Source organism: Pteronotus mesoamericanus, unplaced genomic scaffold (genome assembly GCF_021234165.1).
Source record: "Pteronotus mesoamericanus isolate MK-2021 breed Mesoamerican mustached bat unplaced genomic scaffold, CSHL_Meso_final scaffold_174, whole genome shotgun sequence".
Lineage (NCBI taxonomy): Eukaryota > Metazoa > Chordata > Mammalia > Chiroptera > Mormoopidae > Pteronotus > Pteronotus mesoamericanus.
The window spans coordinates 19495102-19567190 of NW_026555309.1; the positions used below are offsets into that span (position 1 = coordinate 19495102).

Genomic DNA, 72089 nt, shown 5'->3' on the forward strand with positions numbered 1-72089 from the left:
TGATTTCTCAAAAGAAACTTTGTAGGCTAGAAGGAACTGGCAAGAAGTACTCAAAGTGATGAAAAGCAAGGACCTACAACCGCGATTACTCTATCCATCAAAGCTATCATTTAGAATGGGAGGGCAGATAAAGTGCTTCCCACACAAGGTAAAGCTATAGGAGCACATCATCACCATCTCATTGTAAATAAAATGAAATGTTAAAGGGACTTATTTAAGAAAAAGAAGGTCAAAACTATGAACATTTAAGTGGCAATAAATTCACAACTATCAACAATTGAATCTAAAGAACAAACTAAGCAAACAAAAGCAGAACAAAAACAGAATCATAGCTACGGAGATCATTTAGAGGGTTTTCAGCTGGGAGGGGGACGGGAGGGAATGGGGGAAAAGATGTAGGGATTACAAAGTACAAATTGGTAGGTACAGAATAGACAGGGGGATGTTAAGAACAGTATAGCATATGGAGTAGCCAAAGAACTTATATTCAAGACCCATGGACATGAACTAAGGGTGGGGGGATGGACTGCTGGAGGGAACTGGGGGTACCAGGTGGAAGGGGACAAAGGGGGAAAATGGGCCCACTGTAATAGCATAATCAATAAAACATATTAAAAAATCTTATGTTGCCAGAGTAGAATCTCTTAAAATAGTCTTTTAAGATCTTTTTACTTTTCCTTTAAGATGAGGATTATAGTACTTATCTCGTCACAATTTAATAATAGATCTATTTACTTTCCAATCAATTAAAAAAAAGAAATTATTTTGATGAATTAAGAAACTCCTTTCTGAAGGAAAGGCAGGTATTAGACATGAAGAAAGTTTCTTACACTTGTTTGTTGAGAAGTTCAGCAAAACCTTCCCTTTGGGCAGAGACCAGACGCAGAATTATCTCAATGGTTTGCAATATTTATGAATAATGACCACATGATAAATGAATATTCCCATTCTTATAAACCATAAGGCAGCAATACATTAGTATTTACATTTATTTCATGTATGCAGTTTACACACTCATGAACAAAATTAAAATGCGAACAAATATACAAATATCACAGTAAGCATTATCAAATAAAATAACTGGCACTAGTGTTATAAGCATAGTCATGGACCTGTGAGAAAAAGTGATGTAAGAAGACTGCAGCCCATGGCATTTTTCTTTTTATCAAAAGAAAATGCTCAGTAGCACCATAATGGTAATACTTAAAAGAAACACATAAAATTGAACATTTTACCTGCTATCATTGAGGTTAGTCTCTTTTATTTAAGTGAATTATACATGAATTTAACAGTACAGGCAGTATTTTGGCCAACTTCTGTTTATGTCAGCTGAACATCTTCCATAAACAAAAGCAAAAGAAAAGAAAGCCAGCCTTATGTGGACCCCTCCTTAGTACTTGGAACAAACTGCGCTGCACTTTGATTTCATGAATAGAGGAGATACACATGTGTTAAAAACTGAGGTTATGTGAAGTTATTCACTAAAGCCTGAGTATGTCTTTGGTAGGCTAATACTTTTTCAGCATTGTTATCAATCATATTTATGTTTATCTATCCTGCAGTTTTCTATACAATCCAAGGTGGCTAGAGAGGACATTATGGAAAATAATACAGCAAAATCCTCAAATAACTAGACCCTTAAAATCCAGTCTACGCCAAAGGCACCAAGAATCAATGGGGTGCAAACCTTCACTTAGTGAAAGGTGACTTTTTTGTAATACTTATAAACTAATGGAATTTTGTTTTGCAGTTTTATATATCTTATTTGGTGCTGTCAGTATACTTAATTACCTACCTTTATACTTTTCTTCTATGATGGCATCAACAATATACAAGATATATAGAGTACCAGGTATTTCTATTTCAAAGTTGTGCAAAAACTGCCACAATCTTCCTCAAAGTGTCTAAGTATCCAAATGGTAGCAAATGGGCTGCATTAAGCTTTACATATCCACATCGCATATGAAAAACATTGATGCCCAGTTATGAATAGAAATATTACAAAGAGTATCATATACTGAGAGTAACCTGCAAGGCTCCTTAAACAGTATCCCTTAGTGGTTTCAATAAAATGTCACTAACCACTTAACCCCAAACCTCAAGTTTTCTTCATAAGAATGCTGTAGAACTGCATTAGTATTTTATATTGATTATAAATTAAGCCAAATTTCTATCTAAGTACACGAGTATGTGGTTCAAGCAATATTTTGTGTCAAGTGCACAAAACATACTTCTCTGCACAATTATTGTCCTTTCAATAATGCACTTTTAAAGCCTTCATTTCATAGTTTGGTAATTTAGATCCATATGAAACACAATGCTTTGCTGAACACAGAAAATGTGCCTGCATTTATTATGTAACTTGGCCTTTGCTGGCTACTTGAAACCTAGAGTAGTCACATGTAGTTCAGCCAGCTCCAAACAAGGTTGTTCAGTGGTAATTATTTTGCAGCATATACAGGCCTAAATTTCAGTCTGAATAGCAACTTTTAATTCCATTGTCTGATGTGAGGGGTTGTTATTTGTTTCTTTTAATGCATCACCAAAATACAAATCAACATTGGGTTTTGTTCCATTGTTACCATGTTCTTCAGCAGTGTGATTCAACTGTGGCACTTCTGAACATGAAGCAGTTTTGGTAAGCACAGAAATACTACACTGATGCGGGGAATTTTCCAGACGGTCATTTTCTACCTCAGGAAGAATGTTAACAGTAGCAAAACGAGCGTGGTAATCATTGGAACCATGGCTGCAAGAAGTTTTCATGCTTTCTAGGTCAGAACAACTAAATTCAGAAAAATGACTAGAGTGGGAATCTGCTACAGACGGCATACTGTCACTGAGGGATGGCGCCTCAAATTCGCTTGAGTTTGTGCTTTGTTGTTCTAACAACTGCGCATCCATGTCTTCTCTGGTTTCATTTATCTTCATGTTACTCTTTTTCCTCAGTTTACCACTTTTTGATTTCTTCCCCGTTGTTGCTTCCTTGGACCACTTGGTGGCACTGGATCTCCCCTCAGGCAAGCCACTGGAGGAAGAACCGCCAGGATGACTTCGGGCGGCACTGCCATCCTCCACACTACTGCTTCCACTGTTGTGCCTGAATTTGGACGGCTTCGATTCAATATCTACTTGCACCTCCATACTGCTGCCTTCTCTGGAACGTAAGTAACACATATAAGTAAATTTCAAACTTCCTCTTTATTTTTATTCAGATGACAACAAAGGGGGAAGGGTTTCTTGTGAAAAATTAAAAGACCATATAAAAGATGAAAGAACATATAAAGGCAGGGTGCATTCCACTAAAAAGCTGCTTTAATAAAAAGACTACAATACTGCTTTAATTAAAAGAGAAACAGAAGCAGCTACAAAAATTTACCTATTTAAAATGTACAATTCAGTGGTGGTTAGTATATTCAGAATTGTGTAACAATCACCACTGCCTAACCTCAAAACATTTTCATCATCCCCAAAAGAAACCCTATACCCATTAGTAGTTCCAATTCTTCTCTCCCCCTATCCCTGGCAACCACTAATCTACTTTCTGTCCCCATGGATTGGCCTGTTCTGGACACCTCATCTTTTTATTTTCCCAGAGAACTTAATAGCTGATAACCATTATTTATGATAATTTTGCCTAATGATAGAGATAAACCTTTTTAAATTAATTTTTAAAGTACTTCTGACTTTATAATAATTCTCTCCTTACTTGTCCAGTGGGATGTAGGAATTCAGAATGGATCCGGCCATTGCTTTGGTGCTGGCATTATCACTAACTGTGCCCAGGCTGACGGTGCCAGATTCTCCACTTAGGCTGTATCGTTCTTTCTGTACATCTGCTTGTACTTCCAACCTTAGGAGGGAAATATCAGATGAAAAGCCGAAAATATAGCTGATATCAGCACTACTATAATATGTATCTTTAAATAGCTCAGTTAGGAGCCTTAGTAACTCTAAGCTATTCTAGAAACAACTATAAACATTGCTTTTTAAAGTTTTTAAAAACTTGATTATTCAAATTCTATTGCAGCGCACTGAACAGTACCAGCCATCCAAATGAAATGGAAAATTAGCTCTCTGGTAGTAACAAGTAAGGTAGTAACAGAATAACACACAAGGACATAAAGGGCTTAAATATGCTCTATTATTTTCACTCACGATGTGGCACTTTGCTTGGAATGTTCAGTGCAAAGCACAAAAATCCAAAGACATAAAAAACTATTCTTTGTGACAAATCAGTGAATCAAAAAATCCTGGGCACCTATATATTAAGAATAGTTCTATAAATTTAACACCCGAGTCTTGAAAAAAGGCATAATATGCATCCCTATAACTTGAAAGTTTGTGTTTAAAAGCAAACTACCTAAAAAATAAGTATGACAAATTTATTTTTTTAATCCATATACTCTCCCCTATGTTAAAAAAAGCTACTGAACAAAGGTAAAGAATAGTGAATGAAGAGGAAACAAGGGAAAATAAAAATGCTTTAACTCCCACTTATCTGTATGGCTGTTGGTAAAAGACTTGGTAAGAATGAAATAACCATTCATACATAAAAAGAACCAAGCAGACTGCCCTGGCCTCAGCTCAAGTGCTCCTGGATATTCTGACGCCACCTGCTCCCCCAGCGCTCAAGCAATGTCCCATTTCCTAACATTGAGCTGTTGCCACCTCCATAGGTAAGGCCCAGGCTTGAGCACTGCTTTTACTTTTGCCCACTGAAGCAGCTCCAGCATCGATTCAAATGTTACATCTGACAAACGCAGTGGGAATAAAAAAGAAAATGCAGCTCTGACTGGCATGGCTCAGTGGATTGAGTGCCAGCCTGTGAACCATAGGATCGGCAGTTCGATTCCCAGTCATGGTACATGCCTCGGTTGTGGGTGTGTGAGAGGTAACCACACATGAATGTTTCTCTCCTTCTCTTTCTCCCTCCTTTCCCCTCTCTCTAAAAATACATAAATAAAATCTTTAAAAACAAATGGCAGAATTTATGCCTTAGACTTGGTTTTTACCACATCATGGGTATATTGACACAGAAAATCCAAATAAGTAGAAATCTCCTTATTCACTGTTTACCAAAAATTTCATTTTTTAAACATTACTGACATAATACATAATCATGTTGAAAATTCTCATCAAATTAATCATTTATAGTTAAAAGAAGGCCAAAACATAACAAAACAAAGCCCATTTTCCTTACCTGTTATAGCAGTTCACCATAGCACTTCCTGACAGACTCCCTGTTATGCTGGCTCCAGCTAGTGCCATGGTGCTGGCTGTTTCACTCAGATTGTCTCGAATGGCTCCTATTCGATCCATGTGGCTTCCACTTGCACTCAGACTGCCAGTCAGACCACCAACACTTCCTTCCCCTATGCTCGGGTTGTGTCTTGCTTCTGCTACTGAAGTTGTGTCTAAGGAACATATTTCAAAGAAATTAAATAAGTATAATTATTAATGTCTCTCTTCTTAAATTCCTCCATGATTTCAGACTGGGCATTTTATCAAGTAAATTATAAAGCATGCACAGGAGTAGGGACACATAGCTCTGGGGTAAGAGGACAGGGGCATGGCTCAGAGAGGAAAATGGGATGAAGAACTGGCTCTCTGTTTTAGATGGTCACTATTTTTTTTTTGAATCCAGAAGATTTAGGAATTCTATAAAGAACCCAATTGTTGAAAAATTTAGCTAACTTTGGAGGAAAAAAATATGTGACAGTTTTCAATAAAGATGTCACATAAAGAGTTTATTATTCTCTAAGTCATAAGGATGGGCCAAAGTTGATTTTTAGATATGTTCCAAGGTCCCAATTGTCTACAAAGTAGTACTAGAGCTGATACTACTATATTCCAATCTTCCAGAACTTTTTACATGTTCTGTATTGAAGGCTTCATTTATTTGCTCTAATTTGGTTCCTATTACACATACCCAACACTGTTTTGAGCACTGGGGACACAGTGGATCAAAGAGACAAACACTCTGCCCTCAAGAATCTTATGTTCTAGTTGAGAAAAGCAAATAAAGTTATAAATGCTATGAGAAAAAAATAAAGCAGAGGAAAGGGGAGTAAAGGGCAGTGAGAGTGATGAGGAGTGTGTGCGTGAGCATGCCTGTGTGCTATTTTATGTAGTGTGATCAGAGAAGGCCTCTCTGGTGGGTAATAGCTGTAGAGGTTCAAAGAAAGTGAAAGGGTGAGCCATGAACTATCTTTGGGAAGAATGCTCCAGAGAGATGGAACTGCAAGTTTAAAAGCCTAGATGTGGAAGTGTCCTGGGCACACCTGAAAACCTCAAGGAAGCATGGTATAAAATAGGAGTGATAAGAGATGAGTTCAGAGATGTAGTCCAGTACAGATCATGTGGGGCCTTCAGGGTCATATCAAGGACTTTGGATTTTTTTCCTTCCAGTATAGTTAGAGCAACTGTACTGAGCATAAGGCATGATTTGAGTTATGTTTTAGAAGTTATCACTGTGGCTGCATAGTGGAATAGCGAGTAGAAACTGAGAAGCTGATGGATCAGTTAAGAGGCTATTACTATAGTCCAGGAAATAAGATAGTAGCTTAGACTAATAGAAGTGGAGAGGTGAGAATGGTTGGATTATAGCTAAATATTGAAGAAAGTAACAGAATTTGCTAATGGATCAGATGTAGCATAAGGAGGGAAAAGGGGGGAGTCATCAAGAGTGAAAGTTTTTAACCTAAGCAACAGCAAGAGGGGAGAAGCTACTTACTGAGGTGAGGATAATGGGGGAAAAAACAGGTTTTAGAGTAAAGAGTTTGGTTATAGACAAGCTTAAAATTCTCAGTTACACATTCAAGTGCAGATTAATGAAAAGAGTTGGATGTACAAGTATGAAGTTCAGAGGAGAGTTCTAGCATAGATATAAATTTAAGAGCAGCTGGTTTATATATTATTTAATAGATAAGATTATCTACAGAGTGAGTGTAGTTAAAGAAGAGAAGTCTAAGAATTAAGTCCCAAGAAACTCCAAAATTTAGAGGTTTGGGAGAGAAAAATGAACTAGCAAAGAAGACTGAAAAGATGTGGTCAGGAGATATGATGAGATAAGAAATGGTTTTCCAGGACCTGGCTGGGTGGCTCAGCTGGGTGGAGCATCATCCCCTGCACCAAAAGGTTGAGGGTTCAATTCCCGTTTGGGGCACACGCCAAAGTGTAGGCAAGGCAACCAATCGATGTTTCTCTTGCATTAATATCTGCCTGCCTGCCTGCCTGCCTGCCTGTCTCTCTCTCAATCTCTCTATAAAATTGGTGAAAATCTCCTCGGGTAAGAATTGGGGAAAAAAAAGAAATGGGTTTCCAGAAGTAAAGAAAATGTTTCAAGGAGGGCACAGTCTACCATGTCAAGTGTCCTCTTTTGTGAATATGAAAACCAAGAACTGACCACTACATTTGGTGGCACAGAGGTGAGTGGTGACTCTGCTCTGGTGGAGTGGTAGAGTAAAAAACCTGATGGGAGTGAGTTCAAGAGAGAATGGGAGGTAAGAAAGTAGACATTATCTTTGCACATTTGCCTGATTATTTCCCTAAAACAAATTTCTTTAACAAGAATTGCTAGAGCATAAAACATGCACACGCTTTAAGGTTTATTAACTTATACTCCTACTGGCATTCTGTCCATGAGGGCCTTTTAATTCTCCAGTTATTGTTCTAATTCATATTTCTTTGAAAAACAAAAACTAGGCTGATACTCATTTGCCATCTGTACTTCTTCTTTTATGAACTGTATTCTCTTAATATCCCTTTCTTACTAATTTGCAATGTTTTAGGCAAAATTTAAGATCAAAATCCTACAATTTCTGAGCCATTATATTTCCACTGCAGATTAGGGACCCAGAATCCCGCCACCCTCTGTTCATCCATTCACCTTTCCTTGCCAGTTCATTTCACGGATGTATTTCTAGATGAACACTATTAAGCCTAGTTCAAGGAGGATAATGAAAATTCTGGCTTGCATGTTGTCTACAGCCTCCCCCTACTTAAACTCTTAGTAAGTACCTTTTTTCCTTTCCTACAGTAAAGGACTTACCTACAGCTGTGTTATTTCCACTAACATTTATATCGTTTTCATCATCGAATTCAATTCTGACTCCTTTTCCATTGCCTGCTGAGACTCCGCAACCTCCACTTCGACAGAGAGAAATTGGAACAACGCCGTAGACATAAGCTAACATAATAGGAACACCAATACCTAAAGAGGAATTATATTAGTTATTATGAACCAAAAATTAAATCCCATAAACATGAGTTTTAGAATGTCTTTTCAAAAGATGGTGTATAGGAAAAAAGTGCTAGGTTCTGCAACCCTTGCCCAAAGTGGATTTACCCAGGTCTTTAGGGACACAAACAAACTGAAAGGTTCTAGCCTTTGAGGTGACACACATGAAGGAAAAAAAAAAAGTGTAAACCTTTCCAAGTGCCAGAGTTCTAAACTGTATTTGGGGAAAGGGAGGAAGGGCTATCTGCCAGTAGTAATTTACCAACTATCCTAACGCTTGGCTCTTGAGGCCATAATACTTTTAACCAACATAATTACTAAATGAGAGGCTTTCTGTAGGTTCAGATTACATTGTTTTAAAATAAATAAAAAATTAACTTCTTTTAAATTCAACAATATAATGTTTTGGTTTTTAACATCCTTTCACAAAACTTTAACTTTACAAAATCTTAAGGTCATTAATATTTTTAAGCATCTTCTTACCTACAGTTACTGCAGCTACAACTGGAGATACGATTACAGACAATGTTACACCACCTGCTATTGCCAAATTCCGTTTGTGCTTTGAAACATCTTTGCCTTCGTATCGATTGTGAATCTTGAATTAAAAATAAAAATGGAGGTGATAGATTAAAGAGAAAATACATTACATACCTATTTAAATGAAATAGACTTACATTTGCTAGAAGTTTCATAGTTAGGTGTCCTAAGTCATGGTAAACATATTATTGTTCTTAAAACATATTCTTACACATAATTTGCTCCTTATTAATTTGCTTATAGAATAGAGTGATTTAATAAATTTTATACTTTGTGTTTACTATTAAACAGTCTTGAGTAAATGCAGTCTTTATAATTTTATTCAAGAATAGTATAATTGTATTTTGAGCAAAGAAGGAATTGAAAATATTATTTCTAACATAGTTATGAGTTGGATGTATGACTAATAGGATAACTTCTAAGAAATTTAGCATTCCATAGGATTCCTTCTAAATAAGCATCCCTAAATGATACAAATTGTCTCCTAGGGGTTGTTTCCACAATCATTTAAAACACTGACCTTTTTTAAAAAGCAGTCCTAATAAGCAAACATCACTAAATGTAATCAATTTTTATGAAGAAAAATATTACCAAATAAGTCAGGATTCTATGTGTTGATTTATAGCCCAAAGTAGGGGGTAGAAAGAGAAAAGAAGGGAATAAACAATGGTGTGAGAAGACAGGTGTTAGACCTACTTAGCATCTTTGAACTGTACAGGTGTTAATAAACAAAATTAATAACAGTGGCTTGTGAGATATTACATGTACTTTGGTAAATAGCTCACTATCTTTAATCTCATAGTTTGCAAGAGCTAAAGCTAATAAAGTACACTTTCCCAAGTTTCAAGACAGATTCAGAACAGCCTCAGAAATGTACAGGTAGTCTCTAAAATAAAACATTTGACTTATAAACAATATTACAGATGACGCTTAATAAAAAATCTATTATTATTATTATGTGGTTATTTTGAAGGATCAAAAATATCAGTCTTAGAGGATATATTAAACAGTGATAAAGCTGTGGTGGGAAGGTGAGCAAAGCATGCATTGGACAAAGAGTATTTATATTTCCTAGTCAGAATCCTGTTTTCCAGCATTGACTGTATGTTCCCAGGGAATGGGCCTCTACATGCTCCTAAATAATCAATGTAGATAGACTGCAGACCTTCCCAAGGTGCCTTTCATGATCCTTCAGTACTTCAACTAATCACTAATTCCTGCTCCTCCTCACTTCCATTCCTAGAAAACTTAGCTTTGAAGTAGAAAAAAGCCAAAGCTAAAAATTGATGGAGCTGACTCAAAAAGACAGATGGCAGGAGAAAGGGGTCTTCCAGAAAATTTTGCCTTCTCAAGCACCAAGGTTCAATTACCGTGATCTTATCATCTCACTAGTTCTGGTTCAACTTAATTTTTTCTGCTTTACTATTTTGTGCCACATTTTTTTATTTGTTATTACAAATAAAGGCCCAGCCTTTAGGTACTTTATCATCTTAAAAGGGTTTCCTGGGCTGGTTTGTGTCCCTGAACACCAGAGAACATTGTTTCAATGGAAAAGTAATTCATCACCTTGCAACCTTTTGAGTACATGTTTGAAAAAAGGAGGCTTGTAATTGCATCTAAGACTTAAACAATGAGGTAAATAATCTCTTCTCTATAAATTATTTGTAGGATGTGTGCTGTGCAGAACAACAGGCTCTCTTTCTCTTCTACTTTGAAGTATCAAATTAACAGTTTTGTTTTCAGCAAAACCCTGTTTTGGATAACTCTTAAATATTATTACAGTCAGCTGCTATGTTTGGGACAATTTAAGTTTAACTATATCTACTTTTTAAAACAAATATCTGGCTCATAAGTATGTTTCTCCTCTGACCCAAAACTAATTTAAAAAAACAGTATGTATTGATATGTTGAATATTAAAAAATTTAGCTGTTATATGGAAGAGTATCAGCCTTGTCTTGAGTTTGGTCCCAAAAGTCAGCACTAGAATGAAGTGAAATGATTTAAAGAAAACCAGGTTCTGACTCAACATAAGAATTTTCTAACAATTACCGCTACCTGGCAACAGAATGAGCTGTCTGATGATTTGGTGGTTTCCCCATCACTAAAATACCCAAATGGCTAGACTGAAATTTACCAGAAATCACATACAGAATTAATGCATCTGGGTTTAAATCCCAGGTCTGCTTCTTTCTGTGTAACTAAAGATAAACTACATAAACTTTCTTAAACCTCAATATTCTAACACATAAATTGCTGTGAACTTAAAATAGTTGAAGTATATAAAACACTTAACACACAGTAAGAACTCAACAAATGTTGGTTTCTCCCATTCCATTTTTAAAATCTTATACTATGTTCTGCTTAGGTACAGAGCTGAGGTTAGATAATTTCTAAAGTTATTTCTTAATTCTGAAATTCTATTAATTTAGATAGCAGCAGACTTCTCAGCCAATTCAAAAATCATCACTTTAACCTTTCAAAAAAGAATTATTTGCTTAGCTAATGAAGTATAATTCATCACTAATAGGCCAGTGATTAAGTACTGGTGTTTAGACTTCCATAAAATTGTTAACAATCTACAAAACAGTGTATTTACTAATAGCAGCAATTTGAGGGGAGAAAAACTTTGAAGTTGAAAATAATTCAGAAACTGGCTTTCGTTGCCCAAGGTCATGAGTTGTTTAGCTATTTCTCTTTATAGACCTGACTATACAAGGATACCCATGAGAAATATGTCAGGTGTGTATCCATCAATACTTTATACTTAAAGTTGGTTTATAATGCAAATGCACTAAAATTTTCAGATTCAGATAATTTTAAAGCAATTCTTTTTTTTAATGCACCCCCAAGAGCTTGCCAAACACTGAAAATTTATTACTTTATGAAAAAAATAGTTGTTTTATACTAAAGTTACTAAAAATGACCTTAGTATTTCAAAACAAAAACAAATCAATAATCATCAACGTAAAGATTTAGAATAAGATAATGAACGGGGAATTATCCATTTCACCTTGCGGCCCACGTATACAGGAATGCCAATAATCATTGCAGGGATAGCAATACCAGCTATTAAGGCAATTCCTACAGGAGCACCAACCAGTGTTCCCAGCTGCCACAATATTTTCTTCTTTCGGCTCCAGGGTTTCTTCCCCCAAAAAGTACATCCTGATGGACTAATGAAAAAAATTATGTTAGGTAAGTAATGGGTATAAAACATCACAACAAATTACTGTCATATAGTAATGCAATAACTATAAAAGACTACTCATACTTAGAAATGAGTTCTTCCTTTCTTTAAGTTGAATTCATGAAAAGCCAAAATATCACAGTAAGAACCACTATAAATTATATTAAAAAGATACTGATAAATGGGATTCAGCTTAAATATCTATCCCTAGACCTCCATTAGCCTTAAAACCTTACAGGTTAGTTTTTGAAAAGTATATTAATGCCAAACATGCCTATTTTATCCTTGTTTTAGGTACATAGTTATTTGATAATATCATAAACTCACACTGTGACTTAAAGGAGGAAATTTATATATGAGAAAATTAAGTGGAAATATTTATGACCTGGCATAATTACATAGGGTATTAAATGCTAGTTTTCTAGTTTAACAAAAAAACAAAAACAGAAATCTGTTTCCTATTTTTGACTAGTTATTAATACTAAATGACTAGCATGATGATTTGGTTTTAAATTTATGTAACTGAAATAAAAAAGGCCCCCTTTAGGTGTGTCATAAGTCCCAAGTTTTTCCAAAGAAGTCCTTCTGTCTTGTAATATAAGATTACATTTAGATGGAAACAGCTCCTTCTATATACTTACCTTAGATAATGTAAATCTGAGATTTCTTTCATACACAACCAACAAAACTCACAGCCACAGACAGCACATGTCATATGATTACAGCTCCCATCGTTCATCTTTATTATATAAGCAGCGCATCGTGGACATGGCTTTATATCATCAGCTGTTAGGAAAATAAATAGACCTGCTTAGTATCTGAAATGGGTCTAAAAACAACAATTTCTATTGGATAATCAATTGTAGCACTGCCAAAAAAAAGTATTATGTATAGTTTAATTGATAGCTTTAGCCCACAATTTTTAGTATATAGTTTTTTTATTCCCTTCTGAGAAAAGGAACATATTCCACATTAAATTTTCAAATTGTAAGCATTTTCAAACATAATAGCAGTACAGTAAGAAGAATAACAAAATGATAAAAAGAGGGAGGAGAACCAAGGACAGCCCCAGCAACCGTGAATTATATAGTTTATCTTTTTGTCCCTACCCTTTGGCATAGTTTTCTCTGAGTGCACTTCATGCCTAGAACTTCCCTAACCATCTCCACATAATTAGAATGTTAGATAGTTTATGTACTATTCCTTTAATGAGTGAACACTAATAAGAAGTGACAATTTGATAGTAATCTAAAGTACTATATATCTAGCACTATGAGTTTACTTCTCTCTTCATAAGCACTGTGAAAATAATAAAGACATCTTTAGGAAAGCAGCCTTTTCCTCATATTTTAGTTCAAACAGACAGGATTTACAAAGAATCAGTACTCAGAATAAAAGGGAGGAAGTAAGAGGTTAAGGAAGAGTTATATAGTTTTAAACTCTTAATGGAAATGGTTTCAGAATTAAAGGAACCATTTTTTGGTTATGCTCATGACTTTTTCATTTGTTTTCTTTGTCCTTTATTCATTTATTCAAATGCTGCTATTGTATGCTTCTTGTATGGTAATATGGTCATAAAGCACAAAGGTGCCAGGTTAAAATCAAGTGGGTATGTAACTTTAGGAATCACTGTCAGAGAGTAAGAGTTAGGTCAAATTATACAACTATTTTAAACTTTAGCATACATTTAAATAACAACCAGTAATTATATTACTGTTACTGGTACCAGCTATATATTCTAACTACCTATAGTTAAAAAAAAAAAAATCTAGTGCTAGCCACTGAATTCAAGTATTTGTTCCAACTTCTTACATATAAGCGTTAAGCTATATTCTATTTTCCTTCCTACAAGTTTTATGGTCAAATTTTACCATTTTATCAATGAATTCAGGTTTCCTCAGTGCTCCTTTTAGAGCCAAAACTTGTTTTTTAACTTAAAAACTGGTCAATGCTCACAATTAGTGTTTTAGTGATTTCAGAAATTTTGAGCAAACTATGCAGCCAGACCAAGACAAATGATAATTGCTAGAAAAAGAAAATTAAAAATACCCATTAGCCATGATTGAAATGATCCAAAGAACATAAAGACTGTGTTAAAAATTTCACTGTGCACATTGTATCTATTTCTCTCAAAATATTCTCAAAATGCAAAAATCCTAAACAAAACTGTTTCACTGACTAGATTGAAATTAATGCCACACTTCCCAAATATCAATTAATCCACAGGCCCTTTATATTAAAAAAAGATTTCTCATTCCTACCTAAAGTGTTTGGCAGAGCCTTTGTCTTTTTTGATTACTGTATTTCTATTTACTATTAAAATATGGGCCACCGTTAAGAAAAGAAAAACAGGTTATGAAACACTATGTTCTCAAAATTTGTTTTAAACCTTCCCCACCCCTACCACATTACCTGTAGGACTTACAATAAAATGTTAACAGGGGTGATAGTAGGAGATAGAGATGGGGTAGGAAGCCAATTAAATCTATTTTTATGAAGGGGAAAAATATGATAAATGAAAAATATGCAGTTCCTTTCAAATGTAACTCCTAAGTTGTATGAACTCCCTAGCAGCTATAAGAGTCTCATGTACATGGAATACTGTCACAGTTTAAAGACAAATATAATCATAATATAAATTATTTAATGTGCCACAGGATTAAGCACACTTACTTATCTTCAGGTGACTGATTAGAAAGAGCTACCTAACTATTATATCATTCAATTATTATTAAAAGTGCAGCCAATTTTCCAATGTATCATGAAAATGGGAGACCAAAGAATACCAAGATACATGGAATAACAAGAGTAAAACCATTTTAGATGATACATGCCTTTCCTTTCACAAGTCAGTGAGAAGCCAAGTTCAAGTTTTTAATGTTTTTATAGATTACATCAAAAGAAACTATCACATAAACATTTGTTCTAAGAGTTTGGATTTTTTAGAGCATTATAGGTAAAAATGCATGTACTTAAAATTTTCAGAACTGTAAGATTTTTAAAGAAACATTGAAAAATTCCAAATGAAGTTTTTTTTTTTAAATGAACACCCTAAGAGGCTATATTTCTTTCAACAATGCTACTATTTGGTTCAAATTATTTGGGAAGTTTTTCTTTCATAATTATTTTCAGAGCTACTCTCATGAAATACATATAATAAAATATATATAATATATATTTTAATTATATATAATAAATATATATTTTATTATATATATTTCAGAGCTACTCTCATGAAATATATATATACACAAAAATCACTCTCATGATCATATAGTTACATGTTATTTGAATCCACCCCAAACCAGTGATTCAACTTGATGATATTCTAGTTGTCAGTCTTAGTTCCAAAGGAACTTTTGGTCATATCCAGAAATCAAATTGACAGTAAGGGGATAATTTAAGTATTTATCAGGATTAAAGGTTATGATCAGGAGGGTAACACTGCTGATATAAACATAAAATCTCTCATGGCAACTACTGTGAGAAAGATCAACATTGATCTGGATGACTGAATCATTAAGTTTATTTTAAAATTAGTAACACAAGCCATCTCTTAGTCTTGTTTTTTTCTCTTGTGGTCCAGACATATGCAAATCTCTAGTAGGTGACTGTGGCTTCTCTAAGTTTCCCTACCTCACATAGCCAGAGCACTTACTACAAGCCAGGAAATGTTTCAAACTTACGGACATAAGTGTTATTAGTATCTTCATTTTACAGATGAACCAAGTAACTTATTTAGTGTCACACAGAAACTACATGGAGAAGCTGGGATTCGAATCCAGTCTGATTCCAGAGTCTATTCTCTCACTTTATGCCTATATGTCCTGTAATCAAAATCCATCCCCACTCAAAGAAGAGGGATAGCATTTCTAAGCAGACTACTCAATGGCTACAGTTGACTCTACTGGGGAGAGCTTAGGTATATTAACATCCCGTCTGAATTACTTTTGGACCCATACCTACAAATTATTATTAATATATTAAGTTCCACCCCAAATCTTGAGGAATGGAAATAGAAACAAGTCAATCAGCAAACAGGCATGAAAATCCATGTACATTATATAAAGTATTAAATTTTGAATTTGAAGTTTAATTTTAAATGTTCAAAGTTCAACTTTAAATGTTGAATAAAATTTTTTTTCCAGTAACACAAAGTACATAATTATCTCAATACATTGCTGGTAGGAATATAAATTATTTTCTTGGTAAATTTATATATTTTCCAAGTTTTTCCCTTTTACAGTCAGTGATAATTTTCCTAAAAAGGATTGAAGTTCCAATAAACAATGAAAATTCTATGAATGTATAATAATTTTTTGAATTTTTATTCAAAAAACATTAAGATGTTCATAAAATTGTTTTTAATTTTGAGATTAATGAGATGCAGACATTGCTGATATATAGATAGATCCCCGGGTAATTTCTAAACTGCTGGCCAAAGATATAAGACCCTAGTGTCCTCACCACTTAAGGTATGGCTTTGACTCCTTAATCCTGAAACTGAATGAGACATCTGTAAATAAAAAATGTATTTTACAAAATATACAGTACTGTCTTAAATCCGTAACTGTGATATTCAATTAGAAATAACATAAAGGTAATATATTCAAAATTATTTTATTACAGCTATTTACTAAGCTTTACATAAAACACCTTTATAAACATCAGTTTTGGACCATCTTTGGCTATCAGTTAATACTGATATAAAACACCATGACAAGTTCCCCGCCGGCCTTTTTTGTTAATAAAATCTTTCCAATCTCAATACCACTTTCTTCCACAGGAAAGAATGAGTGCTTCTAGAACAGAAATACTAACACATAAAACACTTTTGAAAAATGAAAGAACAGGTGATAACAGGAACTTAATATTGTACTTTCTACTTAAAATAACTAGTATTCTGTATGTGTCAAATATTTTATTGAAAAAGTTAGACGAAAGTACCTGCTGCTCCAGACTCCTGACTATAACTAATGGATGAAGAACGTATGGTTCTCAGACGTAAACTCTGGGCTCTCTCTTGCCGAGCAGCATCACAGGTCTGATTGGGGTGCCAAATCTGTTTACAGTGGTAGCAAAACTCTGTTCCACAGCCTTCTCGACCACACGTTAATTTTGGACAGCTAGCACATCCAAACGCTATCACAGCATATCTTGAAAGAACAAGAAAACCAATTAAAAATGTGACATAAAACAAGAGATATTCAGTAGGTAAAAATATTATCCAACTTAAATGCTATTCCTGAAAAAGTTTTCTATTAATGCATGAATAAACAGTCATAAGCCCTAATGTTATCTCAATATAAAGACAGGGAAAAAATAAACACTTTGCAAATGGCTAAAAAGCATATTGAAAGTTCAATTTTAACTTTTAACTTTCAACATTAACTAGGATAACAAACTGAATACTTGTATAGTACAAATTTTATAAAAATTCTATTAAATTAGTATTGTGTGCACATAGACAAACCAAAAGGAAATACAAAAAAATCTTAACAGTAGTTTTCTGGTATTAGGATCTTAGTTTTCTTCTTTATATATTTATACATTTCTGATTTTTAAAATTACTTGTTACTTTTCAAATCAGAAAGATAAAAAACCTAGCTATTTAAAAATATAGTGACTATGGAGAAGCTACACCTCTCAGGTAAGGCAAACTTTGCCAATTCATGCAGTTTGTAATTATCTTGTGTTTATGCATAAATTCTCATATTTTGCTTCTAAGACGCATGGTATAAGTGGTCTTTGGTGCCAGTCTCCTACCAGAAAGTACATACACTTGAATTGCTCAATCAGAAAGTTTCTGTTTTATTTTTGCTTCAGATCAAAGACTGAGAGCAGTAGATTTGTGACCAGCTCTAATATCTATTATCTGAGTTAATATATTTGGCAGTTAAACATTTCTGACTTAAAATACATTCTGGGCACTACTAGGCATTTATCTCAGAGAAAAGAAAACTTACATTCATGCCAAAACCTGTACACAAATATTTATAGCAGCTTTATTTGTAATAGCTCCAAACTGAAAACAGCCCAGGTGTCCTTCAACAAGTAAATGGTTAAACAAATTATGGTACATATATACCATGGAATATTATTCAAGAACAAAAAGAAACTAACTAGTGGTATACTTAACACCCTGGATGACTCTCTGGGAAATTATGCTGAGCGAAAAAAGTCCATCTGAGAAATTTACATAGTGTATAATTCTATTTACATAATATTTTAAAGAAATTTTAGAAATGGAAAACAGATTAGTGATTGCCAGAGGATAGGGATAAAGTCGGGGGATGGGAGGCAGTGAGTAAGGGAGAAGTAAATATATTTATAAAAGAGCAACATGAAGAGTCTTTGTTGTGATGAACTGTTCAGTACCTTGACTATGGTGGTGAATACACAAATCTAGAGATGTTAAAATAATTATAACTAAATATGCACACAAATAAGTAAAAATATTGTAAAACTGGGGAAACTGGGACAAGATTGGTGGATTGTATCAATGCCAATATCCTAGCTGTGATATTGTTTTACAGCTTTCTGAAATGGTGCCATTAGGTAAACTGTGTGAAGGATGCACAGGATTTCCAGGAAATATTCCTTAGAACTGCATATGAATGTACACTTATCTTAAAGTTTTTAATTTAATATGTCTAGGGGTTTCTGCTTGTTTTTGAAAGAAAAATGTACAGACCTTATCTATACCTAAGAAGCTTTTGTAAGGATCAATCATTTCTTTTTGGCTGGAAATTTAGGGGAGTTTTCAGGGTTCCTCTTGTTATTAGCAATAAAATTTAAAGAACTATGCCCTGGCTGGGTAGCTCAGCTGCTTAGAGTTGTCCTGATATGCCACAGTTCGATCCCTGATCAGGGTACATACAAGAATCAGCTAATGAATGAATAAAGTAGAACAACCAATTGATGTTTTTCTCTCTCTCTGAATTCATTTAATAAAAAAATTTAAATAATTGAGATTTTTATTATATTTATTAAAATTATATAACCTATAAAATTATGCAGAGTCAGAGAGTTCCTTCATTTTTAGACCTGTTGCCTTCTTTTTACCTTTTACATTTAAATTTTACATCTTAAATTTCACTTTATTTCTGATAGACTGTATCTACAGTTACCACTGTCTATGATAAATATGTTCAAACACAGTTGAATTAAGGGTAATTTAAATCAACATTGAGCCATTTAGCAATGTTTCATTTTCCTGGGCTTTAAGATTTCCCCAAAGGCGTATTCACTGTGGTCTCAATAAAAAGAAAAAAAAATTTCAAGGACTCTACACTTTATTTTCTATCAAGTTATAATCTAAAGCAGTCTTTGAAATAGTAATTTCAGTGAAAAGGAAACGGCATTCTCTTTAAACCTCTTCTCTACCCTACCTTTTCTTGAAGGAAGGAGGGAAAAAGAGGACAGAACAGGGAAATCTGTGTGTGTGTAGGAGACAATGCTAAAACCCAACCATGTTTTTGGTTTTTTTCCTTAAATTAGTTACAATTTAGTAAGTAGACAAAAAGTTTAGGCTATTTGATCCAAATTCAAGTTCCACCACTTATTACCTGCCTCATTTTATGTAACTTATATAATCTTCCTACAACTAAGTTTTCTCAAACATAAAACAGGGATTCACTAAAGTTTACTAAGCCTCACTATTCAGCCAAAATTAGCTTCAGCTTTGGCCTTGACCATGAGAAGGCCAAATAAACAAATGACTGCTTCCAGGACATTTCTAGTACCTCTGAACTTGTGTTTGATTTATGAACACATGATCATATGAGTTACTATCATTTATACATCAGTATAAATAATGTATGTCATTTAAATTGAATATTAATATCATATGTGCTCAAATGTTAGAGATAAAATACATAAATTTCATTTTATGCTACTTGTACTTTTTTTTTTAAGGAAAAGCTAAGATGCCCTACCCTAAGAACTACGCATTCACATCCCATTAAATCTAGGATTATCTTAAATGATACCAAATATTTTCATAAATGTATATTTTGATGACTGTAAAAGGAGAGTCTAATAGTTTTTCTTTTGCTAAAAATTACTGAGTACTTACTATTTAAGTGTACTATGTTCATTTCATTCAATCCCAATAATAACTGGTTAGGCACATTCTAAAACACATCAAGGAATTAAATGTACTTAGCATTCATGTATTTTGAAAACAGAATGTTAGTTAGGCCTTTTGAATATGAGTTTCACTGGTTCATGAGCCGAACTCATTTTCCATTGGTTAACAGCTCTCAAATTATAACATAAAATAAATTAAATATAAAACACTTGCTTTAAAAAAAAATTTTCAGAAGTCTCTTTGCTATGGTGCATAAAGTATTATTTGTAGAAAGAATATGCTCAGCAGAAAGTCACAGAGGTAACAGAATAGTACCAACTAACTAACTAAGCATTTCTGGCTTACATAGTGCCCAAATCTTGGTTTAGAAGATAGCTCCATTTCCTTCTATGATTCATTATTTAACTCGTCTTACTTTCTATGTCTATTCTACAGCTGAAGATCTCTAGCTACTTGAAATGCTTAAATCTTCCTATTTAGCTAGAGTAGAGGAATAGGAAGAAAGTGAGGAAGATAGAAATGCGCTGAAATAGGGTAGTCTTTCCAGAAATATTTTCTGTTCACTGGCTTATCAGGTGATCCATACTAGACAAAACTAAAGTGCCTTGTTTTTTTTTTACTATAGCATTTGCTAATTTTCAACACACCAGTGTTCAGTATAGTATGCATTATTTTCTGAATTTACTTGACCATGATATTTATTTCCAGGGAGTTTCACAGTATTGGAGTTCCACAACCTATACTATGGACAACACTGAGGAAGTAGGTAGGGATACCAGTGAGAGTGGTATATCCTGCCTACAGAAAATTCCTTATGAAGCAATAAACTATTCCTAACATGAAATGTAATCCCAAGAAAGATATAACAATCCCAATAAAATTTTTAATTAAAAAAATGAGAAATAAGAATAAAGATTTTCCAGGAGTCCAAGGTAACCTTTTTTCAAAAGCACAAAGCTTTCACACCACTTTTAAACAACAAAGAAAATATAATCAGAAATACCAAAAAACTTTTTTCTAAGATTTTATTTACTTATTTTTAGAAGGGAAGGAAGGGAGAGAGGGAGAGAAACATCCATGTGCAAGAGATATATTGATGGGTTGCCTCTCGTGCACCCAACCAGGGACCTGGCCCACAACCCAGGCATGTGCCCTGACTGGGAATCAAAACAGCGACCTTCGGGGTTGCAGACCAGCACTCAATCCACTGAGCTACACCAGCCAGGGCAGAAATACCAATGTTTTGATGCAGTTAAGGGAAAAGTCAGATTTTATATAAAAATTAATAGGCTCATGTTTCTGCTTATAAGAAGCTACTATTATTTCAGTAGAAAAGGAGTGATTTGATTAATATATTTGGGAGAAGGTCTAGACAAGGTAAGGCTCACCTCCTGGTTCCCTTTCAGGACCTGCTCTCCTACAAAAGATGCATTCTATTCTGCTTTCCACTACAAGCTGCAGGGAAGGCCTATCATTGTCAAGAAAACTGCCCAGACTATTTGGAGAAGTCTGTCTAATTTAGGGGTAGAGTGTTAGCTGGCATTTTTGACTGCAGTACCTGAAGCCACATTCTTTAGTCCACTAATAAGAGAAAGCTGACATGTCACCTATGCTGTGTTGTATACAGCAACTTGATTCTTAACAAAGGTGTGAGGGGAAGAATGTGATCTTTATAGACTCCTTAAAAATCTACCAAAATATCTTAATATCAGGTAATAATGTTTGGTGTAGCAGTAGTAGATACTGAATTACTTGGTGTTAAAATACACCTAGATTAATTTTGTTTTGAAAGAGGAATAAATTAAAAAGAGCAAACTCTCGGCTCAAGCTATTAACTCTTAGAACACTTTTGTGACTATCTATCCCAACACATGAAATGTATCACTAGTACTAAATTACAATTTCTCCTGAAACACAGTTTAATCATTATGGCTCCCAAAACACAAAACCTGCTGTTTTTTACTCACATACTTGTTTCCTCAAGAGAAAATCAAAAGTTGGATCTGTTCACTATATAAAATTTCTTAAAAGGTCAGCCTAAAAAAACATTTCCAACCTGTCAAATGATGATCAGGTTATGGCTAAAACCATTCTTTGTAGAATTAGAATTGAAGTCATATGGATACTAACTAGATTTCTAAAAATACATATTTTTTAGTCCCTATACTTATGGTCCCATTTTTAAAAATCCATTATGAAGAGTATACTGCAACAAAGTTATTATTTAGAGCCATTAAATAATAAGTTTGTGTAGTAAATCAGCTTGAAACTACACAAACCTGATTACAGTTGATCACATTGCTTTAAAATGGTTTATTAACTGTTCCTAGAATACAATGATTTATGTTAGTGGCATATAGTCAGCTTGGTTTATTCAACAATTCTTTATTTAGCCTCGGGTTTGCCCATGGTTACAAAGAAAAACATTTTTTTTTTTTTTTTTTTGCCTTTGAGGGGTTCACAGACATTAAATCATTAATTGTATTCTAGTATAATATGTGTTTTAAAAGTTCCCCAGCAAAGTCAGAAGCACTCACATGAGATAACAGAGAAATTGTGTGCAGGTACACAGGTGGCCTTAGTCAATTAAAACATGTGAGGACAGAAACTAAAATGCCAACTATTTGCTATCTGCCTAAACACTGTAGAAACTAGGACTCCTAGGCAGAAGATAATCAGATATTTTTATCCAAGACAGGCTCTATGCCTTCCCTCTACATATCTCTCATCCCAGTTCTTCTCAACCATGACCAGATTTCTTCCTAAACCTCTGGAGAGTAGCATGCTCTAGAAGCAATCTAGCTAACTTTACCCTGGTTAGGTCACAGTGCACAGGTTTGGCTTCTTAGTCCCCCATCAAGGTTTTTTTTTGTTGTTTTTGTGGGTTTCCCCCCCAATACTGTCCTTCAAACACACTTAATGTGCCCCAGCCCTCAGACACGTGGAAAGGATGTATGACCAGAAACTCTGCGAGATCTCAAATAGAAACAAGGTCAGGTTCAACTCTGAGCTAAGAGCAGTATTTCTTGAAGTATATAAAACAAGATGTGTAAGTAAAACTGATATGAGATAAAGAAAATGCTCATACTGATAAATATAAAATACAAAAGGAAAAATTCATAATTGCATATTTAGCATTTCTGGGAAAAAGTCTTTCAGTGTGTTATACAATGAAAGAGATTAAATAAATACTACATACATGCTAAGCATTTCTATGAACTGCCAAACAGATATACATCAGTATTCTTTACGCCATATTCAAATAATAAATGGAATTTAAATAAAAAATGTCCTAAGTAACCAAAGATTTTAAGTTATAAGAGAGTAGGGATTTTCATCTTTTGTTCGTTATCAAGTCTCCAGTACCTGGCCCATAGGTAGATGAAATATCTGAATCACTGTCTGGTTTAAATGCACTGAGAAATGTCATACATGCAAAGGGAATCATAAAGAAATAATAAAACCAATATCCCTGCATCTGCCCCACAAGTTAAGAAGGTATCAATAGGGTGATCATAATTCACAACCTAAACTGGAACACTTGGGAAAGAAAAGTAATCTATTAAACATTATACCAGTACAGTAAGCATGAACTCAAAACTATATTGAACAAATCAGAACCTATGGTCACCTTGTTTATCAGTGGCTTCAGAAATTCCCTGATTTGCCCTTATAAGGTCACATTCTTCTCCTCTCAAAAGGTAACCATGAAACTATATCTATCCATTTTACTGTCAATGAACATGTTTTTTCCTTGTTTGTTTCCTAGTCTTAAACATGGCTCCAAGCTAGATGTCTCCTGGCATACAAGTAGAGTTTTTCAAAAGTATTTAACTGGAAGTTATAGGGTAAATGTGTGTTCAATTTTAATAAATGTGGCAGTAGTTGAGCTATATTCATCTATATTTTCTTTCAGTCACTTTTTTCCCTTTTACTTAAGTAACTTACCTCTGCAATCTATTTTAATTTTGATCCAATGTGTTATGTGTGGTGACAATCTAATTTTTTTCTTTTCAAATAGCTAATTTTCACAATTCTCTATGTTGAATAATCCATCCTTTCTCAGCTGATTTAGCATGCTTCCCCTAAAGTTAAGTTTTTATATAAACTAGAATCTGTGTCAGCCCTATCTACTGTGTTCTGCTGGGTTGACAGTGTTAATACTATGGTGATGACATGGTCAATCACCCCGGTACAAGAGAATACACCTATTTACTGACCAGAGAGCTTGTGCCCTTGGATTTACTGTCTCCATCTCTTCTGGACACAGGTACTGAGGCTTAAGTCTCCTTTTCATTTGTCTCATCATTTTCAGACTTTTTTTTTTTTAAGCTATTAAATGCTTAAACTTGTGAAGGATCTCTTACCCTGGGGTTCCATAAAAGATCATTAGAAAACTAGATAATAAACAACATGTAGGCATGTTCCTCACTATTTGAATTCTCACTGGAAGAGTATTTCCTATAATGATTTACAAATAGCTTTTTTTTAAACCTAAAATTGGCTTCCAGCTTGAAATCTACTCTAATGAATGGGCGCACTTGAGCCAGTGAAAATGTAGAGTTCCATGGGATCAAGAGTGATACCATTGTATCCAAGCTGCTCCTCTGCCAGGATGCTGTCTGATGCTCAAGTTATTTAAAGGTATTGTTCACTATCCCTACCTTTTCCCTATCTTTTTCTTGAGAGTTTACTATTTCATGGGTCCCACAATTTGCTTCTGCTATACACCTGAAAGCACAGTCCAGTGTTAAATCTTGGCCCAGTTTAGATAGTATCATTAACATATTATTTTGTTATTTATGTTATAGTAAAAACCCCCTGCAGTTGTAAGAACATAATTCAAATATGATGCTGAATAGTATCTCTGAGTCCTTTACACAACTAATGAATTTATAAAATGTTACCTAATTAGGTAATATTTTTAATGCTTCATATTACACAGAAATCCCTTGCGGATAGTTACGTTCTAGTGATATCTGGGAAAACTGGTTGGGATTGGCACAGACTAAAAACATATTATTACTTTTCTCATTTAAAATTAAAGATGCAATCTGAAAATCTGCTACCCAATAAGTTTTTAATAATGAGTCTGATTCAGACAATGAGTCCTGAAATTGTCATTTGATAAATTCACATTCCTGCCTTGTCTCTGAGATTATACAGAGATGATCTTGGAAATTCTGGGTTTTCCCAAACTCTTGCTTAAAGATAACTTCTGGTCTACTAATGGTATGCTCAATCACATGCAGTGTTTATGGTTTTCATTATTCTTGAGGAGTATATGACGATTTCTTCATAGTTCTAACAACTATACATAGTAAATGCTCTATAAGTAGGGGCTGCTGTTGATATAATAATAAAATAGATAAGCAAAATTATTTTATTTTAAATGTTGGTAAAATGGTATTTGTAATTTCAAAACTTGAGGCAAATGAAGTATGCAATGTCTAGCTCTTGAGACCAGCAAGTACTTATGCATACGAACATGAACACATCATACTGTGATACATATTAAGATACCTTTCAAAAGGGTTATTTCAATTTATATATGACCCCCCCCAAAACAAACAAAACCCCTGATAATTTCACCTGTTATACCGAAATAAAAATTCTCCAAATGGATGGGGAAAATCGATTTTGCCCAGAACTACACCTGCACTCTACCATCTTAACCTTTTCCTCTGGAAAAAAATGTGCTTAACTGAGTATGTGATGCAGAGACAACATAAAAATGAGTAAGATAAGTTTCTCCCCTTTAACACCAAACTCTGCCTGACACATGGTATGCATTCAATATATATTTGTCTATTGAATGGGTTACCTGACATGTTGTTTGTTTTTTTTTAATTAAAAGTCAGCATAATTCTTATTTTATCCACAGAGAAAAAAATTAACTCAAGAAAAATCTAACAAAATCTTACCCACAGTCTGGAGCTGGACACCACCTACAGTCAGGATCTGCAACAAGCCACCGTCTAAGCATAAATTCTTCATATTTTTCCATCAACACATCGTCACTTAGTATCAAGCGAATATCATGGGGATTAAATCGTTCAGTACATTCTGGGCAACTGATATTAACTCTACTTTCAGAAATTTCTATCCTTAGATACTGCCGTAAGCAATCCACACAAGATCTATGATGACAAGTCATTATCTCAGGAAACCTGTCTTTAGAATGCCGCAAAAGGCACAAAGGGCACTCTATAAAGTCTCCAATTTGTTTGCTGATAGAAGATAATCCATTGTCAGAGGAGGTATTTGTAGAGAAAATGGAGTTCTTATCAGTACACATTTCAGAATGTATACTTTCAATACTCGCAATTCCATCCACCCCGCCATTTAGTTCCCTTGATTTACGTTTGTTATCCTTTTTCCTCCGAAACAGAGAGCCTATTGAAATTCTTCTTTTTTTAGGTGCCTTTTTGACTGAAGGCAAGCTCACAGATGAAGCAGAAGACTGAAGATCTCGATCTGAACCCATTTGCTGATGTAAACTCATGTCTAAAATGCTCATTAGAAGTGAGTCAGGGTCTGTGTTTACACACAGCCCTTCATTATATTTAAAGATAAAACTTATTTCTTGTTCTTGCATTCAGATTAAGTCATGATGTAAGAAAATCTACTTGGTTCCTTCAGAGAATTCTTGAGGGTTCAATTTACAGAAGACTGTTATCATAGATGTTCTGGAAAAAAAAAAAACAAACACCAACATCATTAAATTGTATATTCTTAGTCTGCATGTTTTTAAAGTAAACTCACAAATTCACTGGAAAATTTCAAATAAGTATGTTCTTAATTACTAGGTTTTCCTTTTTTTTTAAAAGTAAGACCAATTTATTGAGTAGTTTACAAGAGACTATAAAACCAATGCTAAAATAACAAGCACATTCTTTAATCTTAAAAGACTCTAGATTTGAGCTGAACTTACCATTATTAAAATCTTCTACAAAACTTTTTAGCATATCACCCAGATTTTGATGATTCCCCACTGCCTGTAGGAGTTTTTTTTATTAATTGATAATGAAAGGTACATGCACATATGAAGGACTAAGTACAATTTACAGAATCCTGAAGAATAATAAAGTATGTGTAGGGGAATGCTCTTACACTGACAGATATAATGACTTATTATAAAATTACAGTAATTAAGAAGACAGTGTAGTGTATCACAAGGACAGACACAGAAACCAATGGAACAGAACACAGTCCTGATAAAAAAAAAATCCCACATATATATATGGATACCCGATTTATGTCAAAGGAGACATTGCTGAGCACTAAGAATAGCTTTTTCAAAAGTAAAACAAATAAAATAGTACTGCTTTACTGATTACCATCTGAGAAAAGGAACTTGACCTATAACTCACCCATACATAAAATTCCAGATGATTCATAGTTCTAAATGTGATAAGTGAACTCATAAAACTTCTAGTAGTGAATACAAGAGAATATTCCAATAAAAAGCTTTCCTAAAGAGAACATGCAAAAGTAAATAAAAAAAAACATTGCTAAATTGGACTACAATAAAATCAACAGACAAGTTTATAGGAGCGAGGGAAGTCATTTGCCATAATGACTAATAAGAACCAGTATCCAGAATATGGAAAGAACACTTACAAATCAATAAGACAAAGGAGACAATCCTATAGAAAAATGGGCATGGGACTTAACAGACATCTCACAAAAGGATATGGAGAAGTATTCAACATCATTTGTCATCAGGGAAATACACATTAAAGCCATATTGAGAGACCACTACACACCAGTAGGCTAGCTAAAATTCAGACTGACATTTCCAAATATTAGCAAAGATGTGAAGTGCTGGTGAGAGTATAAAATGGCACAACTACTTTGAAAAACTGTTTAACAGTATCTACCAAATTAGAACATATGCATACTCTATTACCCATTTATACTTCTATAAATGAGAACACAGGAGAAATAAATGCACATATGCATCCAAGATAGGCATGATGTTCATAGCAGCATTAGTTTTAATAAGCCAAAATACTGAACACAACTCAAATTCCCATCAATAGAATATATTCACACTCTGATATACTAGAAGCAATGAAAGTGAGCAAAGTATTGCTACACACAAAACAAGAATGAATCTCACACAAAAGAATGTGTTTATGTAATTCCATTTAAATAAAGTTCAAAAATGAGCAGAACTAACCTATGATGCTAGAAGTCAGGACTGTAATTACCTTTTGCAGGCAGGCACAAAGGGAACTTTGACATGTGTAGTGGTTGCAAAGGTGTGATCATTTTGTGACAAATCACTGACCTACAAACTCAAGATTAATGCACTTTTCTGGATGATTGTTATATCACAGTTAAAGGAGGAAAAAAAGCAGCTCCTGATATCCACACATATTCTTGAGAAAGTCATACTGATTTCCCAATATAAAATCTAGAACAAGTTTCACTCAGGCAAACTTTATTCATAACACTCAGTTCATGTTCTCCCATTATTTGTAGTATTCTTCCTTGATTGTGAGGAAAATTCTGTGTATTTTCTTCTTTATATATGTTTTTATTTCTCTTATATCTCAAAATGCTTTCTGGACTCCAGGGTTTTATATCTATCTATCTATCTATCTATCTATCTATCTATCTATCTATCTATCTATCTCTGTGTATATCTATATAGGACAAGATCCTGAGATAGATTCCCCCACAATTCTGTTCTATATTGAACAAGATAGAACAGAATCTATCTCGGAGATCTCATCGTAAGAATTTATCACTTAAAATATAAAACCAGTGGCACTTAATATCACCTGAAGTACTTTTTGAAATACATATTTTTAGAAATGTGACAGCCATATAATTTATTATCCAAATGAAAACCCTGAGCTATTAATATTTAAACTAGGATAACAGGAGCAAATCGGAACATACAGTTATTGTACTTAGGAAGTCTTTCTAAAATGTGCACATACACAAATATGCTTCAAAAGAAAACAAATTTGATTACTAAAAAATTACTATTTTTGTACTGTAAAAAGTACTATAAAATACAAAGACATGATATATTAGGAAAATATGAATAACAACGAACAAATTTCCTCACTCTACAAATAACTTTTACACATTAATAAGTAAAAGATGTCCAACCTAATAGCAGAATGAGCAAAGATACAAAGAGAAAGTTTGGGGAAAAAGAATTACAAAAATTTTGAAGGTAGGAAACAGTGTTCAACAACAATCACTACTAGAGAAATGAAAATTCAAACATTAGATACCATCTTTGAGTACATTAATTTGACAAAGGTTGTAAAGGGCTGGTCAGTGTGTACTGAAAGAAGCATTTCACATACTACTGGGAAGGGTGCAAATCAGCATAATTTGGATGGAACCAATTTGACATTATCTATTAAACTTCAAAATGGAAATATTCTTTGACCAGCAATCCTATATGTAAAATTTATCCTTTAGAAAATATAAGGACCCAAGTGTGCAAAAACATATCGTGCAAGAAAATTCACCACAGCCTAGTTGATAGAAGCAAACAAACAAGACAAAAACAAAACAATACCCTCACAAAACTTGGAAATAATTTGTGAACTGGTAAAAATAAATGAACCTACCATAATTTATGTGCAATGATAATGGGACGATCTCGCTATACAATGCTGAGTGAACAATAATAATTGCAAAATAGTATGAGCCATTTGTGGAAAAAACACCCACACAGGCTTACATATGTACACGATTTCTAGGAAAATGTTAAGACCATTAACAATGGCTATCTTAAGGAGAACAATTTTTAGTATTCACTTTCTGCCTTCTGCATAGTTTAAAAAGGAATCATGAGCATCTATTACTGATAGTTTTTCAAAAACACCCTAACTGAACCTCACAAACAACAACAAAAATATTCTGCTCTAGAACTACCTCATCAAAATGAAGATGGGGTCCATAGCTTGTGTATTTTGGAAATGTTATTCAGTAAGGTAGTTGCAAACTCAGGTTAAGAACCACTTATACTAAAGAGTTTGCTATATATTCTCATTCAAAACAAAATTCTATAGGCTTGGCCTCCAAACCAAGGCTTCTTGCTTTTCATTACTTTAGGCACTAAAATAAAAGTTTCATTAAAAGAAACTCAGTTTATAGTTGCTGTCAGCCTACAGGGTTATGTGAGGTACCACTTAACAACCTACGGTTGAAAGACAATAAGAGAGGCTTGTAAAAAGAAATCCATGTAACTTAATAATATCCTTCTGTAAAAATAATACATGAACGTGTCTATAAGCATGTGACTGAAGAGTACTGGGAATGCCTCAATCAAGGAGACTTCAGACTAATTTCAGAGTTGAAATCTAGCCCAGCATTTGCAAAACCCTGAGGTTATCATCATAAACAAGACTGACCTGGCCTTTACCCTCAATGTGGTATTTCTGGAGAAAAGACATGTATTATAAAACCAATAATTATAAATACATATTAACTATCTGTCTCTGTTACTACATCTTTTAGAAAGAGCTGAGTCAACTTTCACCAAATTCAGAGGGAGTCTTTGAGACATTAAGGCAAATGATAGGCTAATACAAAATTCACCTTTAAAAGAAAGCAAGCCATCTTGAGAGCTACCTGAAGAAATAACAAGGTTACGTACAGCAGACAGAAGATATATCAATATTTCATCCCACCACCCATCCATATTTCCCGTCAACTTAATGATTTATAATTTCCAAGTTTTAGCAATATACATGTTTTTATTATTCTAACTTTGTAGATGGAAAATCCCAGGCTGAGTATTAAGAACTAAACCTAGTCATTCGACTATTATATAAAATTAAGATTATATGAGTCACTCAGCCCTGGCTGGGTGGCTCAGTTAGTTGGAGCATCATCCTGTACCCAAAAGGCTGTGGCTTCAATACCCAGGGTGCATATGGAAGGCCACTGATTGATGTTTCTCTCTCCCCCACCCTTCCTCTCTCTCTATAATCAATAAAAAATATATCCCTGGGTGAGGTAAAAAAAGAAATTATATGGATCACCTATATCAAAGGGTTTTTTTCCAAGTTCACCAACTTTTTCCTCTGCCATCTCCAATCTGCTGTTAAATCCATTCAGGGAAATTTTCATTTCAGATACTGTACTTTTAGTTTTAGAATGTTTAATTACCATTTCGGCGGGGGGGAGGGATATTGTCTTGACACTAAGTCACATTTTCCTGATTCTTCACACGTGCAGTAATTGCCTATTATAAACTGGACACTGTGAATATGTTAAGAGCCTCTTATCTTCTCCCTAAGAGTGAGGATGTTTATTACACCTGGCAGTCAAATCACTAGCTAATGCGTTGAACTTGTGGAGGCTCTGTTTTATGCTTTTTTAAAATGGGTCTGTTATGAGCACAAATGTCAAACACCATTCTCCCCTGTGGAGGGTCAGAGGGTGGTGGCTGAAATCTCTAGTGAGCTTTTTTAGCCCCACAGCTATTGTTTTCCATTGAGCTTCTTGGAATCTCCCAGGCATAGTTCAGGAGCTGTCTCGTTACCTGAGGGGAGTTTATCCATCAGTTTTAGAGATATAACTCCCTCTCCTGGAATTTATCCACTTAATTTCCAACCATCCTGGCAGTCCCAAATTCCAACTCTTGACACCTCAAGCCAATAAGATTCTGGCTTTTTGCTTGACTTCCAGCTGCCCTGTGCTGAATGGACTTTTTCCTCAAGAGGAAAGCTGTATAACTTTTTTTTTTTTTTTGAAAATACATGGCAGTTTTTCTAAGGATATCTTCACCTAGGCTCTGACATACAGTATTCTTGAATGTGTATATAATAGGAAATTTTTGCCTCAGCTTAAGTATGTATTTGTTACCTCTACAATAGAAATAATTAGTTTAAAAAAATACCTTTAAAAGGTTTTCTTGCATTATCCAATACTTGCGACTGTAATGGCATCTAGGAATAACTAAATTTGTTAATTTTTTTCCTTTTACTACAAGTAACCTGTGTAAGTATTTATTTAGTCTTTCAAAAAATATGTTCAATGCCTATCATGTTCCAGATACTCTTCTAGGTGGTAGATATACAATAGTTAACAAAATAGACAAGGCCCCTGGAACTTTCATTACAGTGCATCAAAACCAGGCACTGAACATGGACATTACAGACTATGTCTTCCCCAAACAATAACATGACTTTGCAAGGACCAAAATTGTAATAATGTGATTCCTTTTTTCTTTTTTCCATAATTTTGAAATTACCACCCCCCCCCCGATTTTATATTTGGCATATATGGTGGTCCCATAATCTAAACAAATATCAAAATCCATTTTAAAGCTTTCTATTGTAAAAGACTAGGTAGACTTTGAAAGCACTCTATTTCTCATAATGACAATGGTTTTCTAACACAATAAATAGCAAACAATTTAAGTTGTACCAAAAGGAATGACTATTTATCTCACCAAATAATCTACTATAGAGAACATTCATTTAGCTCACTGTGCATAACTTCAGGTACCAATACCGGTAACTAAAGTGAGGGAAATCCCAAAGCTTGACTCACTTTTTTGGTCCTACTCTTCCTTAGTGATATGTGTCCTAGTGTAGTGAGAAAAGGAAGTTATCTATCTTTCCATAACATCTCCTATATTCAGAGGTGCAAAGAACCACCTATCAAGTTTAAAGATGGCTAGGTACAACTTAATGTAGTAGTTGACTACCAAAAAGCAGAATTAATTACCATAAGCCATCTTTTAATCAGACCATAACTAGAAGTGATGTACTAGAAATGCTGTATCAGCACATGAGTTAATTTTGGCAATAAGTAAATAAAGCTTTTGTAAACCTGAACCAGCTCTATACAAGAAGTTTGAGGCATTAAATTGTTTGTATTTTCATATATGACTTTCTCTAAACAGAGATAAACCACTAAATTTGTTATAATGAAGTTTGCTATTGTTCAAAAAAAGGTTATTTAAATGTTTAAAATTATTTTTAAATTATGTCATTCATCTTGTGGAAATGCCATATTTTCCTCTAATAAATCTATTCCCCAGTATAGCTGCCAAGTTCAGCTATAGCAGCAATGCAGGCTCTTGGCATAATTCTTGCAGTCCAAATAATATTAAGGAGACAGATTCTTACAAAAACTGAGTTATTAAACATCTCTTTATACAGCCCGTTAAAGTAAAAATGTAATAGGCACAATAAGTTTTTGGAGAATAACAATGCTTAAAAATAACAGCTCATGCCCTGGCCCAGTGGCTCAGTTGGTTGGAGCAACATCTGTACACCAAAAGGTTGCATGTCTGATTCCCCGTCAGGGCACATACGGGAGGCAACCAAACGATGCTTCTCTTACATCAATGTTCCTTTCTCTTTCTTTCTTTCCCTCTCCCTACCCAGCCCTTCCTTTTTCTCTAAAATAAAAAATAAAAAAATTAAAATGTAAAAATAAAAATCAATAAACATATTCTCAGGTGAAGATTAAAAAAACATTAATGCATGGGTAAGCTTCAGAGAAATCCATGAAATCTCTAAAACAGTAACGAAATTGTGAATATATGTATATTCTAGGGATAGAATCTGTAGCTTTCAACACTCTCCAAGGAGTCTAAAGTATAACAAAAGGTTAACTGCTACTGCTGAGATGTTGGGTTTTAATCTGCCAGTAAAAGTTAACATCAGTTTCCTTCTTTCTTTTTTTTTTTTTTTAAAGATTTTATTTATTTATATTCAGAGAAGGGGAGGGAGAGAGGAAAACATCAATGTGTGGTTGCCTCCTGCATGCCCCCTACTGGGGGACCTGGCTCATAACCCAGGTATATGCCCCAGACTGGGAATTGAACTGGCAACCCTTTGGTTTGCAGGTCGGCACTCAGTCCACTGAGTCACTCCAACCAGGGCAACATCGGTTTTTATAAATCTTTTCTGCTCTCACTAATTTAACTTAGTACAATATTCATACCCAGATCAGTGATTAGCTCAGTTTAGAACATACTTCTATTACATTAAGATTTGAAGCTGCAGCTCTTTCCAGAAAAGTTAAGCTTTTGGGAAGGTTAAAAAACAACTTTCTTTAAACAAGTGTCTCAGATTCGTAATGCAAAAATAAACATGAGGTATGTAGATGCCCTACAGAAATGCATCACGTTAAAAAAAGCAAAATCATACAAAAGGACAGTTGATTATAAATACGTATATAAAGATATTATAGTGTTCTATCATCTTTACTTAATATGACAATCATCACTGAAAACTGTTTTTAAGTTTCTTTTACTTCCTAAGTCAATGATATCTTTACTTAAAATACAATGTCACAAAGAGATAAAATATTTGATACCCAATTAGAGTCAGCAATGGTGACAGAAATCTAAATGTCAATTATTTGAATATATCCACAGAAACATGAGTATATTATGTGCAGATATAAGAAAATCTGGGTTCTTATATATGCATATAAGGGACTGCTATACCAAGTGGTTTTGTGGCTTTAGTTCAGTAACAACCTCTCTTGTATCATCTATAAAACAGAGAAAACACAATTGTAGCAGAGATATTGTTACATACTCACCTGTTTCATTTTCTTCCTGAGGACACAGAAGAACTACATTTCCCATTCCACTTGCAGCTAGATACAGCCATGTGTCCCCAGTCCTGGCCAATGCAACGTGAGCAAAATGATGTGTGGCCTTTCCAAAACTGGGCCCTAAATCATTGTAAATATCCTTCAAGTTCTCTCTCTTCTCCCATTGTCTGGCTGAATGTAGTATTTCTAGTGTTAACTCCAAGCAGGCCTTAGGGGACAGCTGAGGCACAAGATGTAAGGAATGTGGACCCCTAAGTCATCCACACAATTCTTTCTGTGAAGTGAGAAATGGACTTTCATTGTGTTCCACCATGAGCACTGGGGGTTGTCTATTTCAGACACAATTATCTTACCCACCTAGTAGGGGGAAATAAAATTAGATAATAATTTAGAGTAGTTTGGAGGGAAAATATTTTAAATACTATATAAATATGGGTAAGATAGTATATATTTTATTCAGAGACTAAAGTATGGAATTTGGAGTCACAAAGTGTTGGGTTCAAGTTCAGCTTCTTACACTTACTAGCTAGCTGTGTGACAGAGGGTTAAATTACTAAGAGAGTGTCTTCAGCTGTAAACTAGGAATAATAATAATAATGCCTACAGTTCATATGGAGTAAATAAAATAGCATCTTTAACAATCCAGCATAATATAGGATTACATAAAATAGTATTAACTACAATAGCAGCTATAAAGAATTCAGCATAAGGTATGGCACAAATGTAACTAAACTATTTACTGGATAAAAGTGTTGGAAGGATTGTCACACTTAAGATTAGAAATAAAATAAAACAGAGTTGACTCAGAAATGGCTTTTCTAATGTAATCAGAATAGTCAGCTACTTGAGGTTTGAAATACATCATTACAGAACATGAATTTCTCTAAGGTACAATAAATGTAACTGTTTTCAGCCTTATGCTTATATAGCTCTAAATCTACCTTGAGTGGTATTTTTAATATTAAAAATGGGATAAATAACTTCAACTCAACTACTTTTAAATGGAGGAAGAGAAGGTAAATTCAACAGATCATTAGTATAGGCAAGTACCAGTTTCCAACAAATTTTCTCAGAAGGGAATGCCTACCAAGACTCAAATATACTACCCCGAGCTCTAAGATAGTTTCTATGATCTCCCAGAAGCAGAAATTAATTGTTCAGAATAAACTATTTCTATATGTTACACAACCTCCCCAAAGAGAAAGTTCTTGAACCGCTTCACAAATATGCATCTGACACATTTACCTGTTTAAGCCTTTTCTTGATTGGGAGGTAGAACAAAATGGTATTTTGTGGTTTTAATAAAACTATTACTCAATCCATTACAAAAAAGTAAGCTGCTGCAGAAAAAAAAGGCATTATTCATTCCATTTTTTTTTTCAATAAGAAAGAGATTAAAAACATTTTGGCCAGTTCATTCTAGGCCCTCTTTATTCAGCAGGGCAAACGATACGCCAAAAGGGAAACAGTGGAAAAAGCAGAATGAGAAATGCCAGGTATGATGGAGTGTCCAGAGACATGAGAAAATTAATTTTAAAATAGGTTTTAAAAAAACCTATCTAGCTGTCAAAATTTTTTTTGAACTGGTTAGAATACTCATTACTACAGATCAACAGAAAAGATATGCTATCCTAGCCTGACATCTTAGCCACGTCTGTCTACTTTTTTTAATTCAATTTCCTTATTTGATAGCTGAAGTGACTGGATCAGATAATGTCTAAGCAACTTAGTTCTAAAAGACTACAATTCTAAAATACAAATATATAGTTTTAACACATAGCATACTCTAGGGTTAAAAGTGGACGATTAAGATTTTCTGAGATAAATAATTTTTCTTTTAAAAAATCTATAAATTTTCTCAAGTGTTAGTATATATTTTTTTGCCTTAGTATATCCAGTGGAATGGATATAATCTTTGCACACTAAATTTTACAAGTTGCATTATTAATCTGAATAATCCTATTTGGGTAATTACTGGTATGTATGAAATGTTTGGGCTAATTTTGTCCTAACCACTTTTTCTGGAAGTTTTTTTAAATAAAAATTATTGATAATAGCTGCATCCTGCTTCTCCTATTTTGGAAGTTCATCTGCCTCTTTCTCCTAAAGAACATGAAGGGTAAGGGAAGAGGAGACCTCTGGTAGGTAAATCATTGTGTGCATTTAATTTTATGATGTACGTACATAAGGACGTAGAGCACAGGATGGAAGAGCTCTTTTGTAGAAGTCCTAGAAACTATTTTTAAAATTTTCTTCAAATTATAAAGTAATTTTCAGAAGGAATAACATCTTGGGAAATAAGAGGCAGCATAAGCAAAACAAATGTGTCTATTTTCCTTTGGTTACACAGCATTCACGTACTCTCTCTAAATATGCCCCCCAAAATAAGATAAAAACTGAAACATGAATGAAGTATTTATTAATTTAATAGGGGAATAAAAGGGAATATTTTCTAAAGAAAATAGAAGAATCTAAGTTAAGAATTACACAAGGAAACAATCATAAAAGTTATTGTTATGGTTTTCTGATTAAGAGTTCAAAAGAAATAATGGGTTTAACTATAATTCTACAACATACTATAAAATTAGATGCATTAGATATTTAACCATAGACTCCCGTGAAGCATCAACCCAAAGACCAATTTGAAAAATCAGCAATCAAGACCCCGTGGGTGTCTTAAATAAATAATGGAGATACAAAGAATGAAAGGGCTACAAACCTGGAAGTATTTCACACATACCAGTCATGCACTGGTGCGTCTGCACCTGTGAATACCCATTTGCTCTTCTCAGAACACTGCACCAACTTTATTTGGCTGTGGAACCTATCCTTCTGGTGACACTGGTATTCTAATCTAACCTGTACATTTTTAAAAGTGAGGAAATTATAGCTTATGGCTACTGATCCCTATATATCACCACTAGCCATAGGAGTCTACTTCAGTTTATAAAATTCAAAATTTTTTAAATTTCAGTTCCTAACTTGACTAGTCACATTTCAAAAGCTTGATAGCCATATGTGGCTACTGGCTACCATACTGGAGAGTACAAGTTGGGAACCTTTCCATCATTGTAGAAAGTTCTATACTGAACAGCAGTGGTCTAGAGATTATTTGATTTATCCACATAACTAATGTGGCAAAGCTAAAGCCTCAGTCCTCTTTCTACTATCTTATTTCCCCAGACTAGACCATCACCTGGTTTCTTTTTTAAAAAAATTAAATTTATTGGGATAACACTGGTTAATAGCATTATATAAGTTTCAGGTATACAATTCTATAATACAGCATCTGTATATTATGTTGTGAATCATCTGGTTTTTGAATGATCATATCTGTCCTTTTGTTAAGATCTGCTTACATTTGGTAATATTCCATTTGCTTCTGAATGATAAATAAATTTCAAACTTTGCATGGCATTCAAAGCCTCCCACAATCTAACCCTAGTCCCTCACCATTCTACAGGAAAACCACATTCTAAACAACTGATCTATTAAATGTATCAACAAAATACAGTTTCACCTCCACGATTTTTCCTAAGCCCTTGTCTTTGCCTGGAGTGTTCTTTTTCATCTTCTCTGCTTATCTAAAGTCCTGCTCTTTTCTCAAGGTCCAACTCCTATCTTATCTCCACAAATCATTCTAGGTATTTTATAAATAAACTACTAAAAATTGTTTCATAATTTTACAAAGAAATTTACAATTTTCTGAATACTTCATCTAAGTATTTTATTGCAATTCTTTGCTAGAATTTGGAAAAAAATTAAGCAGAGTAAAGGAAATGAGGAGTGTGTGTATGTCTCGTACTGATTACAATTTTTAAAAGGGTGATCAGAGCTTACTAAAAAGATGGCATTTAAGCAAAGACTTGAAGGAGGGAAGGGAAGGGAGTTAGCTATGTGGAAATCTGGGTAAGGAACACCCAAAGCATAGGGAACAACCACTTCAAAGGTTCTATGGCAGGAGTGTGCCTGAAATGCTCAAGGAATAACCCAGAGATGAGATGTGGCCAAAGAGGAATGAGCAAGGCAAAGAATATAGGTCAGGGTGTAAACGGGCCAGGTTGTGTGGGGCTTTATAGGCCACTGTAAGGACTTTGGCTTTTATTCTAAGTGAGATGAGAAAACTTTGGGGGCTTCTAAACAGACATTTGAATAATTTAAAAAGGATAATTCTGGTGTTAAGAATTGAACGGACAGAAAGAGGCGAGGGCAGTAGCATGGAAAACAGTTTCAAGGCTACTGAAATAATCGAGGAGAGAAATGATGATAATAAAAAATGTTTTGATGCATGTTTTGAAGGTAGAACAGATAGGATTTCCTGATGGGTTCCAAGAAGATTTTGTCCTGATTAACTAGAAGGCTAAAACTGCCAGTCACTGAAATAAAGAAAGCTGTAAAATGAACAAGTTTTAGGGAGAAGCTAAGAGCAGTTCATATTCAGATTTTCAATTCAGTTTGAGATGCCTCTTTTATCTTAGGTGGGAATGTGTATCTAAATACCTGTTTGACAAGCCTGGAGTGCAGGAAAAATGTCTGGCCTAGAGATAGAAGTTTGGGAGGTGTTATACAGATGGTGTGTAAAATCATGACTGAAATCACCAGAGTAAATATAGAAGGGTTAAGGACTGAGCCCCTTGGCATTCCAACATTAATACATTGGGGAGAAGAGGAGGATCCAGTAAGGGAGATAGAAAAAGTGGAAGGGGTACCTTATAGGAATTATACCTTCAGTAGACAAAACTGGTTGGTCTTTCCCCGTAAGTATTTTACTTGACCACCCCCCATCCAAACATAAACCATGTCTTAAGAAGTCAAGAACAAAGAAGGGTCAAATTGGAAGTAGTAAAGAAATGATACAAAAAAAATAGTATCTTATAGGATATAACCTTTTTCCTTAGGCCTATTGAAACCTGAAGGTATTACGATACTTCCGATATTTCTAAGAAAGGATTAGAATTCTAAAGGAAGGACTGTCTAGTCTCTGATAGTCACAATGCAGGATATGAAACACACATAAGCATAAATCTTTGGCTTACTAAAAACTTTTGAGTGTATATTAGTTTCCTGTGGCTGCTGTTCAAAAAAATTACCACAAAGTGGGCAGCTTAAGACAACAAAAATTTATTTTCTCATAGTTCTGAAAACTAAAAGTCCAAAATCCAGAACAGCCATGCTTTCTTTTGGGCCTGCAAGGGAGAATCTGTTCTTTGCCTCTTCCAGCTTCTGTGACTGCAAGCATTCCTTGGCTCATGGCCACACCACTCCAGTCTCTGGCTCCATGGTAACATTGCCTTTTCCACTTCTTTGTATTCTTCTGTATGTAATTTCCCCCTGCTCTTCCCTAGTAAGAGCAACTTACCATTGGATTTTGGACCCCAGATGATCTCCTCATCTCAAAATCCTTAACTTAATTGCACTTGCAAAGACTCTTTTTCCAAATAAGGTATCGTTCACAGGTTCCAGAAATTGGGATGTGAACATATCTTTCTGAGGGCCATCATTCAACTATGATTCCAGATGTTTTTGCTAAGGACATCAGTAGAGTGTGTTTTGTCTATGCAAAAAGCCAAAGGACATTCATCCATTTAAAAAGTTCTTCTTTTATTTTTAAATAAAGGGTGGGGCTATAGGAAACTATCTATTTGATTTTACTATGTATATGATTTGGTTATATTTGGCTTTACACAACTGTTTACTGCGCAACCACTGCCACATTGGTTTGGACAAAATTAGTCACTGTGCTACATACATCACATATTCTGTGATGACAGGCTTTTCTAAATGATTGTTTTACTTATATACACTTTCAGTGCCAATGTCCTCTTTCCTCTTTATTTCATGATTTTGATTTAAGGATCACACAAATAAAAACTGAAGAAGCATTCAGACAATAAATTCAATAGATCAGAAATTTAAAATCAGAAGATCAGAAGAAATTAATACAGAATGTGCTTGAACAGACCTAATTACCTCTCCTGATCCTACTGGGTTGGCCAAAAAGTCCGTTTAATTTTTTTCTGTAATATAAAAGATACATTTTTCATTTTCACCAATAACTTTACTGATTTGGATATTATGAGTATGTTGGCTATCTTCTGCTATTGGCTTCTAGTGAGTACAGGCCAGGGGTGCTGCTAAACATCTTCCAACGAATAAGATGGCCCCACAGCAAAGAATTATTTGGACAAAATGTCAATTGTACAAGAAACTTTGCAAACTAGTTTTGACATGTTGGATCAGTCACAGTACCTCCTCCATACACTGCACAAATCTTTTTCTGTATTTCAGTTGCAGTTTTACCTTCCTTGAAACAATAAAGCATAATATGTCAAAATGTTGCATATCTTCTTCCATCTTCTATATTAAAATGGCTGCACAAAAATTCACTAATTTTGATTATTTTTAAATACACAGATAGAACAGCTATTCCCAGTACAATCTAATAAAATTGTTTCAGATGAAGTTAAAGACAACTAAGCACTATTAGAACCTTCATACAGAAAAAAATGTAATGGACTTTTGGGCCAACCCAATGTACACAGTCTGTCCAGAAGATATCCAGCCATATAATATGAAAAATAGACACATTAATTGAAGATGACACAAGACTTAAGAAACATCGTACATAGGACAATGACGCCTCAGTCCCCTTCAAAGTAGGCATCTTGGGACCTCACACAGTTCTTCTAATAGCCATCAGCCGCCCTGTCGTATTTTCCTGAATCTCATGGAGTATGAAATCCCTTTCTTTTCAAAGGTGATTTTAGTTTTGGGAAAAGCCAAAGTCGCAGGGTGCCAAATCTGTACTGTATGGGGCTGAGTCACCTGAGTGATCTGAAGTTTCACCAAAAAAAACAACAACAAACCCCCCCCCCCCCAAAAAAAAAACACCAAAAAAGCAAAAAACCATTGCATGAGATGTGATGCATGAACAGGCGTGTTGTGATGAAGCTGCCAATCATCAGCTGCCCATAGCTGTGGCCTTCTGAATCATCTGAATAATTTCTGCAGAGGAATGTTCAAACTTAAGGCAAAATCTGATGCAGATTCGTTGCTCTACTCACTCAGTCATTTTGAATACAACGGCCACACAGTTCCCATGCTCACTCAACAGTGAAGTTGTCATTGTTCACAAAAGTGCATTCCAGTCCACTCTCCTTGGCTGCTAGGTTATACTGATTTCTCGCAAACCATTCTTGTTATATTAACAAGAGCTGGACTTTTCCGGACAGACGTAAGTTACAAGAACATCTTGTATTAATTATGCATTATAATTGATTCCAATGGGAGAGTTAACAGGACCCTCATATGCAATAGTCCCATGGGGACTTATTCCTCTGTTTTTATACTGAGACTTGTTACTAATAATGAAAAAAATATCCTTGTAACAGTCTTGAGTAGTTGAGTGTTTCAGAGGTATAATTTATACTAATCCAGTGAAATAGATGATAGAACAAAATTCTCCCTCATTTTATGTACAGGGAAAGAGAATGAAGCACAGTCATTTTGGGGAAGTTGTTAAACCGACAGATGTCAGCTATCCTGGCTTTCAATTCAACTAGATAATTTCAGTTAAATGACATAGGTGCTTCTGTATTTGGTCTCAAAAGATAAAGAAAAAGAATTCTGTAGAATGGAAAAAACATTTTACACAAAATGTCCCTAGAGCCATGCTGTCCAGAGTAAGCATGTACTGGCTTGAAGTATGAATAAAAGAATGTAAAGTCATCATCCACAAGTACACACTAAAATAGTATTTTGAATGTGCTGTTAAATATATTCTGAAAATTAACTTCACTTGTTCCTTTCTATTATTCTAGTGTGGCTAATAGAAAACTTCAGATTACATTTATGACTCCCATTATATTTCTATTAGATAGCCCTGCTGTACAGAAAACTAGGAAATATTTTACATTATACATATTTTATTCAGTTAGCTAATACTCATTCAACACCTATTATTGTTAGGATTTAGGGTAAGTGCTAAGACCTTAAGAGTGAACCAAGAGAATGGCCCCTGCCGTTATAAAGTTTACATTATTTCCTACATGTCTACTGCACGTCATTTGTGATAATGCGTAAGAATAATTTAATTTAGGATATATTATTATGCTATGTAATATTGATCTAGAAGCCTAATACTACCACATTCCCAGTAGCTTCTCCTTGTTCCTTGCTACTTTCCTCTAGTTTGCTCCCTGCTTATGGCTCACCTCTACCAGACTGTCTCATCAACTGGCAACCTGCCTGCTATTCACATTACAGCAGAGCTATTTACACTTTCAGGGGTCTCCAGAGAAGAGCAGAGGTTGCAAATGCTAAGTGTACATAATTTTAAGGGGCCAAATCGTTTTGTAAACCTAAAACTGATTTTTGAAGTTTTTTTTGGGGGGGGGGCTTAAACAAATTAGGGTGATTTTGAGCAGGCTTTTGCTTAATAATTAAATGTACAAACTTATTTGAGTGTTAAAAAAACTCATCAGTTTTGTCCTACTGAGGTTTTCACAACAGAAAATTCTTCCAAATAGGACTTCTAAAACAAATTAACAAGTAGTATATCTCCAGTAAATGATTTTTAAAACAAAAAACTAGGTAACATCAATAGGACAAGAATATATAATGCTTTTAAGGCTAATGGCCTAGCTTTCAAGAAAATATAACCAATAAACAAAATAGTATTTCAGATTTCATTGACAGCTACAAAGAAAGCAATACAAGCAAAAACTACTTTATCAAAAGATGCCAATTTTTCCCACTTTAATATAGAAAGTATTACTGACACATGATAGGTATTGAGAAACAAATGAAGTACCCAAGTTATAAACACCCAAAATGATTTCACTGCAATTTTTTTGAAGTCCACCACCATCTGACATACAGATGTGGTTAGCAAAGAAATATTAACCCTCAATTTTCAGTTGTGCAGGTGTAGTTACATGTATAGTTGTTTCAATGTTATACATCTTCTGTCAGCTAGCAAAGAACTGATATTTTATGACTTAAAAAAACTAAAGAAAAATAATAATTACTCCTGATTGTAGAAACAAAATCAAATAAGGAAAACTTAGCTATTAACTATAAATAACACGATTAGCAATTTGCTAAAAAGGAGAGTCAATCCAAAATCTTTAAGTTAAAGTATTTCATATGTGATCACAGGTCCTTTCAGATCAGCACTAAACTCTACTACTGCTAGTTTGTCAAAAACAATGGAATATGCAGTCAAATATAAATTTAGAAATTCAACTTTTCTTGGCTTTCAGCCCCAAATGGCCTAATTTTTATACTGGCCTCAATCAAGAGTATAAATAAAGCTTAGTCAGTATGAAATCAGCTAATGACAATCAATTGTCACTTCGTAGTAATATCAGTTAAAAAAAAAAAAACAATTTTCTAAGGTTTCCATTATAACCTGAGTGGAGAAGAATAGGAGGAGATAATTCAGATGTATATGCAACAAAATTTACCCCCACCTTACTCTATGCCCTACAAATGACTTGGGACTTTTACATTATCACAAATATTTGTCTTCCCTCTTGCCCCTGAAAAACTCAGAAAACCACATTTTTTAATACTCAGTGCCCTCCAGATTTAATAAAAAGGGGGGGTGGTTATGATTAGAAACAAAAGAATTTCTGTAACAACGCTATATAAATATTTAACATAAAATAAGACCCTGCCATAATATACAAGATTGTTTCAAATCTTAAAAAAAAAAAGTGTGCTTCAAATTACCTATATCTAATTCCACCTAACAACCCCAAAAGAACAAACAGCATCTTTCAATCCGTTCCCATTAAAGAGAGGTGACACCAAGCGCCTTACATTCACAACTACAAATACTACTTTGTAACTCCCCTATTTCAAACTTGTGAAGTGTATTTATTTTCCATTAAGATGCTGAGGTATCTTTAAAAACAGCTACTAATCTTACTACCTTTCATATGTTAGGTAGAAAAAAATATGATTTCACTTAGTAAAGTAAAAAGGCACCCAAAATTCTACAAATCAACACCAAAAAAAATTTTTTTATAAATCCAACACTGTTTAGATGACAGTAAACTGGACTGTCATACACATACACTCTAACTCCCAACTGAGGCACCCCCCAAATGAAGCAACAATGTTTCAAGTGGCTACTACTTGGAGACTAGAAATTGGGTTGTATTTCAACTCCTAAAATAATGTTGCAGTTTTAGAAGTTAATCTTACTGGAATCCTGGGAAAAGTTAATAGATACTTAAAACAAACAAACACACACTATTGTTAGTTGCCAGATAAAACTTATCCTCAGAAAGCCACCTTACAGTGACATTAAAATAGTTTCCTTACAAATACATTAAATTTAAATTTCAGTTGTATTGTATACTGCAACAAAAAGGAGACTATTTAACAAATAGGATGTTTTTATTGTTGTATTGCATAATTTGGTTTAAATCCCAAGACTTAATCTTAAACCTTTACCATGGAATTGCATGTAGTAAGGGAAGAACATTTGAAAATAAGAGTTAATAGATCACTGCCATTTTCTAAAGAGAGAAATATTTACATTTTAATTCAGTTCAGACAGCTGGGTGTTAAGGAAGCAGAAACAAATACGGTAGTAGCTTGCACTATAAAAAGAAGTAGTAAGAGTCGCATTAGAATGCAAAACTGAAAATGAAATTTAGGGATATCATCTGACTTCAAGTAACCAAAAGGGTCAAGGAATCATGTTAATACATAAATATAGCCATATTCTTAGCCGCAAAAAGAAGTGGAATGAAAAGATCACAAACATTTTAAGGCAACCTGTCACAAGAAAAGGTTACTTTATGCCTCCACTGTTTACTAACATTTAAAACCAGCATTTCCAGCCAACTTGGGTTTGAAAATTAGAGGCACTTAAACGCTGTCCTTTCCAACGTCAACCCAACAAAATGTTCTGCAACATTTTCAGTAGTAAATAGCAACCAGAATAAAGCATCCTTCGTATATCTCTAACTTAAAAGGCCAACAGGAAAATAAATAAATAAATAACACCTTTCTTTCTCCCACGTATAGCCTGAACCACTCTCTCCTCTCCTTTATTTACTGCCCTTGTCGTGGGGTTAATGAACCCTAAACTTTTCTTCCCATTAATGGAAACGGGGAAAGAGCAATGGCAGAAGGGAACTCAGATACCAGGAAAACTGTAAAAATAGTGGCATTACTTGCTGGCTGTAGGCTGGGAACTCCCTGAAGGTTTGGCAGAAGGGAGACAATCCTGGAAGACCCCTATTAACACATACTTGACCCCAAGGCTAACACCACTTTCATAGGTAGAACGTCTGCTTTTGAAGGAGATGACAGTCTTGGATGGCAGTTTTCTCGGGTGAACCTTCGCTAGAGCATGCCTCTCTTTCCATAAGGCCCCCGGCAGCAGGGGTTGCGGGGCGCTGGCCCCGGACCCGATTTGCAGCCAGGCCCGGAAATCGGTCCCGTTAGAGCCGATTTCACCCATCAGGAATGCGCTCCGCCCGCGCCGCCTCCCCGCGGCGGCCGCCCTCGGTGTGGCCCGTTTCGGGGGCCGGGGAAGTGCTGGAGGGGAGCGCTGCCTCAGCCCGTCACAACACTGCCGGGTCAGCCTCCGTCTCCACCGGCTGCCAGGTCAGGGCTCAAGGCGGATCCCACGCTCCGCCCCAGCCCGCGCGGCCACCCGGGGCCGAAGCCGGAGCGGGAGACGTGGAACCAGACCGAGGCCGGAACCCCCGGGGCCAGAGCCGGCTCCAGCCCCGTACTGAACACGAGAGGGGGCGCCTTTCCCGTGGGATTTCCGAATCCATTTCCGTCCCGGGGAGGGGCGCGAAGGCAGTGGCGGGCCAGAGCGCCTCGGATCGGAAACGGGAGCCGCCCCTGCCCTCCAGCTCCCAGGCGTAACCTCCTTTCGTGCCCTCCCGTACCTTCAACTCCTAGGAGAGGCGGCAGGCACTAGGCTGCGCGCGAGCAGGCCCATCTCGTAGCGGCAGCGGCAGAAGCCCGACCAAGTACGGAGGAGGGTCCCTCAGACCCGCCGAGGCGCCTCTCAGCTGGGGCGGGGGAAATGGAGAGGAGGGGTCCCGACGGCCGCTTCCCCGAACTCCTCCTCCGCAGTTCTGTCTTGACGGCTGTTCCCGGGAACCAACGCCGCAACTGCCATTCTCCCCCTCCCTCAGCCCCCGCTGTCTCCGCCTCCTCCCCCTCCCACTCCTTCCTCCCGCCCCCGCCCCGCACCGCCCCGCGCCGCCCCGCCCCGCCCCGCCCCGGCGCGCCGCCCACGTGCCGTACGTCATGGCGTCACGCCCACCAGGCCCGTCGCGAGCTCCTAGGGACGCGTCCTATAGCACACGCACGTTCACCCCCCACCTGTCCAGGGTTACCTGGCCTGCGACCTGGCTGTCCTGGAGCGTGGCCGCCGTAGGGCTGACTGCAGCCCTTCCTGCCACTGAGGCTCGTGGGGCTTCGTCTCAAGCTAGCCGGGCTGTGGGGGGCAGGTGTTTCCTCCAAGGACGGATGAGGCGGCCCCTGACGTGAGGGGAGGTGTTAGACTTGGGGACTCTCTGGCTTTTCGCATTTAACACGCCATTACGTATTCATTCCTCTGTTCTGTGGTTTACCTGCTAGAGTGGCACCTCCGGGGAGAGCCAGGCAGGGATGTTGCGGCGAGTGGCTGCGTCTCTCGGCTAGGAAATGTTCTTCCCCGCGAGTGGCGGCGCACCCTACCCCCACCCTCCGCTCTTTTTAGTTTTCAGAGACCTCAGTCTTCCGCGGGGGCTGCTAGGAGCAGCGCTTAGCCACAATTTAACGCCCTCTTTGAGGTTTCGGAGAGTATTTTCCGCTTACTTCTTTCCCCTAATTTCACGCAGTCGTTTAAGTATTGAGAATTCCTATTTCAGTCCTTATTGATACATTCGGAATTGGTTTAACTTTGTGTTCCATTCGCTCACGTTCTGAAGCCAGTTCATACACCTTTGAATTCTTTAGCCTACACGTAACTTGGTATCAATTCTTAGTTGAATAAACATTCGGTCCAGACCTGGTCTATTCCCTCCTAGTTTGTTTCTCTTCAAGATTTAAAGTTACTCTTCCTTAGAATACTGGGACATGGAATGTGATAGATACTGGACAGAATGTCCATTTGCCATCTGTTACCTAACTAAATATATCACCCTTTCTATCCTTGTTTTAGTGTGTCTAATTTAAATAGAAACAAACCAAGGAGCCATGCACGGTCTTTCAGATGATACTTGATATCTTTGGTAACCCAGGAAATGTTTACCAATTAGAAAACTAAACAAGCAGGCAGTTTAGGTCTATGTATCTTTAGTCACGAATCTTAAAGGAAATAATGAAGGGCATGTTGTTGTTTTTTTTTCATATATTGGAAAATTTTAAGCTGTTATGCATTCCTTTAAATGCTACTTGCAGGCCGCCAGCAACTTAATCAAAGGAATACTTAAGTCTACAGGTAGTACAGCAATAGTAAGATAAGTGGATTTATGGAAGAGTATCCATACATAACATAACCCTTCTTGAAAATATATCAATATGTTGGACAGCGTTTCAGAACAGATGGGGCATTGGCTTGGAAAGGGGTTTTGAGTCAAGAGGCTGTGCTGGGTGGGAGTGGTATGGCGCACTGTACAACTGTCATTTTCCAGAGATGCCCTTTCTTGCTTGTCTTGAAAACTAGAGGGATTTCCTACTCTTCACTAAGGCGACATAAATCTATTAAGAAACAAATCTGTTGAACATCGCCACTCGAATCCCAAAAGGCATCCCAAAGTTAGTATGTCCAAAACAATTTATCTTTTTCTCAGAACTTACCACCTTGCCTCTCTCATTCACCCAGGCAAGCCAGAAACCTAGGATTCTTCCCAGGAACCCTCCTTTTGGTCACTTAAAATTAATAATTAACCACTAAGACCTACTTATACACCCTAAATATCCCTGTACTCACTGTCGTATGTCTGTCTTCTGCCTTTTGGTTTAAACTTTGGCTGCAGGTTAGAATCCCTTATGGAGCTTGTAAAAATCCTGATGCCCAAGTTAAATCCGCCAATTAAATCAGACTCTCTGAGGATGGTGCTCAGGTATCGATGTTTTTATGATTCAGTCCCCAGGTGATTCCAATGCATAGCCAAGGTTAAAACCACTGCTGGGCCTTATCATTTCTCATTGGATTACTGCAAAAGCATAATAATCAGCCTAAGCACCTTTAGTTTTGATGTCTTTCTTCTTTCTCTCCTTTCTTCTAATTCATTCAACATTAATTCAATAAATATTTGAATGCCTGGTATGTTGGAGAGAGAGGTTTGCTGTTATAGGCACTGGGAATACAGCAATGAAAAAGACAGCCCTTGTTTCTACTCTTGTGGAGCTTATATTATGGAGAGGGGGTACAGTGGGGGAGGCAAAAAAACAAAAACAAAGAAAAGGAAATACATTTCCAGAGTAACATATAGAAACCCAGGAGGCTGTTACGTTAGTTTGGTGACTTAAACTAAAGTTCACTGCTCTGACATTTAAACTGGGTTCCATAAGACAAGAAAGGAAAACAAGAGGCCGGGAAGGCAGAGGGAACGGCAGGTGCAAAGGTCCTAGCAAGACAAATTTGCCGAGTTCAAGCAGCTAAAGGCTGAAGTATAATGAGTAAGAGGGAATACAAATGGCATGGAGTTACAGAGGTAGAGGGAGTAATATTAGTTAAAACATCTTAAGGTCATGATAAGCAGAATTCATGGTTGGTACAATGTGTAATGAGACAACAGATTTTTAAGTGGAATGAAACCTGACTTACCTTTGAAAAGGATAACTCTGATTGCTTTGTGGGTCAGATTATGTGAGAGCAAGAGCAGAAGCAGGGAGGCCAGTTAGGAGGCTACTACAAGAATCCAGGAAAGAAACCACAGTTCCTTGCCCCAAGGCAGAGACAGAAGTGGGTGGTTTAATTCTTTATTTTGGAGACAGAATCTGTAAGACTGCATGGAATGGAGTAAAAGTGGGAAACAAGAGAAAGAAAACAATAGGGTTACAGTAATAGCTACTCTTCATTGAGTATATACTACAGGACAAGCACTGTACTGCTTTTAAGTATTAAGCCATTTAATTTTCATAAGAGTCCCAAAAGATAAGTGCTATTATTATCTCTTTAACAAATTAGGTGCTGAGGCTCCAGAGGTTAAGTAATTTGCTCAAGTTATGTAGTTGGTAAGTGGCAGAGCCGGGATTTGGACCATTCAGGCAGCCTGGCTCCAGCGCTCACACTCTTCTCCCCCCCACCCCAGACCCCTCCACTGCTGTCATAAAGTGAAAATTTCCTCAGACACGCTAAGCTATTCGTGGTACCATACATCCTCTCTCTTTCTCCCATTCTCTCTTCTTCCCTCTCCTCTTCCTTCTCTTTCTCCTCTCTCTCTCTCTCTCTCCCCCCCCCCGCCCCCACACACACACTTACACTTAACTTTCTGTTCATGCTGTTTACACTGCCTAGAGTGCCCTCTTTCCCTCTCCTTCTCTGCCTGGCTCAATTTATTAACCTTTGCTTGTCCTTACAGGTTAAGTTAAGCCCACCGTCTGGCTCCGTGACAATCCTGTGCCTACCTATATAATTTGCTGTGTAAAGCACTTCACTGTTACGTGTAGGTCACTCCCACTAAACTTTGAAGGTGGGTAACTTAATGCCAAGGAAAGAGGAAGGAAGCAAGCAAAGAAGCCTAGCCGTGCCCCCATGGCATGCCTTCCCCGGGCATTGGGAGACACAAATATGGTAAAGTATTGTCCCTGCCCACAAGAAACTTGTAAATTTGGCAAAGGAACACACACACAGAAAATCACTTTAATACAAAAGCCAAAAGTCTGATAGATACATGTTACAGGAGTGCTGGACAGGACATTGGAGTCAAGAAATTTTTTGCCTGGGGTTTGCTTTGCTGGAAAAAAATGCATCCAAAAGAGGAGCTTCAAATGATGGTGGGGACTTGAGAGATTCTCAGTTGGCACAGCCGATTCAGTGGAATGTGCTACTTCCTGGCCACTCACCCTTACCTGTCATTATGTGAATACATTTACTGATTTCCAAGTTGGTTTATTTCCCTTCTTCTTATTTCTTCTTATATAGTTCCTTCATTTTTCTCATCTACAAGCTTTCAGTGATTAGGTTCCAGCTGTGGGACTTTGGAAAAATGAGAGAACTCTATGACCCACAATGTCAGGCCCAGTGTATAAAGCTGTGGAGGTTGTGCCCAGTGTTACCACTGGGTTGCCACAGACACAGACCATGCATGGTGCCCTGTGGATGTGCTTCACAGTGACCTTGCTCAGCACGCCCACCGTGAAATGGGGGTAAAAATACCCCCTACCTACCACACTGGGTTGTTCTCAGGACTAAATGAGTAAATGCAGGTACAGATGTCAGTCTTGGCATGTAGTAAATCACCAATAAATGTTAGCTACTGTTACTAGGTAAAGGAAAGTTGCTAGAGTGGGAGTTATTCCAGGTAAGATTTTTTAAATGGGCTCATTTGTGTCCCTTCTTGGGTGGGTCTCTTAATTGTTAGGTCCGTACAGGGAATCCAGAGAGGAAAGGCCTTTTCTCTTTGAAATTGAGAACCAAGGTTCCTCAATGGAAAAATCCTTCAGGTGGCTAAAAGCTGAGCTTCTCTGATCATCAACTTATTCCCCCTACTCCATCTCTCACACCCCACTTTCCACAGGAGAACTGGTACTGTATCCTCCCCAAAGTTGGCCCAGCATACTCTTTCTTGTGGGAAGGTTAGATTCCCTTTTAGGGCTATTTAATCAGGTAATGTTTCTCAAAGTGTAGGCTAGAACCATTATCACCAGAACCACCTGGAGTGCTTGTTAAAATAGATTCCTGGGATCCATCTCAGACTAACCGAATCATTATCTGTGGGGCTGGGGTCCTGGAATCTAGTTTTTAACAAGCTCTCCAGGTAGTTCGTATCACGTGTTTGAGAACTACAACTTAAGTGCTTCAGCCATTATGGTAATATCCCAGCTTCAAGCAGTTTTGTTCCAGTAGATCTCTCATTGGGTCCTGCAGAAAGGAGGGTGTCTGTTTCCTCTTCATGTAATCCATCCAATGACATGCAACCTGTTTCATTCCCATTCCCATACAGTATCCAGAAGTGACATCTCCTTTAACCTTTTCTTGATGGAGACTAGATCTTCAGGTCCCCCTTACCCATTGATTAATCTGGTCTTTCTTGATTACCTTCCGTGTTTGGCTGACTCATAAGCAAGCCTATTCCAAGCTGGTGACCTAGGCCAGAACCCCTCAGAGTTTCCTAAAACTAGAGCTAGAAGACTCCATGTTGGAAGGACAGGTTTGGCTGACTAGGTCCACAGTGGTGGGCTGCCCTGGGAGCAGGGTATCAGCGGAGGATGAGCAAGAACTTAGAGTGGCCATATGGCCCAATTTGCTCAGGGAGTCGTGGCTTATACCAGTTGTGGGGGGCTAATTATTAATAGTACCCCCTTTCACTCTCAAAACATCCTGGGTAAGACGTCAAATTATGTGGTCATTCTGGTAGTGAACCCCATGTCAAGACCAACAGTTGCAATGCTGTAGCCCTGGGTTGTGCCTAGACTCCTCCCAACCCCCTCCCAACCTCCTCCCAACCCCCTGCCGTGACTCCTTCCTCTCCTCCGAGTTTCTTAATGAATTCACTTTGGTGTAATACTTTGGGCCTTCATTAAGGGATTTGTAAGAAAGTGCCATGAAATTTGTGGCTCTACTATTCTCTCCGACAATATCTGGAAAAGATTTTTCCCTTGTTTTAGTCACTGATATTGTTATTTCACTTGTTTATTATCTCCTTTGTTGTTGTCCTCTGGATACCCAGCTGTGGAACTAGCAGTATTTCCCTTGGCTGTGGAGAAAGCTTAAAGCCATATATGTGGCTTTCCGGCCTGTGTGTAAGATCAAACAGGGTGCAATTTATATACTTACCTAACTCCTGAGTTAAATCCTGTTTCCATTCCTTAACTACCTTCAGATTTAATTTTTCTGGTGCTATATTATGTGTATCTGCAACCCATCTGTTATCCTTTCTGAAACAAGGCAGGTTTCAAAACAAACTGATTGCTGGTTATATAACCGGAAGGGATTATTTTTAAATGTACATAAAGAATTATTTCCTCACTTACAAAATACAGTTTTAACAAATGAATAGCACTTAAGTAACGCTGGATTTAGCTTTTTACATTATTATCTAGAAAGTGGAAAGGTTCCCAAAGAAAGCAAACGAGATTAGTTAATTTTCAAACTGAAGTATTTTTAGATATGACCTAGAACCTTACACCAAATAATGTAATGAAGTACACTCGCTATTGAAACCACATAGCCTAATTAGCAGCATGCAAGGCTGTTTACTTTCACAATGAAACCCCACGTTGTTGGAGATGAAGAAAGGGAGAGGAAGGGGGATCAGGGAATCAGACTGGGAATGTACAGTCCAGGTAATAATGGTGATGCATGAGCAGGAGTCTTTGGTTGAAGTGTGTGTAACAGTCTCTAGCCAACTGTTCTTCCTGATGCCTTGATAATATTGTAGGGGTCTTGGGGGCTTGTACCCTGTGGTTTGTAGCTAACATAAAACCACAAGAAGAAATTCACCCTAGTGAAATCACTGAGGTGAATTTTACAACTAACTATTTTGGAGGTTGCACTGAGTTTGCAACACTCAAAGCTAGTTCGTCTGCGGATGGTATACTAAGTTATTTTATGAATAAATTAAGCATATAATTAAATTTGCTTCAAAAAATTTTACTCTAAAACTACAGAGATCATGTTCTATATAGTGATTTCTGCCCTTTTTCAGCATGAATATACATATTTGTTAAGATGGAAGTATTTTTTAAAATACAAATACTTTCAGAGAATAAAATAACAAACCCGTGTAAGTCTTGAAAGAACAAATGTTAACATTTTCTCATATTTGTGTTATTTTTTAAAGCAAAAGAGATGAGACCTACAAGATTGAAGCCTACTTTGTATCTTTCCCCAACCCATTCCTTTTCTCCCAAGGCAACTGTTATCTGGGACATCTTACCCTTCTGGTTCACATCTTTATCCTTTTATTACATAAATATATGTTCACATATAACATATTCTGTTTTATGTTCTAAACATAGTTTTTACTAAACAAAGATTTAACATAAACGAAATTGTACCAAATGTATCATTCTAGAGCCTTTTTTTCTCTACTCAAAATTGTTTTCAAGACCTACCCTTATTGATACATTGAATTCTAACTCACTCACTATATAGTGAGTGTTCTTATACATTATCTCTCTTTTTGCACATATGGAAGAGTTTCTCTAGGGTACATACCTAGAAGGAAAATTACTGAAGAAACTCTTTAAAAGTTGAAAAATCCTGCAACCCCTCTTGTGGCCCTGCTCTGCTCTGATTATACTTGTAAGTGTTAATATTCAACTGGAGAAAAAAATACAAGGGGGCATTAGGATTCTCAGAGTCCTTCCAGTGATAGGTCTAAAATTTTTAATACAGGCAAACCTTGTTTTATTGAGCTTTGCTTTTTACTGCATTCCACAAATATTGTGTTTTATTAACATCAAGGTAAGACCCTCTACCAACAGAAAGACTGTGATTCGCTGAAGACTCAAATGATAGCATTTTCAGCAACAAAATATTTTTAATTAAGGTATGTACTTTTTTTAGGCATAGTGCTGTTGCACACTTAATAGACTGTACCAGCGATTTTCAACATTTTTCATCTCATGGCATTCATAAACTAATTACTAAAATTCTGCAGCATACCAGAAAATATGTTTTTCCCAATCTGACAAAAAGTAGTTATAATTTTGATTGATTTACCAAAAAAAAAAATCACAGTAATAATCTATTCTTTTTGTTCCAAAGTGACTTTAAAAAATCAGGTGCCTATACCTATATGTAAGGATTTCTGGTGCAAAGGATTAACAGATACAACCTTATTATGCACTATGACTAATAAGAAGCAATTTTATTATATGACCTATATATTTATGGTTCAAGACAGGACATTTATACCAGATGGCTATTGTTGTGTTGGCTGTTGTCATTTTTTTTAAAATTTGACAATGTAAGGGAAAGAAGGTCAGTGTCCCTGACTAATAGGTATTGTGTGTTTTATAAATTCTTGTGCAAACTAGTTGAAAATCACTGGATAGTATAGTATAGTATATAGTATATAGTATACTAGATAGTATAGTATAGTGTATAGTATAATATAGTATAAACATAACTTTCATATGCACCGGGAAACTAAAAAATCTGTGACTTGCTTTATTGCAATAGTCTCTTTACTGTGGTGGTCTGGAACCTGAACTTGTAATATCTTCAAGGTCTGTCTGTGCAGGGAGATGAATGCTCATAGATCAAGGTCCCATTGCATCTGTTTCCTCATTTTGACAATGAGAGCAATAAAGGTACCTCCTTCTTGGGGTTTCGATAATAATTAGATAAAATAATAAATGTAAAGCATGTAGTAAAGTCCCTGGAGCTTAATAATAGCTCAGTAAATATTAGCTATTATCAATAGTGTTATTTTAAGATGAGCAGGTGTTGATTTCACTGGCTTTCATTTGAAGATAGTGTATCATAGAACAATAGCATTTTAAAGAAGAAAGAAAATTATCCCTCCCTGTAATAATCATTTTTGGAAACTTTATCTTTATGTTTTCCTTTTCCTTTCAGATTTAGTTTAATATTTTTGGCAGAGTCTCAGCACTGAAACAGTAAGAAGACACAAACATTTAAGCAAGGAGAGAAGAATGGGGAGAGGCAACTTAGTATGAACAAACTCCTGCTGTAAGTGGACAGCCTGTTTTGGTAGGATGCTACTTTCATCCTTTTCTTTTTGCCATTCATTCTGTTCAGAGGAATTGTCACTTTAGCTCTCTGTATGCTAGCTAGGAAACTCTTCAGCAATAACCAAAAACAAGTCTATTTCTATTATGGTTCTAATTTTTAAAATCCCATCTACCGTTGCCAGGGGAATCCCTTCAGTAATGTGTTAGGAGACAACATGTTTAAACAGTTATGTCCTAGCCAATGTGGTCAGGATCCAAAATGGCTAACTGAAAGTCATGTGATCTAAAAAGATGGGCAAGAGATGACATGTAATACCTTGAATACATCAAATAATATTTAGGGCTGGGCCAAGAATTCAGGACCCTTGGTTAACTTGTTGAATTCATACTTGGGAGTTTTCAAAGCATGGAGCTAAAATGACTATGCCAAGCCAACATTCCTATTAATGATCAAAGAGAATAAAATCTTAAAATAGCTGGATAACCAAGCAAGGGAGAAAAATATCTGAAGTCTCAGGGCCACAGGTCTGTATTCAATTTCAAATAGTTTCTTAGAGGCTTTATATCCTGTGATAAAAGCAAAACTTTTAAACATTATGTCTCAAGGATATGAGGGCACTACTGAACAATTACTATGGTGCTGTGATTTTGAGATGGCTTTGTTCGAATAAAAATTCCCACACACTAAAGTTGTGTTATCATTTATTTTTTACCAAGGGAAGGAGGGTGCCAATCCAGATTTTGTACAATGTTGGTTCTCTACATCACATGGGCCCTTTTATGTTGTCCTCTTTGTGTTTCACTGTTAAACAGAAGAGGAATATTTTAGTAGCAAGCATTTGGGGATTTAGAAATAATACTTGAGACATTCTATTTTCATAAGTACAAATCTGCAACAATCAAATTCAAGGACTTGGACGACTAAAGTAGATGATCAGTGACAAAGAGGTATTTCTTTTGTTTCTGTCTTAACATTTTACTGATTTATAAACCCAATAGGAAAAGGAGTGTAGAACTTTTGTTTTCCTTTAAAATGAACAATGGATTCTCTTTAAATATTACATTTTGAAGACTTAGGAAATCTCAAGGACGGTGGAAGTTCCTTTCATTCTCTTCTCCCTTCAATCCCTACTCCCACCCCACTCCCACCTAGTAATGAGTCACTATTTTTCTCTTAATTAGGTGTCTAATGTACCTTTGCATTAATTTTTCACACGTGAAAATTTTCTAACCTGAGAAACGTTAACATGTGTGTATATGTACTTGAAAAATAAATGGCATAAAAAATTAAAACAAACTGGAAAGAATCATATAGTAACACAGTTCAACAAGAGGTGATGAGAAACTTCATTCAAAATATTTATCTTTTAAAGAGAATATCTTAGAAGGGAAAATACATTTGACACTGAAAGCAAAGAGCTTAAAAGGCTGAAGGGTCTTAGCAGAGGGTTTGACTTTTGGTTATTCCAAAGAGGCAAATACACAGTAATTCTGAATTTTGATTTCCTATACAGTACCTGCTCAATTGTCCCTCCCTTTGACCTAGCTAGTCCTCTGGTTTTCGTTGTGGTCAAACTGTGTCATCTCTAGGCCCTTTTCATTCAATAACTGACCTTTGGACAAGATACCCAGACCCAGGAATTTGGGTCTAGTTCTTGGCCCTCAGCAGCCCCAGTTCTCCAGCTTATTCCCTGGGCCCGCAAGCCCATTATTTTGCAGACCTTGGCCCCATCCTATAGCCTAGAAGATAGAACACAACTCAGCTGACGGTTATTGTTCTTAACCCTAGTGTTGCAGAAAATATCTGGGGATGTTTATGATGAAATGTGTATTTGTATTATACACATATATCCAAATATTTAGGTCCATTATACACACATAAAAATCTGAATAGCTTACAGTTTAAATAGACAAAATAGATGTCAATTATGTCTTTAATTTCCTTCCTTCTCCCCTCCTTTTCTTTTTATTCATTTAATCAACAAACCAGGCTACAAGAGAAAACAAATCAGTCATGTCTGAACAGTCACAGAATTTAGAGTTAAAAATTGAGTTGGATGCTTAGTCTATTACAAAGCCATATGCTATACTGGTGCTTTAAAGAGGCTCTTCGCTTAAAGCCCTCAGAAGCACTGGTAATCTCCTGATGTTGACGCTCTTTTGCTGCTTTCAGTCTGTATCCACCCTTGACCCCATTGTCAGCCTGGCTTCCATTGCCCTTACATGCACGCTAGACCCTCTTACCCCTTTTCCACTCTCTTGGTTGTGTCAATTCCCATCTGTTTGCTTTTCTGTTCTTGCTTCTGAACTTCAGAATGCAAGAACGGAACTTTAAATGCATACCACCTAACCTCAAATTAGTAACCCCATTATTCCTTTCTTGTTTACCACTAACGTAACTATTCCCAGCATTTCCCACTCTTCTAAGTCCCTATACTCACACTCATTAATTTTATTCAACAAACACTAATTGAAAAACAACAGTATGCCATGCATGTCCTGAGTGGTGTGTATTACAGCAGGAACAAAACAGATCCAGTCCCTGCCCTAATAGATTTTATAGTCTAATGAGGGGAACAGAAGTAGTTTCTCACTCTTACTCCTTTACTGGACAATCTGGGTCTTTGGAGAAGCATCAACCCCTTCATCCCCTCTTTCCACATGTCATCTCTCTGTGTCTCTTCTCCAAGTCTCTTTACCTTTCCTCCAACCTCAGGGAAAGAGTCAATGTTATTTCCTTTTCCATGAGCTCTTGAATTAATTCTCTTCTTTCCTTTTCCAGGACCTCACTCCTTATGGTTCTCAATATTTTTTATTCTGAAATAACTGATATTTATCTTAGACTCTTTAAACAGTCTGTATTAAATACAAAACTGTATTTGGACTTTCATTGATGAAAGAAATGCTGAGTACATTTGCTAATATCTTCGAATTCATAATTGGCCATTTCTTTGACTGTTATCTTATATTTTTTCCTTTTGAAATTTGTTCTGTTCCCAAATAATCAGTATATGAGCCCATAGATTGACATTCTTGGATCTGGTCTAAACATTCTGATGAACAATTCCTCAGCAGATATGAGGCCTGCCGGAAAAAGTCTAGTCATTGTTAATATAATGAGAATGGTTTCTGTGACATCCATGTAACCTGGCAGCCAAGGAGAGGGGACTGGAATGCACTTTTGTGAACAATGACAACTTCACTGCAAGTCAGTGGGGGCAGGAGATTCTGTTGAGTGAGCATATGTGTTTTGTGGCCGTCCCATTCAGAATGACTAAGCGGGTAGAGCAAAGAATCTGCATCACATTTTGCATTAAGCTTGAACGTTCCTCCATGAAAACTATTCGGATGATTCAGAAGGCAGCTGGTGATTGGCAGTTTCATCACAACAATGGGTCTGCTCATGTATCACATCTTGTGCAAAGGTTGGGTTTTTTTTTGTTTTTGGTGAAACATCAAATCACCCAGGTGATTCAGCCCCTCTACAGCCCAGATTTGGCACCCTGCGACTTCCGGCTTTTCCCAAAACTAAAATCACCTTTGAAAGGGAAGAGGTTTCAGACTGTCAATGAGATTCAGGAAAGTACAACGGGGCAGCTGATTGTGACTGGGAGAACTGTGTGAGGTCCCAGGGTGCCTACTTTGAAGGGGACCGAGGCATCATTGTCCTATCTACAGCGTTTCTTGTATTTTCTTCCAAAAAATGTTTCTTTTTCATATTACATGGCTGCATACCTTCTGGACAGACTTCATATATCAGAATGACTTTCTTAAAAAATGATTTTATTTGGATTGCCTTTCAGGTACTTTCTTTTTATTTAGCTATGAAGAAGTCCTACACATCTGAGCTTGGGTTTTTAATCTTAAACTGGCTAACAAATACAGAGAAACATTATTTTCATTTTCTGATCTACTGATTTTGATAGGTAAGGAAGAATGTTTCAGTATCAAAGAATTCTTATGTAATTTTCTGTTAGACTGACTTAGTAATTACTTCTTATACACTCTTGTACTGAGCCATGAAAACTTCTCTCCTCAAAGTGATGTTGTCACTGGACAGGAGCCAGGCCCGAAGCAGGTCTGCCTCAAGCCAGCCTGTAGTGAGTGGGTTCTTGACATTGTGTGGGAAAGATTTCACAACACAAGTCCAGGTGATTTTGAAGGTACTTTTGTTAAAACCAAAGACAATGAAACAATGGCTTAGCATAGAAGGAGCAACAGGAGAGAGCCAAGGCGGGACTGCGTTGGCTCCCTAGAAATGTTATAGGAAAGAAATGAGCCTCTATGGGGCTGCTTTGGTTAACTGAGAAATAAAAGTCACAGTGACAGAAGAGAGTCAAGGGGCGGGGGGGGGGGGGGGCTGCTGTCAGTTCCCTGGAAAGTCACGGAAAAGGGGGCCTTGGAGACAGGGCCGGGAGGGTTAGCCTGGGGCGAGCTGCCTGCCCATTGCTTCCCTGGCTGCAAGTCTCATGGGGACCCTTAGAGTTTAGGAAATGCTCACCTGTACGGAAAGGAGAGGGGGAAGGAAAAGCTTGGGTGTGCTCCTGGGACGGAGAGCAGGTTCTGGGTTCTTTGTCTTGAGGGGTTGAAATCCTGGGAGTTTAGGGGAGGTCTTAGGAGAGGATCTCAATATAATGCTAATCAGCTTTATGCTGAGGTTCCAAAATGAGACTTATTCCCTTAATTTCCTCTGTTCTTGGGTGTGGTTGACACAAATGACACTAATTGGATTTCTACTATCTCCCTGAGTAGGGTGATTTAAACTGTTTGCACTCTGGATGGGGAAGAGGAGTGTAAACCATTTATACTTACGTGTCCTTTCTTAGGGAAGACAGGATTTTGCGATCTACTAAATGGCTGCAAACAGTTATCTGTCTCAGTTTCCCTGTTCCACTTGTCCAGGCTTACTAGCCTGTCTCAATGTCATCCGTTATTTTATTGTGGTCATAACCCGGAAAATCTCGAGTGTATGGCCCCTCAATTCCTGTGTCTTCTTTTTCAGAAAGAGGGTGTTAGAAATTTCCCCTTAGGAAAACACCTGGTTCCTCTTTATAAAATAATATAAAAGGGCCTCACCCAAAACGAGTTTGGGAAGGTGATGAGAGCCTCACCGATGGTTTTGTTTCACTGTTGCTCTTCAAGCCAGCGTTTCTTCTTCAGGGATACAGAATATGTGAACAAGAAGCACAAATATATCATCTCTTTATTGCTGTTGACACAATCTGACAATGAGCTATTATAGAGAGTTGTGGGAAAACTGAGAAATAAATCCTACCAAACACATAGGCCCTTCGAATGTTTGAGGTAGGAGTCTTACACTGTTGTGATAATCTGAGACTTCTGCCCTTCCTTAAAGGCAACTGCCTTTGGTCTTGCATGCATGCATGCGTAACGGAAGACAGGATGAAAGGGCAGTTGGCATCTGCCCCGGCACAAGGTACCTCCCTTCTCTGGGTTTGGGAAGAGGTTCCACTTTTGACCACATCCTCAGAGTCCCAGTTGCACATTTTCTTTAATTACCATAGTTGGCACCTTCCCAGAGCCCAGAGCACTCGGGAACTCCTGGTGGGGAAGCAGTCTCACACGCGTAGGAGGGCGGCGTTGGGGGTGAGAGAGCAATGGAGACAAATAGAAATAAAAGAGGTATAGCCTCAATCAGGGAGGGGCCTGCGGTCACAATCACGTAGTCCAAAGGATAAAGTGAATTTTACTTTACTTTGGAGTATGTCTACATGCAGAGGGTTTAGTCTAAGGAGACTGGGGTGATGTGTAGGAGAAGGCTCCTAGGTATTAGTATCTTAAGATAGTAAGTGGGTATACAAATCTTTGATCAGAGAGGCCCTTAGAAATTCTGGAAGCAGATGTATAACCCCATGAAAAGGATTTTCTATGAACCAGATGAAGGGGTCATAAAAGAATCACGACCCTCCCCTCAGATGACACAGTTAAAGTACAGGAGGTTTCAGTTCCAGTGAGAAGTTGGGGGGCAGGGCACATAGGAATGTGGGACTTGGGTGACAGCCCACAAACCACTTGGCTACATGGTAATGGTTAGTTAGGGCTCTGAGTGAAGGACTGTGCTCTAAAGCACAGGCCTGATGTGACTGACTCCAAATCCCCCTGGACTTACCGTGGCTACTAACTTTTCATTGGCCATGAGAGAGGGGTGGAATGGCTTACTGGCGCCAAAGTGTCCACTCATGCAGAACAGCTGACACAAAATTAAAGTGAGGGCAAAGGTTGGTAGTGAGTGACCTGAAACCACAGGTCAAAGCTCATCATCTGATACACACACACACACACACACACACACACACACACACATACACACACAGCTATGGGCTAGGAAGTCTGCCTATTCATCAGTGGTGCAACATGTGACTAAGGCATTAGCAAGAAATAGAAACCAGATTATTCAGGAATCAGGCACATGTATAAGCCAAAAGACCAGTTGGGCTAATGAAATGCCAGAGGGTCCCCTGCTTTTGCAGCAGGATCTACAGGCCTTATACTACCTGGTTTTAAAGGGTCCCATTTTGGCAGGACCAGAAACAGAATGGGTCTGAAAGAAACAACAAGAAGAAATTTAAAAGAAAAAAAATAAGAAAGTTCCATTCTCTTGGCTCAAAATAAAAACAAAACAAAACCAAACCCAAAAGCCACTTGCATAATTACAAAACGCCTGACTTGGCAACCATTCAAGAGAAAAAAAGACCTGGGATTTTTGTTGGTTAACAAGCACAAAATGAGTGAGTCGTGATACAGTGTTGAAAGAAAGAAAAAGCCAGTGAAATCTGAAATTGCGTTAGTACAGTGGACAGATAAAGGGAGCAAAAACAAAAGGTGGTCCCACTGAGCCCAGCAGTGGTCAGGCCTCATCTAGAGGCTTATATTTAAGCACCTGTTAAAGAGAGACACATATGAAAGAGCACAAATCCAGAGAAAGATAATTAGGCTGTAGAAAAATCTGGAAACCATGTCACCTAATCTGTGGTCAAAAGTACTTGTTGGGGTTGGCTGAAATAGAAAATACTGGGGCAGGAATGTAAGTGTTTTCCAATACTTAAAGGATCACCTGATGGAGTTTGTTAATCTAGAGAGCAAACTGAGAGCTAGATTTCAGCTCAATGAAAAGCAGACATTTTAAAGAATTAAACCTGTATGACAATAAAATGAAATACTTTCCAGAATTGTGAAGTATCCATATTGAATACGTTCAAATGGCTCTCTAACAGTCTGTAAGGGAACCTCGGTGTGTGTGGAGTGGGAGACAGGACTTGCATGAAAGAAGGCGGGGAGCCGGATTAGACGGTGTCCAAAGTTTGTCCTAGCTTCACGGGAGTCCGTAGTTATTCTCAACCATATTGGTACCCAAACACCTCCCTTTCCTTTTCTTCCAGTGCTTGCTCCCACAATCTCTGCTGCTTTCTCTGACATCTTAATTTTTTCTTCCTCCAAAGACTCTTTCCAGTTTTTATTCTTAAAGAAGGAAGCAATGTTCATTTGGTCTTCTGTTTTTCCTTAGAGTGACATCTTTATGTTTGGAAACAGCACTCTGATTCCTTTGGGGGACTACCCCGCCCACCCCTTTACGGTGATTGTGTGACCCTTGCCTAGCCTACTAGTATTTGAACAGTGATTATTTCAGGGACCAGCATGTGACCCAAGTTGTACAATAGGAATCAGTTCTAAATTTTTACTGGAACTATGAGGAACTGTTCGGGCCACCTATTTGTTAATCATGAAGCTGGAGTTGCCAGAAGCCAGCATGTGGAAAGAGTCTGTAAGAGATTGAAGCCAGCACAAAAAAGTGGGTGTGGGGGTGGAGAAAGAGAAAGAATATTCTCATGATATTGTTGAATGTCTGGACTTTCCAGTTACACAAGCCAATACATTCCCTGTTTGGTTTAGATCTCTGTCTCTTGAAGCCAAAGTAGTCTGAACGATATGTTTGTGCTTTCTGCTTTTTTTCTAACTTCCCTCTTTTCTTCTCACTCCTTTACGTGGTGTCCAGGGCCCATGGCAGTTCGGCCCTGCCCATCTCTCCTGCGTCGCCTCTCCACAGCCCTCTCCACACTACTGTACACACACTGCTATGGACGAGGCAGGCTGGCTCCGGGCCTGTGCTTCTGGAGTCTGACTCTCTTGCAACATTCTTGCAACGAACCTTCTTTTCACTCCTAAGTGTTTTTGTCTCTGAGTCTGCCTTGCACATTCATCTATTTCTCTCTGTGGCTCCTCCACTCTTCTCTTCTTTAGATTAGAATTCTGGCAGTCTAAGACATTTAGTAAGCACCTCTCATCTGCGCTAGGTGCTGGTGATTCAACAGGGAAGTCAACGTTCACAGCCCTTACCATCTTGTTCTTACATTCCAGAGGGGAATGTTAACTGATGCAGCTTTATCCGAATCACAATTTGGAGAGAAACCAAGTAGCTGCCCTTCTGAACCTGGATTTCACAGTGTAGAAAAGCCATCATCATACTCTCAACAGCCACATTTTCCCAATTGCAGTTGTATGATACAAAATTCAAAAGGAATAAAAAATAGTGTGAAAACTTTCTTTTTACCTCTCTTGCTCAGTTCCCATACCTTCACCACCCCTTCCCCAGGCAACCCTTGTTTATCAGGATTGTTATCAGTGTCAATGTATCAATCCAAAACAAGTTTGTGCGTATACAAGCAAATGTACTATCCTCTTCCCTCCACCCCTTTCACAAGTCATGGTCTTTGGACCTTGCTTTTTTACTCAACAATATATCTTAGAGAAATAGTTAAAAAAAACACTCTTCTTTTAATGGATGAATGATATTCAACTGTAGAGATGCACCATATAGTACTTAAATAATCTCCTACTGATGTACCTTACATTGTTTCCAATATTATGCTCCTACCAGAAGTTTTGCAGTTATTATCTGGGTTATTATATTATTGCATACATAGTGTGAATTATCTGTAGTATAAACTCCTTAAAGGGGAATCGTTGGGTCAAAGGATATGCCCATTTTTCATATTGACATCTATTGTCCATTTATCCCCCAAAGTGATTATATAAATTGACAGTCTATAAACGATGGATGAGTGCCTGTTTCCCAACATCCTCTTGACAAAGCCTATTATTGAACATTTTGTTCTTTGCAAATCTGTTAAATAAAAATGCTATCTCATTTTCATTTTAACTTGCATATTTTATTGTGAGGTTGAGTATCTGTTTGTGTTTAAAATTCACTTGTATTTCCTTTTCTAGTACTATTTGTTCATGTCCATTATCCATTGTTCTGTTAGGTTATTGACCCATTGATGGGTATGAGCTCTTGATATTTTATGGAAAGTAGCCTTTTTCCTGCTATATGTATTGATTTCTTTTTACTTTGTCTTGTTTATTTTTACCAAGACCATGACAACTTTGAATCTTTTCTCCTTTTCATCCTTAATATATTGGTAAATCTTAAATTTGTTCCTTTTTACTATTTCTTTTATGGAAAAAGAGAGTGAACAGATCATTCATAGTAAGGAAACACAAATGACTAATAAATACATAAAAAGTTCAACCTCACAAATAAAAAAATACAAATTAGATTTTACCTTTTTCTCCAGCAAATTAGCAAAGATAATTCAAGTGAAATCAGTAATGCTGTAATCTGTTGGCAGGAGTGCCAATTAGTCAATCTTTTTGGAAAGGAAAGTAAATTCTCAGTGGATAAAAAGAGCTTTCAATTTAAAAAAACCTTTATGCAGTAATGACATGTTTAGGAATTTATTTTCTGGATAAAACCATCAAGATGGACAAAGACTAATGCATAGAGATATACTTCTACACAATATTGTTTTAACAGGAGAAGAATCGAAGGCAATCTGAAAGCTGTTGTCCTACAAGTAGATCGCAGTGCATCCATGCCAACTAAGGCCACACAGCCCCAAAAATAAAGCTTCAAGCTGCTAATGACATGGGAAGATTCTCTCACAATTATATTAAAGGCATGTTACAAAATTGCTTGGGCAGTGAGATCACACCTGTGTAAAATACATGAAGAACTAGAAAGAAATATGTCAAAACAGTGGCTACTTGGGTTTAGAGAGATTATGCATGATATTTTTCTTCTTTTTCTTTTCTGTGATTTCTTATATTTTATAATGTGCATGTATTATATGGTCTGATAAAAATCAAAATCAAAATAAGCACACAAAAAAGAAGTGTAAACCTATTTCTAGAATTTACTCTTTTTCTTTGTTTCTACTGTGACCACATAGGTTTTCATATTTTTTTTCACATCGGTGTTATTGTAACAATCTGTGTCACCCAGCCTTTCCTCCTCTGGTCTTCTCCCATATTCTGTTAGATCACTGGAAAAATTGTGATCATTACTCAAGACCCCACAACAGCTTCCTATTCGCTGTTGCATGATGTCTACGTTACTTAGGCTAGTATATCAGCCCTTTATAATTTGGCTCCACTCTACTTAAATCATTCAAGTATTTCCTACTACTGCCCAGGAATGTTCTGCACTCTAGTTAGAGTGGACTTGCTGCTATTTGTGCCACGTTATGCTCTTTCTTTGACCCAGCTCGTTCTGTTCACTATTCTTATAACTCCTCATTCTCCCTTTGTCCCCAAATCTTATTCATCCTCAGGAGGTTCCCTCTCCTCCATGCCAACCTTCTCTCACCCTTGGCTGAGCTCTCAGAGCACATCCTTTAATCACAGCCACAACATAATGCTTCCCAGTTCTGCCGCCATTTCTTGTACACTAATATTGACTTCCTAACTGTTCTGAAGGCTCTGTGAGGCCAGCAATGCCAATCATAATGTTCTTTTCTCTTCCCCACTCAGTTTCTCCACATTGCTAAGGAGAAGGTAAGGCCTGGCCAGCTCATGAAGAGGCTGCTATGATGAACAGTTTATTGGGCAATGTCTTCTTTTCTCCTTTCTTCTGTTCTTGCCTGGACACCTTGTCTTCTGAGGAGGCCCTGCCCAGTGTTAGGAGCAAATTAGAGGAAACCCTAGAACAGAGGGATTCTCATCCCTGGCTGCACCTTATAAGCATTTGAGGAGTTTTAAAAAACACCGCTGAGATTTAGAATTTAATCTGCCCAAGATGAGACCAGCATTGATATGTTTTCCAAAGCTCCCTGGCTGATTCCAGTGGCTTCACTGCTAAGTCCTGTTCCTTTCAAGCCCCAGCCCTTTTGGCATGCACACACCCTGGCACTTTTCTGTCTTGTTTCCAGGCAGGAAGTCATCCTAGAACTGGGCCAGGGACTCCAAAGAGAGACTGTCTTTAGATAAATCCTTTGGCATTAGCTGTGGCCTTTGTTGTTTTTCAAAGGTGTTTACTTTCAAGTTGACGGCTGTCCACATTGGAGCCTGCTCTGAAGATTGCCACGTGTGTGTTGCCTTCCAGTCTAGGCACTGAGATAAACTAATGGACACGCAGCCCAGCACTAGGGTTAAAATAAGCTCAGACACCCCCCCTTCCCAAAAAACACTGTTGTTATAAAGGACAGTGAGCTGATTAATCAATTTGTATCATATGGAAATGCAATACATTATATGAGTGACAAAGCTAGAACAAAATATCAAAGAGAATAAATACACATAAATCGGGAAATGATAACCATCATAAAAATTCTACTAATGTATAAGTATGTAGCCGACTTTTTATATAATGACAAAACTACAGCAGCAATAATAATAAACAACAACTTCGAGCACTACCTGTGTACCAGGTACTCGTTCTAAAGGTTTGTTTGGATTGTTTCATTTAATCGGATAACCCTACAAGATAGCTGCTACCATTGCCCTCATTTTATAGATGAGGAAATTGAGGCACTGAATTACTACAGAATTTACTTGCTGGTAAGTGGCCAGGCTAGAATTAGAAAGCTTTTAGGGCTTCTGTTCTTAACAACTTACCAGGACTAATTCTTATTTCAAAGGAAAATGATATTTTAAAAAAATCCAAGGTCTCTCAAATACCTGAGTACACATTAAATACGTTCCATTATTTTAACTTTATAATTTTCAATTGGAAATTATTTCAAAGCATATTATAGATATCAGTGCTTCCTTAGAGGGTACCGAACACAATTTGACTTTTTCTTAAAACCTCCATGTTAGCCCCATAGACATTAATTTAGTGAGGAGGCAAAGGGGAGTCTGGTTCTTTCAGACTTTTTAAGGCTTAAAGTTAGGCCACTCTGATCCAAGCCCTGCGGGGTCCCCTCCACCCCAGGCCCTTCTAAAAGTAACTGTGTTGCTAATAGTCCCTGCTGAGGCACTAGGCCAGCAGTTGTGCTCTGTTCTAGGTGGAACGTGAAGCGTCTCAGCCACGGCTGACGACACGGAAAGGACACCTAACCTAAGCAGCGCACCTCTGGCCTGGCCAGCAGTTGACAACATGAACCTGTGGGAAAAGTTTAGCCAAAAATGTGCGCGATGATCCAGATTCTCCCTTTGGGGGATTTGAAGTGGGAATTATTGGTTAATGGTGGGAGCTAAAAGAGTGTACAGAGAAAGCCCATGGGGCAGAACACATGAAAGTGAGTTGGAGGCAGATAAGGATGAGGAGGAGGAGCTGCGAGGCGGCAAGCAGCGCCCAGCACCACCGCGGTGCAGCGGTTGGTGGGACTGAGCGCAGAGGGCCTGGGGGAAGTGCGCACGGTGAAGTGCCAAGTTCAGGCCCCACCCAAAGACTCTGGACTTCTAAACAATGCAAAGGCACCTTGCTGTGAAAAAACAAACAACAAAACAGAAATACTCCGAACAAACAAACAAAAACAAGTCTCTAGGTTGAGGCATGTCAAGAGCTGGCAGTTTACAAATTCCAAAGAAAGGATGAGGAAGGCAGTTAGGGGCAGGCGCAGAGGCCCAGAGACACCGATCAGCGCAGCCAGGCGAAGGCTGGATCCTGTCAATAAACTGTAAATAAGCTGATCACTAGGTGACGATCACTAGGTGACGATGCGCGAACTCCTGATGCTGAAGTCTGGGGGTAGCTTGGATTAGTGCTGGCCTCCTGGGTCCAGCCCTCCTCGCGCCTGGCTCCGCTACAGCGCCTGCACTTCCTGAGGCTTGGTGATTCGGCCTTTCATGGTTCCCACGAGGCCCTGTGGGGCCGAGATCCTTGTGTTTTTGTTTTTTTTCCGTTCCTTAGAACTCCTTCCCCTAATATTAGATGTAACTTGAGCTGTTCCTCGGAACAAAAAGAGCCTAACGAAAATACTCTACATGGCCTCAGAGTGCTTTTTTTTTTTTCTTTCTTTGGAATTATTGTTCTCCTATTTTTAGTTTTTCTGTTTCCTCCTTTGCTGCTAGGCTGTCAACTGTCACTTTTTATTGCTGTAGTTGGCTTGCTCCTACTAGCCATTCTCTCTTTGTTATTAAGGCTGCTTGTAGACTGGGACACTAAATCTGGAAGCTTGGTGGGATTAAAAAAATGAAAAGTAAACAGGTAATTAAAGAAGGCTGAATTTTATGGCATGTGAATTATATCTCAATATAGCTGTTACAAAAAAATTAAATAAGCAATGAAAGACTTTTACTGTCACATGGGCTTTGGTATATAGTTTTTGGAAATGAGAATTGACTGTTCAGATGTCTTTCTTGTTTACTTTTTTTACTTTTGGCTCTAGTCCCATCAGCAAATGTCTTACTAAAATATCCCTTGGTTCTGAGGAACCAAAAGACACACTGGAGCCAGCAGAGTACAGGAAAGGTTTCTTTTCAGACATTATACAGAACCCAACTGAAGCGAGTATGCATGGTTAGACAGCCTCTCTCTTCCCCATTCTGTCTCTCTTTCTTTCCCTCTCTCCCTCGAGTTTCTTAGTTCCTTAATCTCACTTTGCCCTTGTTTCACATCTGTTCCATATTCCTCTCTGCAGGTTTATTCTGCTTCTCTGTTAGGCTTTTAGTCCCTTTTCCCTCATGAGGCTTGCTTGTGGCTTTGGACTGCCATGCTGCCAATTTTTGGCAACAACTCTTTATGACCTCGCGTCTTTAATGCCAACACCCTCCGATTCAGCCTCTCTGTGTCTGAGGACATGACTGACCCATTTTGAGCCACAAGTCTGGCCCTGGTCAAGTTCGCTGGTAAGAGCCCTGCAGCGGCCCGACTCCTAAAGGATCGCCCTTCCAGTCTGCAGGCAGCAGGCTCTCAGGAGATTTTGACAGGGAGGAAATGACTGACATTTAACCTGAGTGAAATTTCTAAATTTCTGAGCTCTGATAGATTATATGTTATTACATGTTTACGTTTCCTCTTTGTTTTTCTCTGTTCAGCACTTCCAGTCCTGCTAACAATGAACAAATTGCTCATTGGTGATATTACCTATCACCACCTAGAGTAGTCAATAGCCACTGTCTTGGTTTTCATTGATGTAGAAATACAAAAAAATATTAAAGGCAGGTCTTCCCTTCAGTTCTTTTGGGTCATCTCTCAGGATCCTATTACTCAATTATCTTTGTAAACTTTTAGTTTGTGTTAAACCAAACAATTCAAATTCATTTTTAACAACATAGCTAAAAAGCTGTTGTTAATGTTTCAGTGAAAAACTTTAAACTCCACACTGCATCTATACAGAATGGTTTCCTGACCAAAAAGTTGTCATGAATGTAGGGGTGACTTTACAGTTTGCCTAAAATCACTACTTTCTATCATGCTTCCTTCTCTTTACAAAAGTATGAAATAGTTATGAGTCAGCCATGGACGGGAGCATTTATTATTAGTTTTTCAAAAGATGGCAAGTGTTAGAGGACGTTTTTCTCCTAGGCCAGCACAAGAACAATTTTATTTTAAAAACAATAAAATTCAAATTAAGTGTTTCTCCATTTTTAGTCTAGCATTTGAATGGTACTAAACAGTTTTCAAAATGTTTTCTCATGCATGATTGACCTTCATGCTCAAAATTATGTTCTGATGTTACTTGTGTCATTTTGTAGCTGAAAAACACACTCAGAGAAGTTACATGACTTACCCAAAGTCATGCTGTTTTGTGCTCCAGACAAAAGCTGAAGTCATTATACTCTAAATCTTGTGGGTTTTGCATGGCACTCTGCTCTTTTTTTACTTTATCCCTATGATTTTTGTGGGGAGGAGAGGCATCAGTTAAGTGCTCTGTAAGTATTTCAAAATCCACAATTTTCAGTATACAGTCCTTAGTACAATCCTGGTTTGTTTTTCTAACTCTAAGGTCCATACACTGGGTAATACAGGCATTTTAACCTGAAATTTTTGTTCCTTAATCTCACTTTGCCCTTGTTTCACATCTGTTCCATATTCCTCTCTGCAGGTTTATTCTGTTTCTCTGTTAGGCTTTTAGTCTCTTTTCCCTCATGAGGCTTGCTTGTGGCTTTGGACTGCTATGCTGTCGATTTTGGCAACAACTCTTTATGACCTCGTGGTTTACAGTTGTTTGTATGGAAAATAATACAATAAATAATAAATAATAATACAGGAATAAACCCTATATTTTGAGTACTAACAACTGTAAACCTACTTTTGCCCACCAAATTATTTATGATTAAATTAAGTGATAGATTGAAGGTTACTACAGTCTAAGACAAGGTTTGGCCTGTCCCCCACAGTTGAAATTACATACATGCTTTGGCAGGTGTGGTTCAGTTGGTTGAACGTCGTCTTGCAAAGCAAAATGTCACCACTTCGATTCCTGGTCAGGGCACATGCCTCGGTTGCAAATTTGGCCTCGGATCCCAGGTCCCTCCCTGGTTGAGGTGCGTGTGCACAAGAGGCACCCAGGTCCTGGGTCAGGGTGTGTCTGACAGGCAACCAATCAATGTTTCTCTCCCTCCCTTTCTCTCTCTCTCTCAAAAAAAAAAAAAAAAAAAAATTGAAATCACATACACTATATCCCTCTATAATTCTTTCTAATTTTGTCAGGAATGTAACCCTAATTATTGAGATTAAAATAAAATGTAAATCTCTAATGAAACCTCTCTTGGAAGGAATAACTCTCAATGCTATCTAAAAAGACCAAATTAGTCCCCTAAGTGATTGTTTGGTTGTGATGGTTAAAAGAAGAAATGTTTTTATAAGAGATAAGTGCATTTGCTTTTTATATGTAAATAGATCTTACTAACTACCCAAAGTGCTGTTATTGTTAAAGCAGACAAATAGGGTTTCTGAGGAACCCCTCCTCCCTTAGCAGTTCAAGTCACTTGAGGTATCCAAAAGTAATGCAAAATTTTAGCTTTTTAAAAGTCTCTAATTTAGATTTTTCTCTCTACTAAGTCTAAAAGGAGAAGAGTTCTACTGTGTTTATTATTATACAAAGGGCTGACATTGGATTGGAATTTAGGTCCTCTGCACTATTCACTAAATTTTGTTAATATTACATTGGATGCTTATAACGAGATTCCTAAGACTGTGCCAAATAGAGCAATTTTAATAGTCCTTATAGTTTAGAGAGTATGATCAAGAAATAACCCACATGTAATAAAATACAAAGAGACAGATGGCACCTGCCAACATGTGAGTTATTTTTATTTCAAATTCTTACTTCTTTATGTTGGCTATATTCCTACTCTTTTTGTTTAAAAGCATTTAATATCACTTTGGGAAAGAATATAATCCACACATTTAGCCACCTATTTAGGGGAAAGAAAAGAG

General features: G+C 36.9%; 1 protein-coding gene across 1 annotated transcript; it reads right to left on the reverse strand.

The window, feature by feature from the left end:
* Window positions 1-992: 992 nt before the first annotated feature.
* On the reverse strand, window positions 993-46780 carry RNF19A (ring finger protein 19A, RBR E3 ubiquitin protein ligase). The gene is made up of 10 exons (XM_054590318.1): window positions 46546-46780; window positions 25987-26751; window positions 16918-17126; window positions 12612-12756; window positions 11794-11956; window positions 8726-8840; window positions 8054-8215; window positions 5204-5417; window positions 3710-3853; window positions 993-3157 (listed from the first exon to the last, which is right to left on the reverse strand). The coding sequence occupies exons 2-10, from the start codon at window positions 26658-26660 to the stop codon at window positions 2464-2466; spliced, it is 2520 nt and encodes an 839-aa protein (XP_054446293.1). The 5' UTR covers window positions 26661-26751; window positions 46546-46780; the 3' UTR covers window positions 993-2463.
* Between the last annotated feature and the right edge of the window lie 25309 nt (window positions 46781-72089).

Excerpts from the sequence above, each read along its gene's own strand:
- RNF19A (XM_054590318.1), bottom strand. The coding sequence starts at position 26,660 with ATGCAAGAACAAGAAATAAGTTTTATCTTTAAATATAATGAAGGGCTG. Across the intron at positions 17,127-25,986 it reads TGTCCAGCTCCAGACTGTGG|ATATGCTGTGATAGCGTTTG; the intron begins GTAAGATTTTGT and ends TGTTCTTTCAAG. Across the intron at positions 3,854-5,203 it reads ATGGTGAACTGCTATAACAG|GTTGGAAGTACAAGCAGATG; the intron begins GTAAGGAAAATG and ends TTCCCTCCTAAG.